Source organism: Thamnophis sirtalis, unplaced genomic scaffold, assembly GCF_051295495.1.
Source record: "Thamnophis sirtalis isolate CommonGarterSnake01/CBP01778 unplaced genomic scaffold, rThaSir2_p1.2 scaffold_4, whole genome shotgun sequence".
NCBI lineage: Eukaryota > Metazoa > Chordata > Lepidosauria > Squamata > Natricidae > Thamnophis > Thamnophis sirtalis.
This window is the reverse complement of record NW_028261384.1, coordinates 141,625,761-141,696,373: the sequence shown is the minus strand read 5'-3', so window position 1 is coordinate 141,696,373 and position 70,613 is coordinate 141,625,761. Positions and strand designations below refer to the sequence as shown.

At 48.7% G+C, this 70,613-nt stretch overlaps 2 protein-coding genes across 3 annotated transcripts; one reads left to right on the top strand and one right to left on the bottom strand.

Moving 5' to 3' along the window:
• Positions 1-12,772: 12,772 nt before the first annotated feature.
• Positions 12,773-27,418, top strand: YBX2 (Y-box binding protein 2). Its single transcript, XM_087714292.1, is given in 10 exon segments — positions 12,773-12,945; positions 15,400-15,463; positions 17,973-18,006; positions 20,084-20,173; positions 20,278-20,574; positions 21,970-22,082; positions 24,438-24,612; positions 25,173-25,352; positions 25,569-25,661; positions 26,920-27,418. Coding segments are annotated over 9 exon segments (1,164 nt in total). The 5' UTR covers positions 12,773-12,785; the 3' UTR covers positions 25,620-25,661; positions 26,920-27,418.
• A 5,763-nt stretch (positions 27,419-33,181) lies between these two features.
• Positions 33,182-69,403, bottom strand: SLC2A4 (solute carrier family 2 member 4). Of its 2 annotated transcripts, none has more exons than XM_087714290.1 (11): positions 69,203-69,403; positions 51,540-51,656; positions 46,665-46,837; positions 45,572-45,696; positions 43,048-43,163; positions 40,151-40,313; positions 37,607-37,794; positions 37,417-37,521; positions 35,606-35,707; positions 34,400-34,603; positions 33,182-33,396 (listed from the first exon to the last, which is right to left on the bottom strand). In XM_087714290.1, the coding sequence occupies exons 1-11, from the start codon at positions 69,266-69,268 to the stop codon at positions 33,193-33,195; spliced, it is 1,563 nt and encodes a 520-aa protein (XP_087570416.1). In that variant the 5' UTR covers positions 69,269-69,403; the 3' UTR covers positions 33,182-33,192. The 2 variants fall into 2 exon arrangements, with proteins under 2 accessions (XP_087570416.1, XP_087570417.1); XM_087714291.1 differs by lacking the exon at positions 69,203-69,403 and adding an exon at positions 56,605-56,712.
• Between the last annotated feature and the right edge of the window lie 1,210 nt (positions 69,404-70,613).

The window sequence follows — 70,613 nt, the reverse complement described above, 5'->3', positions numbered from 1 at the left end:
TCATAAATACGAGTCAGTTGCCAAGCGGCTGAATGTTTGCTCATGTAACCACGGCTGCAACCGTCATAAATGCGAAAAAACAGTCATAAGTCACTTTTTTTGTGTCGTCGTAACTTCGAGCAGTCGACGACTGTCGTAAAGCCGAGGACTAGCTGTAATAAATAAAAATAAAATCTAAATAAATAAATAAGTTACTTTATAAGAAAGGATAGAAATGTAATCAACGAAATTTGTCTTTGGCATCCTCGACATGTTGCTTCTACAGGCAGTCCTCGACTTACGACAGTTCATTTAGTGACCAAAGTTGAAAACAAGCCCTGGAAAACGGGACTTGTGACCATTTTTCACACTTAACGACCGTTGCGGCATTCCCTGTGGTCACCTGATCAAAATTCAGGTGATTTGGCAACGGTCTCATATTTATGACGGTCACAAAGTCCCGGGGCAGGCGGTCACGTGAGACCTTCTGACCAGCAGAGTCGTGATTCGCTTAGCAACCGTGTGACTAACTTAACAAACGCCTAGATTCGCTAACGACCTTGGCATGAAAAATAAAATCGTAAAATGGAAACGCAAAGAACGTTTCGCTTAGCAATATAAAATTTCCGGGCTCAATTGTGGTCGTAACTCAAGGACTGAGTGTCGATGAGGGCGCCGCAGTCCGTGCTTCCTTTCCACCTTTTTGCCCCTTCCAACGACGGAGCATGTCAAAAGTGCAGGTGGGGAAATGAGGACCAGTTCAAAAGGGTGCAGTTTGCCCCTCTGGACAGCAGAGGGCAGAGTCTGCCAGCCAGCCCGGCCTGCCAGGTAAGACGGGCACCAGTCAAAATCCAGATTCGAACTGGCCACCCTCTGCCAATAAACCCCCGTGTGTGCCATTCACTGCATGTTGTGCGGATGTTAGCCAGCAAAACCGGCATAATGGAACAAACCATAATCAAATCATGGAAACTGAGCTTGCTGCGTCTTGTCTTCACGCAGTTCTCGGCTTCCAATTAACCCCCAAAAAAATTCCCGTTGCTAAGCGAGACCGTTGTTAAAAGTGAGTTTTGCCCCCGTTTTGCCACCTTTCTGGCCACCGTTGTTAAGAAAACAGCCTGCAGGTGTTCATTTATTTAAAATATATATATATATTGCCGCCTAACTCGCACATTGGCGACTCCTAAAAGCATCGAAAACAAATTTCAAATAATAATAAAATAAGTGAGTAACACAGCCTTTTAGTGACTCCAGCTTCCAACCGTTGCTTGCTAGAAGGTCGCAAAAAGGGGATCGCGGGAATTCACACACACACACACCCCGGGATGCCGGGACCGTCATAAATATGAGTTTGGATCACGGGGATTCTGTGACGGTCGTAAGTGTGAAAGCAGTCCTCAGTCTCTTTTTTTTCAGTCCCGTTGTAACTTGCGTGGCACGAAAGATCCTCTTGTATTAACCGCCAATCACGGATGTTTTGGGGAGCCCAAATAGTTGGCATGACTCCCAAACTTAACCCGGGTTTACCCGTTTGAACGCAGCCACGATTGCAAATCCAAATAACAAGGATTCGATGTGATAAATAAGATCATCAACAACAACATTTGTTAAATGTATATGGTGCCCCAGCAGTTCCGTTCCATGCCATGGAGGGCGTTAACGGCCATAGGCCACCTCTCGAATTGGAACCCCAAAACAAACTGGCACCAGAGGGGCTCTTTGGGTGCCCAAAATTGTTGGCGCAGCTGCATTCTGCACCAGCGGAAGCTTCCGGATACTTTCCGTGTAAAGGAGGTTGCGGTTAGAGAGAGTGACGCATGGCAGGGGTGTCCAATCTTGCCAATTTTACAACTTGGTGGACTTCAACTCCCAGAATCCCCCAGCCAGCCACCTCCTTTGCAAGGTTATTATTATGACCCAGTTATAAAACTATAATTCTCATATATATATATATAAAAATGGCTGTGTGTGTGTATACGTGTGTGTGTCCCAGCGTAACTCTGGAACGCCTCAAAACAATTTCAACCAAACTTGGTACAAGATGACTTACTCTCTGGAGGAAAAAATATTGTGGGGGGTACGACACCTCTAACACCCCTCGGGGTGCACGTTCTGCTAAGGTACAGCCTGTTGTGCCTTAAAACGGCTTCTACTGTACTGCCCTAAAATGGCTATTGTACAGCAACGTGGAGTTGCCATGGTGACGGCTTCACAGTACTCCACAAAGGGGGGGGGGCTCCCTCTGGTAAGGGGAGGAAATCCCAACATTAGAAATTACGTTTGGTTCGGACATTTATAAATAAGAACTCGTAGTTGATAAGTGGGCTTTATCCTAGATCATTCAGGGCTCTCCCTCCTTGGCAACTTTAAGGACTTGTGGACTTCAACTCCCAGAATCCCCCAGCGGCAAACATTTACCAGAATTCAGCAAGAAGAAATGTCAATAGACTTATTGCATTTTTTTTTTTTGAAAGGAGTAAGTTTCTTAGTAGATAGTGGGAATGCAGTAGATGTAATATATCTTTTTCACAGCAAAGAGAAACCGATAGTGGTTTGACGGCCTGGGTCCCTAGGCCATACACCCATAAGTGCCGCCATCTTGTTTTTCCCCTTCTGTGCATGCGCAGAACAATTTTTATTCCTTATTTACACGAGAGAATCAGAAGCTGCCAGGAGACCATCGACCCCGCCATCCCAGCTCTGCCGCTGAATTAACCACGTTGAGGCCATCATTCAGGGTTTGAGCAAAGATTCTGCAAAGTGACGGCGGCAGCAAAAAACAGGACATATCAACCAGGTTCACACCTGATCATCCCAGCATCCTCACACAGTCATGTGATCTCGAGAGTTCGGCAACCGGCAGGTATTTATCCTGGTTTAAAGCACCCGGTTCATTTAATCCTCATTTGCAACCTTGCCGGCTGGATTCGGAACTCCTTTCCACACCCGCCTTGCTTTGCAACAGAAACACCGATTCCCACTGCGGTCGTCAGTCGAGGACTGCCTGTAATTGCCTATTTTGTTTTTCGCTCTCCCAATTTCACCCAGCCTTGGATTCTATTCTCATCCTGGTTTAGTCAGCCAGGATTCAAAACCAACGAACCCACAAAGCTGCTCGGTGTAACGAGAAATCCTAGCATTTCTGGACCTCACCCGTGATGTCATCCTCTAAGCCACGGTTTGCCAACCTCGGCCACCGGAAGGTGGGTGGACTTCGATTCCCAGAACTCCCCAGCCAGTTGGCGGAAAGTGGCTGTGGAGCTGCATGTGGCTCTTTCATCCCTCTGCTGCGGCTCCCATTCGCCGGTGGGCTCCACAATTGCTAGGGCTTTCGGTTAGGGCAGGTGGAGGAAAAAAGGGACTCCATGCTAGGAGGAGACTCTATGGTGGGGGAGTGGACTTCCGGTGGGCTCCAGAATTGAACGGGGGGCTTCCGGTGAGGACCTTTGTGGGTCTTTTGAGTGTTTAAGGTTGCCAATTCCTGCTCTAGTCCAGCCCAGCCCAAGGCCGGAGACCCTTATACCATTCCGGGCAAACGATTTTTTTCTTGAAAACTTCTATTGATTGGAGTCCCCACATCTTTCGGAGAGAAGCCATTGCAATAACAATCATCCGTGCAAAGCCAGAAGGGACCTCAGAGGTCTTCTAATCCAGCCCCCTCCCCTTTATATATATATATATATATATATATATATATATATATATATATATATATATATATATATATATATATATATATATATATATATATATATATATATATATATATATATATATATATATATATATATATATATATATATATATATATATATATATATATATATATATACACACCATTCCGGACAAATGGTTTATCCAATCTCTTCTTTAAAACTTCCAGCCTTGGAGCCTTCGTAACTTCTGGGCATTGAAGTAGTAGTCCACCCATCTTCCAGGCTGTGCACGCATACGCAGTGCAACTCAAATTCATCTGAGCATGCCCAGAACTGAAAAACAAGATGGCGGCGCTCAGAACCAGTTTGGGGGTGTGTGGCAAGCCTAGGTTGCTGCCGGTTCTAGCGACCCAGGCCACCAAACCACTACCGGTTCAAAACGGGCCGAAACCATAGTAACTCACCACTGAATATTTTGCTTGCAGACATTTCATGACCCAGTTAGGTTACATCATCAATGCTAGAAAAGAGAGGGGGTTTGCTGAGTGGTGGGAAGAGGAGGAGGAGGAGGAAGAAAGGGAGAGGGCAGGAGGAGGAAGAAGAGGGAGGAGGATTCGTGTGGGGTCCTGGGTGCTCTCTCTGCTGGGTGGTTTTCTTGCAAACATTTCATGACCCCGCTAGGGTAACTTCTTCAGTGCTAGAAGGGAGGGGTGGATGTAGAGGAGGAGGAGGAGGAGGAGAAGAGGGGGAGAAGGAGGAGGAGACGGCAACAGTAAGAAGAAGGAAAAGGAGAAAACAAGAAGAAAACAAGAGAAGAAAAAGAGAAGAAAACAAGAAGAGAAGAAGAGGAGGAGGAGGAGGAGGAGAAGTAGAAAAAGAAGAACAACAAGAAGAAGAAGAAAACAAGAAGAGGAAGAGGAGGAGGAGAAGACGGCAACAGTAAGAAGAAGGAAAAAGGAGAAAAGAAAAGAAGAGAAGAAGAGGAGGAGAAGAAAACAAGAGGAGAAAAAGAGAGAAAACAAGAAGAAGAAAAGGAGAAGGAGAAGGAAAAAAAGAAGGAGGAGAAGAACAACAAGAAGAAGACAAGAAGAAAACAAGAAGAGAAGAAAACAAGACGAGAAGGAGAAGAAAGAAAACGAGAAGAAAACAAGAAGAGAAGAAGAGGAGGAGGAGGAGGAGGAGGAGTAGAAAAAGAAGGAGAACAACAAGAAGAAGGAGAAAACAAGAAGAGGAGGAGGAGGGGGGAGAAGACGGCAACAGTAAGAAGAAGGAAAAAGGAGAAAAGAAAAAGAGAAGAAGAGGAAGAGAAGAAAACAAGAAGAGAAAAAGAGGAGAAGAAAACAAGAAGAAGAAAGAAGGAAGGAGGAGAAGGAGAAGAAGAAGAAGTAGGAAAAGAAGGAGGAGAAGAACAACAAGAAGAAAACAAGAAGAGAAGAAAACAAGACTAGAAGAAGAAGAGAAGGAGAAGAAAACAAGAGAAGAAGAAAACAACAAGAAAAGGAGGAGGAGGAGGATAAAACAAGAAGAAAACAAGAAGAGAAGAAGAGGAGCAGAAGAAAACAAGAAGAGAAGAAGAGGAGCAGAAGAAAACAAGAAGAGAATGGGAAGAAGGAGAAAAGAAGGAGGAGGAGGAGGAGGAGAAAAATCAGAAGAGGAGGAGAAGATAGCAAGAAGAAGAAGAAGGAAAAAACAAGAAGAAAACAAGAAGAGAAGAAGAAGAAAAGAAGAGAAGAAGAAAAGAAGAAAAGAAGAAAAGAAGAAAAGAAGAAAAGAAGAAAAGAAGAGAAGAAGAGAAGAAGAAAAGAAGGAAAAGAAGAAAAGAAGAAAAGAAGAAGATGAAGTCGTCGTAGTCGTATTGTGGGGTCCTGGGCTTCTCGTTGTCTTGCAGACGTTTCACGACCCAACTAGCTAACATCCTCAGTGCTAGAAGGGAGGGGGGTGTTCCTGTGGATTGATGGAGGGGAAGGAGGAGGCAGAGGAGGAGAGGAAGAGGAAGAGGAGGAAGAAGAGAAGGAGGAGGAGGAGGACGGAGGGATCCTTCCTTTCCCATCTGAAGTGGGGGGGGGGGTTGCATCCCCCTCTCAGGTCTTGGCTCCCCCCACACCCTTTTTAATGCACCCGAGAAGAGATTTACACAATTCTCACACCAGCACAAAAAAACGGTTGTTACAGCTAATCCTCCACCCCGTAGCAGAAACAACTTCCTTACACACAGCCTCTCCGGAGCGGAACAACGAAGCAACTCAGGAGTAAAAACAAAACAAAACGAAACACCAAGACATTTATCTGCCAGACAAAAGAGCCTGCCTTCTCCTCCTGGCTACACCAACTCTACTCTCAACCTTTTCCTCCGTGTAGTACCTACTACTACTACTATGAGATCAAAGCCCCTGGGGGTGGAAGCCAAAATACATTTCCAGCAGTTATCGGGTGCAATTTACAGCCACTCTTAAAGTTACCAACATTTCCCTGACTTGCTAGGGGTCCCACCGAAGCTACTACTACCTTACAAACTCCTAGTTGTGGTGTGTTGAGGAGTGGAGAGGCGTGTGACTCTTAAAAAAAAAATCAGCCTTGTAGCGCAGTTATAATATATAACAGAGTAATATTGTTATTAATTAATGTTTTACGAAGAGATAGAACAGCCGTGGGCCCGAAATGGCCTGGGGTCTCCTGCTTGAGCAGGGGGGGTTGGGCTAGATGACCTCCAGGGTGCCCTTCCAGCTCTCTGTCACTCACCCTTAGCAGCGTTAAAGTGCTAGATGGCCCTTTAGAACCATCATCCACAGCCACCCAATTCTGTTAACGAGGCTAATAGAGGTTAATAGAACTCCAGGCTGTGGATGATGAGGTTAATAGAATCTGGCCGGCTGTGGATGATGGTTCTAAAGTACACGCCATTAGATGGGAGGCTGTTTAGCATAATGACAGGCAGTTCTCGACTTAGCAATAGTTTGTTAAGTGACAGTTTAAGTGGCAGCAGCACAGAAAATGAGACTTATGGCCCCTTTTTCACACTTACGACGTTTTTTAGCCTCCCTGTGTTCATCTGATCAAAATTGGGGCCCTTGGCAACTGGCTCATTAACAGATTAGCAGAGTCGGAAGGGACCTTGGAGGTCATCTAGTCCAACCTCCCTCCCCCCAAAGCAGGAGAGCCTACCCCATTTCAGGAAGGAAGGAAGGAAGGGGGGAGAAAAGAGAGAGAGGGTGGGTGGGAGGGAAGGGAGGAATGGGGAGAGAGGGAGGAGGAAGAAGAATAGAAAGGAAGGGAGAAAGAAAGGAAGGAAAGAGGGGGGAGAGAAAAAGAGATAGAAAGAAAGAGGAAGGAAGGGGGAGAGAGGGGGAAGAAGAAAGAAAGAGAGGGAGGAAGGAAGGAAAGAAGGAAAGAAGGAAGGGGAAGAGAAAAGGAAGAAAGAAAGAGAGAAAAAGAAAGAAAGAGTGAGGGAGAAAGGGGGAGAGAGGGAGGAAGAAGAAAGAGAGAGAGAGAGAAAGGAAGGAAGGAGAGGTGAGAGAAAGAGAGAGAGAGAGAGAAAGAGGTAGGAAGGAAGGAAGGGGGAGAGAAAGAGAAAGAGAAAAAAGAGATAGGAAGGAAGGAAGAACAGAATAAGAGTTTGAAGGGACCTTGTAGGTCATCTAGTCCAACCCACCCACCCACCCCACCCAAGCAGGAGACTCTACCCCATTTTAGGAAGGAAGGAAGAAAGGAAGGAAGGAAGGGGGAGAGAAAAGAAAGAAAGAGCGAGAGAGAAAGAGAGAAAGGGAAAGAAAGAGGGAGCGAGGGAGGGAGGGGGAGAAAGGGAGGAAGAAAAAAGAAAGAAAGGAAGGAAGGAAGAGAAAGGAAGAAAGGAAGGAAGGGGGAGAGAAAGAAAGAAAGAGGGAGAGAGAAAGAAAGAGAAAGAAAGGAAGGAAGGGGGAGAGAGGGGGAAGAAGAAAGGAAGAAAGAAAGAAAAAAAGAAAAAGAAAGGGGGAGAGGGGGAGGGAGGAAGAAAGGAAGAACAGAATAAGTGTTGGAAGGGACCTTGTAGGTCATCTAGTCCAACCCACCCACCCACTCAATCAGGAGACCCTATCCCATTTCTGGAAGGAAGGAAGGAAGAGAGAGAGAGAAATGAAAGAAAGAAAGAAAGAAAGAAAGAAAGGAGGGAGGGAAGGAAAGAAGGAAGGAAAGAAAAAAAGGAAGGAAGGAAGGAAGAAAGAGAGAGAAAGAAAGAAAGAAAGAGGAAGGAAGAAGCAAGCAAGGAAGGAAGGGAGAGAGAAGGAGAGAGAGAAAAGAAGAAAGAAAGAGAGAGAAAGGAAGGAAGAACAGAATAACAGAGTTGGAAGGGACCTTGTAGGTCATCTAGTCTAACCCCTCCCCAAGCAAGAGACCCACCCCATTCTGACAAATGGCTGTCCAGTCTCTTCTTGAAAGCTCCCAGTGATATTCATGGCGGCTTAGCCTCCCAGGGGCCATGCAATCTGCTTTTGCCACCTTCTAACCATCAAGGGATGAGCCTGATTCACTTAACAACCACGTGACTCACTTAACAACCGTGCGACTCACTTAATAACATTCACAACCGTGGGAAGGCAAATCCGCCTCGCAGCTCTTGTTCCTCCTTTAATAACGGCCGCGACTCCCTAAACCCCAGTGGCAGGGAAGACTGTGAAACGGGGCCAACACTTGCGGAACGACTGCCTCGTTTAGCGACAGAAATGTTGGTCTCCGTCGCCGTCGTAAGTCGAGGATTACCTGTTGGTCAGAAGTACAGCCCCCTTGGGTAACTTAAAGGGAGTTCCCACGCCCAGCTAAGGGTTTCAAAGTGAGCCCCAGCATGAAAGAAGCCAAGTTGAATGTGTGAATGGGGTCGAAACAAGCTATGTTGGACAAGCCAAGTTGAATGTGTGAATGGGGTCGAAACAAGCTAGGTTGGACTCCAATGTCCGGATTGAAGGAAATCTCGTGTCCCCAATTGACCAGGGGGTCAAACCAAGGTTTTTCCCCTCCTCCGGGTGTTTGAATGTGAATGGCTATGAATGTGAATCCAAGTTGAATGTGTGAATGGGGTCGAAACAAGCTAGGTTGGACTCCAATGTCCGGATTGAAGGAAATCTCGTGTCCCCAATTGACCAGGGGGTCAAACCAAGGCTGATTTATTTTGTTTTTTCCCCTCCTCCAGGAACACCGCACCTTTTCAGGTTAATGGTTAGCCAGACAAACAACTTTCTTGGACTTTTACCTGGCCGAAATCATCTCCAGAAGGAGATTCGAAATGCACCGTGGGGGAAGGAAGGAAGGGGGGAATAAGCCAAAAAAAGAAGAAATACATTTTCAATCTCTTCTTTTATTTCCTCCCCCTCTTTTTGATTTTCCTAACCCAACTTCCTGCAATGAAGGGGGCTTTCGTTTATGGGGGTCGGCTGGGGGAGAAAATCCAGATTTTATTTAGGAGGGAGGGAGGGACGGGCATCTCGGCGGGCAGAGGGCAAAATCGCCTTTCGCAGCAGCGATGGGCGGACTTCAACTCCCAGAACCCCCTTCAGCCGCTGGGGAATGCTGGGAGTTGAAGTCCGCCAGTCTTCAAAGTTGGCGAGGTTTATGGGGAAAAAAAAAGAATTATTATTCAGGATTTAAGGCAGGCGCCTCGCGCAGAATAACAGAGTTCGTTTAGCGACGGTTGGAAGTGAGAGCAGCACGGAAAATGGGACTTGTGACCCCTTTTTTCACACTTACGACCGTCTGCAGCTGTTGGGACCCTTGGCAACTGGCTCATCAAGCGATTAACAGAGTTGGAAGGGACCTTGGAGGTCATTTAGTCCAGCCCCCCCTCCCGCCGCCCATTTTAGGAAGGGAGGGAGAAAGCAAGGAAGAAAAGGAAGGGAGGGAGGGGGAAAGAGAGAAAGAAGAAGAAAGAAAAAAAGAGGGAGAGAAAAAGAAAGGGAGGAAGGGAGAAAAAAGAAGAAAGAAAAAGAGAGAGACAGAGAAAGGAAGGAAGGGAAAGAGAAAAGAAGAAAGAAAAAAGACAGAGAGAGAGAAAAGGAAGGAAGGGAGAGAGAGAGAAAAAAGAGAGAGAGAGAGAGAGAGGAAGGAAGGAAGGAAGGAAGGAAGGAAGGAAGGAAGGAAGGAAGGAAGGAAGGAAGGAAGGAAGGACAGATTAACAGAGTTGGAAGGGACCTAGGAGGTCCTCTAGTCCAGCCCCCCTCCCACCACCACCAATTTTAGGAAGGAAGGGAGGGAGAAAGCAATGAAGAAAAGAAGGAAGGAAGGGAGAAAGAGAGAAAGAAGAAGAAAAAAAGACAGAGAAAAAAGAAAGGGAGGGAGAGAGAAAAAAGAAGAAAGAGAGAGAGAGGAAGGAAGGAAGGAAGGGAAAGAGAGAAAGGAAGAAAGAAAAAAGATAGAGAAAAAAGAAAGGGAGGGAGGGAGGGAAGGGACAGTAAGAGGAAGGAAGGAAGGAGGAAAGGATCGTAAGAGAGGAAGGAAGGAAAGAAGGAAGGGGTGGTAAGAGAGGAAGGAAGGAATAAAGAAAGAAGGAAGGAAGGAGGAAAGGATCGTAAGAGAGGAAAGAAGGAAAGAAGGAAAGAAAGAAGGAAGGGGTGGTAAGAGAGGAAGGAAGGAATAAAGAAGGAAGGAAAGGACAGTAAGAAAGGAAGGAAGGAAAGAAAGAAAGAAGGGAGGGAGGGACAGTAAGCGGAAGGAAGGAGGAAAGGCCGATAAGAGGAAGGAAGGAAGGAAGGAAGGAAGGAAGGAAGGAAGGAAGGAAGGAAGGAAGGGATGGTAAGAGGGGGAAGGAAAGAGAGAAAGAAAGAAAAAAGAAGAAAGTAAAGGACGGTAAGAAAGGAAAGAAAAAGAAAGAAAGAAAGAAAGAAAGAAAGAAAGAAAGAAAGAAAGAAAGAAAGAAAGAAAGAAAGAAGTCCAATACCACAGAGAATCGGGGAGTTCCACGCGAGACTCATCTACAGGTCACCCCGTCAGCCCAAATTTCGGCGCCGTCGCCATCCTCCGCTCCCCAATCCCCAAACGGGACGGATCCGCGCAGCGCTGGGAGGCGAGGATCGCGTCCGCTGCACTTGCACGCAAGCGTGTCGTGGGAACGCAGCTGGCAACCCGGGTCTAAGCCCCGTTCCCAGCCCCCACCAGCTCCACCCACCCACCCGTCGCCAACTTTGGAAACAGCGCCCCGCGATCCCACCTGATCGAGCCCACCCACCCCCGCGGGGGCGGTGCGGGGGAGGACGGGACGCGGCCACGCATAATGCACGTGAATAGATGCAACCGCGAGGAAAGTGCGCGTAAAGGCCCGCAACCAGAAGGAAAAGGCACGCAAAGCCTTAGTAGGGAGTACTAAGCGCGGATTGAACCGGGGGGGCTCCTCGTTGCCCCCTCGGAGTTTGCGGGGGGGGGGTTCTTACAGGCTGGCGGAGAAAACTCTAGGCTGAACGACCAGGAGGTTCTTGCACGGATGTTGTTCCCTAGTTGGGTCATGAAACGTCCGCAAGAAAACCACCAAGCTCAGAGAGCACCAGGGAGCCCCCCAAATCTTCCTCTTTGGGTCATGAAACGTCTGCCAGAAGACCCCCCCCCAGGTCAGAAATCACCCAGGGACCCCACAGTCCTCCTCCTTCCTCCTCCCAACCCCTCTACCTCCTAGCACTGATGATGTTACCCGGGTGGGTCACGAAACGCCTGCAAGAAAACCACCCACCTCAAAGAGCACCAAGAACCCCCCCCCCACAGTCCTTTCTCCTCTTCCTCTTCTTCCCCCCTCCCTTCTAGCACTGATGATGTTCCCTAGTTGGGTCCTGAGACGTCTGCAAGAAATCCTCCAAGCCCAGAGACCCCCAAGGACTCCACAGTCCTTCCTCCTCCTCCTCCTCCTCCTCCTCACACTACTCCCTTCCTACGCTGATGCTGTTCCCTAGCTGGCTCATGAGACGTCTGCAAGAAGACCCCCCCCCCAAGCTCAGAGACCCCCAAGGACCCCACAGTTCTCCTTCCTCCTCCTCCTCCTCCTCCTCCCAAACGCCCTTCTAGAACTGATGGTGTTCCCTAGTTGGGTCCTGAGACGTCTGCAAGAAATCCTCCAAGCCCAGAGACCCCCAAGGACCCCACAGTCCTCCTTCCTCCTCCTCCTCCCAAACGCCACTCCCTTCTAGCACTGATGATGTTCCCTAGCTGGCTCATGAGACGTCTGCAAGAAGACCCCCAAGGACCCCACAGTCCTCCCAACCCCGCTCCCTTCTCCTCACGCTGATGCGGTTCCCTTGCTGGCTCATGAGACGTCTGCAAGGACCCCCCCCCCCAAGCTCAGAGACCCCCAAGGACCCCACAGTCCTCCTTCCTCCTCCTCCCAAACGCCACTCCCTTCTAACACTGATGCTGTTCCCTAGCTGGCTCATGAGACGTCTGCAAGAAGACCCACCCCCAAGCCCAGAGACCCCCAAGGACCCCACAGTCCTTCCTCCTCCCAACCCCGCTCCCTTCTCCTCACGCTGATGCTGTTCCCTTGCTGGCTCATGAGACGTCTGCAAGAAGACCCCCCCCCCCCAAGCCCAGAGACCCCCAAGGACCCCACAGTCCTCCTTCCTCCTCCTCCCAAACGCCACTCCCTTCTAACACTGATGCTGTTCCCTTGTTGGCTCATAAGACGTCTGCAAGAAGACCCCCAAGGACCCCACAGTCCTCCCAACCCCGCTCCCTTCTCCTCACGCTGATGCTGTTCCCTTGCTGGCTCATGAGACGTCTTGCCAGAAGAGAGCCCCCCCAACAAGGCTTGAGACGAGAGAGGCAGCTGCGAGCGGGCGAGGCGAGGGTTCGAGCCCCCCACGTGGCCGGAGTGAGTCCTTCCCCCCCCCTCCCTCACCTGGGCGTGCCGGGCGGGCCCAATGGGGGCGCGGGTGGGCGTGTCCGGGCGGGGCATAAAAGCCAAGGTAGCGGCCGGTAGGCGTCGGCGGGCGCTGATTGGCGGGCTTGCGCGTGGGCGAGGGGCCGGTCGGAGCGGCCGTTGCTGATTGGGCGTGGGCGCCGCGAGGAGCGAGGGTGTGTCCCCGGGCACGAGGCGCGGCTTGGGCGGCCGGAGCAGCAGCGGAGGCGGCGGAGGCGGCGGCGGACGAGGCAGCAGCGGAGGCGGCTTCACCAACGGGCGGCGGCGGCGGCAGCACCGGAGCGGGGATGCTGAGCGAAGCGGAGAGCGGCGGCGGCGGAGGAGCCCTGCCGGCCGGCGGGGAGATTCCCGCGGGGGAACCGGCGGCCGGCGTGGCTAAGCCGGCGGCGCCCGCGGGGGGCCTGGGGGCTCGCAGCCAGGCGGCCAAGCGCGTCCCTAGGTGAGGGGGCGGGGCCGCGGGAGGAGCCGTTGCCGGCGGGGGGAGGGGGCAAAGAGGGAGGGAGGGAGAGAGAGAGAGAGACCCTCGCGTGGGCGGACGACGACGCCGGGCAGGCACTACAAGGCCCATCATCCGGAGCTGTAGGGGGGGCGGCTGGGGAGGGTGGGTTTCGTCCGGGGTTTTTTTCCCCCCGACTTGAGAGAGTGTATATGGGGGGAGAGGGGGGGACTACAGGTTCCATCGTCCAGAGCCGGCCAGGGGGGGGTTCCCCCCAACTTTAGAGTGTGGGGGAGGGTGACTACAAGGCCCATTATCCGGAGTAGTAGGGAGGCGGCTGGGGAGGGTGGGTTTCGTCCGGGGTTTTTCCCCCCCACGACTTGAGAGAGTGTATATGGGGGGACTACAGGTTCCATCGTCCAGAGGCGGGCAGGGAGGGGTTCCCCCCAACTTTAGAGTGTGGGGGAGGGTGACTACAAGGCCCATTATCCGGAGTAGGAGGGAAGCGGCTGGGGAGGGTGGGTTTCGTCCGGGTTTTTTTTCTCCCCGACTTGAGAGTATATGGGGGGAAGGGGGACTACAGGTTCCATCGTCCAGAGCCGGGCAGGGGGGTTTTCCCCCAACTTTAGAATGTGGGGGAGGGTGACTACAAGGCCCATTATCCGGAGTAGTAGGGAGGCGGCTGGGGAGGGTGGGCTTCGTCCGTGTTTTTTTCCCCCGACTTGAGAGAGTGTATATGGGGGGGGGAGGTGGGACTACAGGTTCCATCATCCAGAGGTGGGCTTTTGGGCGGCCGGGGAGGATGGGTTTTCCTCGACTAGTGGGTGGGTGGGTGGGGGAGCGCGGCTGCAGGTTCCATCGTCCAGAGTCGGGCGGGGAGGGTCCTCCGGGGTTCCCCCCAACTTTAGAGTGTGGGGGGAGGGGGGAGGGTGACTACAAGGCCCATTATCCGGAGCAGTAGGGAGGCGGCTGGGGAGGGTGGGTTTCGTCCGGGTTTTTTTCCTCCCCGGCTTGAGTTGTGCGTGAGGGGCGAGGGGCGGGACTACAGGTTCCATCATCCGGAGTCCTGGGAGGCGGCTGCGCAGGAGGGGTCTCTCCGGGGGTTTCCCACCCACCCCCACCCCTTGAGAAAGAGTGTATGGGGAGGGGGGTCGAGGGTGACTACAGGTTCCATCAGCCAGAATCGTGGGGAGTCCAGAGGTGGGCTTTCTGGCGGGCGGGGAGGATGGGTTTCTCCAGTTTTCCACGACTCGAGTGTGGGGTGGGAGAGCAGGACTACAGGTTCCATTATCCAGAGTCGCGGGAGGGGGGCTTTCTGGAGGCAGGGCAGGGTGGGTTTCTACGGTGTCCGTCCCCCCACGACGAGAGTGGGGGGGAGGGGGAAAGGGGGACTACAGGTTCCATCATCCAGAAGTGGGCTTTAGGGCAGCCAGGGAACGCCGCTATCTCCGGGGCTCCGTGGCTGGGCGTGATGGGTCGCGGTGGCTTTTCCGGACTGGAGGAGGCGGCGCGGCAGACCCTCACGCAGGCTGCCTCTGGCGCAGCACTACAAGCCCCATCATCCAGAATCGCGGGAGGTGGGCTTTCTGGCGGCCGCGGACGCCGCGGCTGGGCACGATGGGTTTTTCCCAACTGGTGGAGGACGGGCGGGACGCGGGACTACAGTTTCCATCCCCAGCCTCGCTGGAGAGGGGGGCTTTATGGCAGCCGGGGACTCCGTGGCTGCGCACGATGGGTTTTCCTGAGCCAACCGCGAGTGCTTTCACCCACAGGGGGGGGGAAGGGGAGGTGGGACTACAATTCCCATCCCCAGAGAGGTGGGCTTTCTCAAGGCCAGGGGGAGAGAACTCTGCTGACTTCGGGACTGGGCGGCTGGGCATGATGGGTCCCGGGCCAACCGCGGGTGCTTTCACCCACAGGGGAGGGGAAGGGAGGGGAGGGGAGGGGAAGGGAGGGGAGGGGGCGTCCCTTCTGCCTCCCCCTCAATACGGCGTTTTGCAGTTTGCAGCGCACGTTGGCGGAGAGGAAGACCCCCGGGGAGGGCGGTCCTGCTTTTCTGGCGGGGGGGGGGGAGAGGAGGGAGGCCGGGGATCCCACTTGGGCCAGCAGCCCCCTCCAGAAGGACCCCCACCCCCGCTGTAAACTGAAGCACCGCGGAGCCGGGCGCTTTCCCCGAATTGCCCCGTTGAACTCGCTTTGGGGGGGTTGGAGGAAACTCAGTCTGGGGAGGGGGCGTCCATAATGAATGGATGTCAGATGGGACTCGGCTTCTCCTTCAAAGTGTCCAGGATGTCAACCCGTCCTTGACCAGGATGATGGGTTCCAGCTGGCCGAGGGTAGGGAGGCTCTGAAAGCAGCTGCTCTTCCTTGGGGGGGGGGGGGGGCAAGCAAGGTCCCTTGCCAGTGTCACCAGTCATCTTTTTTTCTCCCCCAATCTCCCCCCACCCACCCATCCCGGCTTCCAGCTACCCAGGTGCAAGGCACAGTGAAATGGTTCAACGTCCGGAATGGCTATGGATTTATTAACAGGTGAGCCCCCCCCCCTTCGGCTTCTCCAAAGGTGGAAACCTTTTAACTCCAGACAGACACACACACACACACACACACAGACACAGACATAGATGTTAGATAGATAAAAGTTAGATAAGTTAGATGATAGATAAAAGAGAGATAAAAGAGAGGATAGAGAGAAAAGAGAGAGACACACACAGACATAGATGTTAGATAAGTTAGATAAAAGATGGATGATAGAGAGAAATGATAGACACACAGACAAATATAGATGTTAGATAAGTAAAAGATAGATAAAAGTTAGATAAGTTACATGATAGATAAAAGAGAGATAAAAGAGAGATGATAGAAAAGAGAGAGACACAGACAGACATAGATGTTAGATAAAAGTTAGATAAGTTAGATGATAGAGAAAAGAGAGAAAAGAGATGATAGAGAGAAAAGAGAGAGACACAGACAGACATAGATGTTAGATAGATAAAAGTTAGATAAAAGATAGATGATAGATAATAGATAAAAGATAGCTGATAGAGAGAAATGATAGACAGACACACAGACAAATATAGATGTTAGATAAGTAAAAGATAGATGAAAGATAGATAAAAGATAGATAGATAGATAAAAAAGATAGATAAATAGATAGATAGAAAAGATAGACACAGACAGACATAGATGTTAGATAGATAAAAGTTAGATATGTTAGATGATAGATAATAGATAAAATAGATGATAGAAAAGATAGATACACAGACAGACATAGATGTTAGATAGGTAAAAGTTAAAGATAGATAGATAGATAGATAGATAGATAGATAGATAGATAGATAGATAGATAGATAGATAGAAAAGATAGAAAAGATATAGATAGAAAAGATATAGATAGAAAAGATAGTTAGATAGAAAAGATAGTTAGATAGAAAAGATAGTTAGATAGAAAAGATAGTTAGATAGAAAAGATAGTTAGATAGAAAAGATATAGATAGAAAAGATATAGATAGAAAAGATATAGATAGAAAAGATATAGATAGACACAGACAGACAGACAGACAGACAGACATAGATGTTAGATAGATAAAAGATAGAAGATAGAGAGATGGATAGATAGATGGATGGATGATTAGATCCATATATATATTGGATGGACATTATTACTAGGTTTCAATTCAGGGAGAACTTTTGCTATGGGGAGGTGAAAAGTAAAAAAACAAAACACAAACCAATAACCCTCAAGTTGGTTTAATCCTGGTTAATGAAGCCAATTCATTGTTGGCCCTGTTTCGCTGTTGACTTCGACCGTGGGATTAAGATTCCTTTCCATTGAAGTTGGGCTGTGTAACAGACTGGCCTTCTTCATTCCCTGCCTGGGATCTTGGCCTTTCTACCCCCCTTACTTCGTGGCCAAGCCTTCAATTAACTCCCAAAGGTGGCTTGACTGCCCCACTTAGCTAGTTTTGAAGCTCTGAGCCAACTTCCTTCTCTTGGAGGGAGAGAGAGAAAGAAACCGAGTCGAAAGACCAAAGATTACCAGGCAAATCTTGGCAGCTGGTCAGATGACTTGCTATCTTTATTTTCTATTGGGGTGGTGATTTTATTTTATTTTATTTTTTAAACTGGGCTGGCTGGTGGAGAGACGAATGTTTGAGTGGCTTGAGCAAACAATTAGCCCGAGCCAAGTTGGAATATGCTGGAAGAGCCTTATCTGGCGGGTCTGTCCTTGTACCCAGGTGCCCCTTGGGCGCTCTGCCTGCTCGGGGGGGTGTGTGCGATGCCAGCCGAGTGCCCCAGGGGCCCAGGTGTCCTGGCATTTGGGGCTTTTCCAGCAAAGTCACCGAGAAATTGTCTCTTTTCGTGGGCTCTTTGTTATCTCTCTGAGCTGGCTGGTTTCCTTGCAGACGTCTCATGACCCAACTAGGGAACAACATCAGTGCTAGAAGGGAGGAGAAACAGGAGGACTGTGGGGGGTCCTTGGTGCGGGGTGATTTTCTTGCAGGCGTTTCATGGCCCAACTAGCTCAGAGAAATATTCTCCGTATCTCTCTCTGTCAGCCGGTGTCTTTTATTTGAGATTCCTTCCTGAAATACACACCACCGGAAATATAGGGTGTGTGTGTGTGTTTGTGGCATTGAGGGTTTAAAACTTCCCACTGGGCTCGAGTTGCAAAAAAAAACACAACGGCCCAAGTTTATAATCAATTTGGGGACAAAGGCTAATTGGATGCCCGTCCTCTTTGAAAAGAGAGATAAAACTCAGTTTAACGGTGACCGTCATTCCCTTTAATTAGTTGGCCTGTTACACCTCCCTTCAAACCGACATCTTTTGGGATGTTGGTTACGAACCCAAACCAAGTTTGTTTTTAAGGCTTTAGCCAAGCACTAGAATTTGGAGAACGAGGGCTCCTTAAAGCTCTCCATTTCCTGCGTCCGTTTTTAACCCTGATTTGCTGCAAACCGTAGTTAATAAGGATATTCAAGGTTTATATTTAGATTGATTGAATTTCCTTTCCTTAACCCTGCTCCCATTCTTGCAGGAATGATACCAAAGAGGATGTGTTTGTGCACCAGGTAAGAACGAAGCGTCTCTTAAAAAGTTCCTTTTTTAATTTCCTCCTCGCCCCCCCTGTAATTGCTGCCTTCATCCTTCACCTCCTTCCTTGCTCCTTGTAGTAAGTTGGAGTCGGAAAGGAAGCATGGCTTTGTTGAAATGGTGAGAAAAATTGTTGGTGTTAAAACTTAAAATTTCTTCCCCATAGCAACATCGGCTGATTCTTGCTAGATAAACAGTCAAATTTGGTTTACATTTGGGGAGGGGGGGGACTGTCCAATCTTGGCAATTTTTAAAGACTGGTGGGCTTCTACTCCCAGAATTCCCTAGCCAGCTATGCTGGCTAGGGAATTCTGGGAGTTGAAGTCCACAGATCTTAAAAGCTGCTAAAAGCTACTATTTTTCTTTTTTTGGCAACCATTTTTTTCAACTCAAAAGCCCAGCAAAAGTTTTCCAAGCGAGGATCGGAGGGCGTAAAATTGAATTGATGAGAATTTCCCGAGGGGTGGGCTCTCTCTGCAGCGACCCCCGCAAACCACCCCCTCCTACGCCTCTCCTCTCTCAGCCAGCGACACCAATTCGGCGCAATTTGAGCTGTCCTCCCTGGGAGTCCCCGATAGCCTTATCTCCCCCCCGGGATAGTTAACGAACTCCCTCCTTTAATTACACCCATCCGTCCTTCACGCTGGCTCGCCCCATTCCTAATTGCCAGCTTTGTACCCACACCAAAGCTTTGAAAAGGGACTTTCCTTGCGCACTTGGCTAACTTAGCTGCACTCTTAACCAATTCTCTCGGCCGCTGCCTTGTTTAAGTATTTAATAAATTTAAGTATTTAATAAATTTAAGTATTTAATAAATTTAAGTATTTAATAAATTTAAGTATTTAATAAATTTAAGTATTTAATAAATTTAAGTATTTAATAAATTTAAGTATTTAATAAATTTAAGTATTTAATAAATTTATAGGCAGCCCAATCACCTGGATGCTTCAACTGTTTGATTCTTGCAAGCAGATCCCAAGTTATTATTTTATTCGTCAGGATAATTTGTGTTTAATCGATTATTTTCCCCCCGATAGGGTAACTTTCTTAATAGACGGTGGGTATGCAGTAAGCATAATATATCTTGACTTCAGCAAAGTGGGAAAAAAAGAGAGCTGGCTGGGGAATTCTGGGAGTTGAAGTCCACGAGTCTTAAATCAGGGGTCTCCAACCTTGGCCACTTGAAGACTGGTAGACTTCAACTCCCAGAATTTCCCAGCCAGCTTTCTCTCCGCGCCCCCCCCCCCCGCCACTTTGCTGGCGAAGATATATTATGCAAAGTGGGGAAAAAAGAGAGTTGGCTGGGGAATTCTGGGGGCTGAAGTCCACAAGTCTTAAATCAGAGGTCTCCAACCTTGGCCACTTGAAGACTGGTGGACTTCAACTCCCAGAATTCCCCAGCCAGCCACGTAGGGTAACTTTCTTAATAGACGGCGGGTATGCAGTAAGCGTAATATATCTTGATTTCAGCAAAGTGAAAAAAGAAAGAGCTGGCTGGGGAATTCTGGGGGTTGAAGTCCACAAGTCTTAAATTGGGAGGGTCCGACTTTAGTAACTTTAAGACTTGTGGACTTCAACTCCCAGAATTCCCCAGCCAGCCGCATAGGGTAACTTTCTTAATAGACGGCGGGTATGAGGTGAATGTAATATAACTTGACTTTGGCGAAGGGGGAGGGGGGAAGAGATGGCAGGGGGATTCTGGGCGTTGAAGTCCACAGGTCTTATAAAGTGGCCAGGTTTGGAGACCCCCGCCCAAGAAGGTTCGTTGATAACTTGGTTGTGCAAAAAATGTCTCAGCCCCCCCAGCATCTCTTGTCATTGATAGCTCCAGGGGTTGGACTAGAAGACCTCCGAGGTCCCTTCCAACTCCGTTCTTCTGTTGTCCTTCTGGTCATTGAACAGTCATGTCATCTAACCTCCCTTTAAATCTTTTATAAATTTACCTCGCCCTCGAGTTATTTCCCCCCTCCCCACTTTGCTGAAATCAAGGTATATTACATCTACCGTATTCCCCTTATCTATTAAAATTTTTCTGTCTCGTTTTTTTCCCCCTAGACGGCCATCAAGAGAAACAATCCTCGTAAATTCCTGCGGAGTGTTGGAGATGGAGAAACGGTGGAGTTTGATGTGGTGGAAGGCGAGAAGGTGCGGTGGTAATCCTGGGCGTCCACCCGGAGCCGAATCGGGGTCCCCCACTCCATCCCACCCCACCCGAGAACCTGACCGACCCCTTTTGTTGTCTTCCGCAGGGGGCCGAAGCAGCCAACGTCACCGGCCCCGGCGGGGTCCCCGTGAAAGGCAGCCGCTATGCCCCCAACCGCCGTCGCTTCCGCCGGTTCATCCCCCGTCCCCGGCAGGCCCAGCTGCCCCCAGATGCTGCCCGGCCCGAGGGGGGCGCCGAGACGGTCAGTGAGGGGGAGAGAGCGGACGAGGCGGTACAGCAGCGCCCACGCAGGAGGCGCCCCCCGCCATTTTTCTTTCGCCGGAGATTCGTGAGGGGACCCCGGGCTCAGGCCCAGCAGCCCCAGCAGGCCCAGACCGTGGAAGTGAGTCTGGGGGTGCGGGGGGTGGAGGCAGCCACAGTGCTGGCTCCCACCATGGGACTCCATCTCCCCAGGAAGAGGATCTGTCCTTATGCCAGATAATTCTCTGCTCCCCCAAGAATTTACTTGGGATTGTCTGCGGTTGTGACACACACACCCCTCTTCAAAGGAGGCCTGTTCCCCACCCTCCCCAGAAAAAGGGGAAGGGGCTTGCCAGGCTCAAGTTAGAGACAGCCCCCCCCTCCCCAGGAGAAAGCAAAAATTGAGAGGTGGTGCCAGGGTCTTTGCGTGGGGTGCCGTGCGTGTTTCCCCTGGTTTGGGGGGGAGAACTGGGTGGGGGTTTTGCGGGTGTCTTGCACCCTCGGTGGAAGAAACTTTTTGGGATGGGGGGGGGGGGAGATTTGGCACCCAAGAAAGGATCCTCCTGTCCCTCTTCCTGCTTGTGTCTTCTGGATGCTTTGGGGGTGGGGTCCCTTTGACGAGATCTCTCCCCCCCCCTTTTCCAGCCTTCCCAGAATTCCAGATGTGCCAGAGGCTGGACATTGCTCTCGGCTGGGCCGCAACTGGAACGGGATAGGGTTGAATGCAGGGGCTGGACTAGAAGACCTCGGAGGTCCCTTCCACCTCTGTTCTGATTCTGTCTGGAATGGCATAGGATCTCCTGCTTAAGCAGGGGTGGACTAGAAGACCTCAGAGGTCCCTTCCAACTGTTCTTATTCTGTCTAGAATGGCATAGGGTCTCCGGCGTGAGCAGGGGTGGACTAGAAGACCTCGGAGGCCCCTTCCACCTCTGTTCTTATTCTGTCTGGAATGGCATAGGGTCTCCGGCTTGAGCAGGGGGTGGGCTAAATGATCTCTGAGGTCCCTTCCAACTGTTCTTATTCTATCTAGAATGGGACAGGGTCTCCTGTTTGAGCAGGGGTGGACTAGAAGACCTCGGAGGCCCCTTCCAACTCTGTTCTGATTCTGTCTGGAATGGCACAGGGTCTCCAGCTTGAGCAGGGGGTGGGCTAAATGATCTCTGAGGTCCCTTCCAACTGTTCTTATTCTGTCTAGAATGGGATAGGGTCTCCTGTGTGAGCAGGGGTGGACTAGAAGACCTCGGAGGCCCCTTCCAACTCTTGTTCTTATTCTGTCTGGAATGGCATAGGGTCTCCAGCTTGAGCAGGGGGTGGGCTAAATGATCTCTGAGGTCCCTTCCAACTGTTCTTATTCTATCTAGAATGGGATAGGGTCTCCTGTGTGAGCAGGGGTGGACTAGAAGACCTCGGAGGCCCCTTCCAACTCTGTTCTGATTCTGTCTGGAATGGCACAGGGTCTCCGGCTTGAGCAGGGGGGTGGGCTAAATGATCTCTGAGGTCCCTTCTAACTCCTCCTCGTCCTGCTCTTCCCTCCCAGGGCTCTGACAGCACAGATCCCAAAGATGCTACCCAGCCTGAAGGAGACCAGCCTCAGCAGATCCAGGCGGGCGAGAGAGCCCCAGCCCCTCGATTCCGTCCCAGATACCGCAGGCAAGTCTTTCTCCGCACACAACACACACACACACACACACACCCTGCAGACAGAAGCTAACCAGGTTCCAAGCTGGCCTTCCCCTGGTTAAGACAAGGCTGCCTTGGCACAGGCATTTGCCCATCACGGTTTTGCCCAAGCAGGAGGAGACCCACTGTTTGGGGTTTTAGGGAGAGAGAGGGAAAGTTGGCTGGCTTGCTGACCAGGCGGGTCGATTGGACAAGCCAGGATTCCCAGCTTGTGGGGAAAGAGCCTCGCCAATGTTGGTTTGTGCAAGGAACAGAATTTGGAAGGTTTTTTCCCCTCCTGTAATTAAGCGACTTTCAGCAGAATCCTCCTCCAATCAGAAAGTAATTTGCTAAATCGTGATTTCTTCACCTGGAAGACTCCCCGATGGGTGGACTTACGACGCCCAGGAGCCCCCCACCCAGGGTATCGACTCCCCATTGAATTGTCCCGCCGTCTAGCCCTCTTTATCTCGGTTTGCCATTTCATTGTCCTGCCATCAGCTGGGCACGGTGGGTCGTTTTTTCCCCCCGCTTTGCCGAGATATAATATATTAAGATATATTACGTCTGCTGCATTCCCACCGTCGATTAAGAAAGTTAGTTACCCGATCAAAACAGGCGACAAAGGTAGTCACTTTTGCTCCTGCCTTAGCCGTGATGGATTTTGGTCAACCCTTTTGATGGCTGGGGAATTCTGGGGGCTGAAGTCCATCCGTTTTCATCCTGTCCAGGATGAAGAACGCCGCTCAACGTTATGCCTGGCACCCTAATTATTATTATTATTATTATTTTTAACGGCCAATTGTGCTTCTTGGCCTACCTCCAGCTACTCTATCTTTATTTAGCGTTACGTTTATATTCTATTTAGTGTCGTATCTTTTATGATTGATGAGGATTGCAGTTTAGGATCACAATCATGGCTCTGCTATGTCGAAAGCATATTCTATTATGCTAGGTTATAAGAAGTATATTCTATTATAATATATTTTACATTATAACTACATTATATTTCCACATGGTATAATAAGTATATCATACGATAATATACTTGTAACCTAATATAATAGAATAAGCTTTCTGCATAATATAATTATAGTATAATATTATAACCTAATATAATAGAATAAGCTTTCTGCATAGTATAATTATATTATAGTATAATATTATAGCCTAATATAATAGAATAAGCTTTCCGCATAGTATAATTATATTATAGTATAATATTATAGCCTAATATAATAGAAAAAGCTTTCTGCATAGTATAATTATATTATAGTATAATATAGGATAACTAGTATAATAGTATAATATAGGATAACAAGTATATTATAGTATGATATGCTTACAGTATTATAACCTAATATAATAGAAAAAGCTTTCTGCATAGTATAATTATATTATAGTATAATATAGGATAACTAGTATAATAGTATAATATAGGATAACAAGTATATTATAGTATGATATGCTTACAGTATTATAACCTAATATAATAGAATAAGCTTTCTGCATAGTATATTATAGTATAATATAGGATAATAAGTTTTTCGCATAATATAACAAGTATATTATAGAATAATATAGGATAGCAAGTATATTATAGTATAATATACTTATTGTAACCTAATATAATAGAATAAGCTTTCCGCATAGTATAACAAGCATATTATAGTATATTATAACTTAATATTAGAATAAGCTTTCTCCATAGTATAAGTATATTATATTATAATATAGGATAATAAGCTTTCCGCATAATATAACAAGTATATTATAGAATAATATAGGGTAATAAGTTTATTATAGTATGATATATTATAACCTAATAGAATAAGCTTTCCACATAGTATAACAAGTATGTTATAGTATAATTTAGGATAAAAAGTATATTATAGTATGATACACTTACAGTATTATAACCTAATATAATAGAATAAGCTTTCCCCATAGTATAATAAGTATATTATAGTATTATAATATACTTATTATACTATGCAGAAAGCTTATTCAGAGGGCAGGACAAGGAACAACAGATGGAAACTAACCAAGGAGAGAAGCAACGTGGAATTAAGGAGAAACTTCTTAACCGGGAGGACAATTAGCCAGGGGAACAGCCTGCCACCAGAAGTTGTAGGTGCTCCATCCCTGGAGGTTTTTTTTTTAACAAGAAACTGTCTGAAATGGTATAGGGCCCTCCAGTTTGAGCAGGTGGGCTGGACTAGAAGACCTCTAAGGTCCCTTCCAAGTTCCAACTCTTGTTATTCTGCTCTGGGGCACCTCCGATTCTTCGTCTCTTCGTCCAAGGTGAATCACACACACACCCCTCTCTCTCTCTCTCCTGCCCAGACCTTTCCGCCCCCGTCCCCCGCAGCAGCCCACCACGGAGGGAGGCGATGGCGAGACGAAAGCAGCCCAAGCGCCAGCGGACGGGATCCGTCCCGAGCCTCAACGGCAGCGCAACCGACCTTACTTCCAACGCCGACGCCAGCAGACGGCTTCGGCTCGCCAGACAGCGACTGAGGTGAGATGCAGGGGGGAAATTGGTGTGTGTGTGTGCAGGGGGTGCAGGAGGAAGTAGAATTGCATCCAAATCGACCAATTCCAGTTGATATTTTTTTATTTTGAATCTTTTTTTCAATCTTCCGGTGAAGTTCGCAAAGCGGAAAACTTCGTTATTTTTACAGAACACTATTTTTCTGGACCCCCCTGCCCCAAATATTAGGGGTATCTTAAAGATCCCCGATTTACCTTCTTGGAGAATCGATGGGGGTCCCTGGGCAGGAAGGATGGACGGATGGAAAGGAAGGGGGTTTTTGATCCTTGTTTAACGACGCCAGTTGGGACCGGCAGCTGTCGTTAAACAGCTTTGTACATGGGAGGGGAATGGGACTGTGCTACTTAGTGACGGCACTCCCAGCAAACTGGAATTTGGGAAGACGGGGCACGCAACCCCGTCGTTCCCCTTCGGGGGGGGGGGAAATGCAAAGGTGCCAGAAACTGACCGGATCGTGTTCTGTGCTGGTTTCTCCAAGCCTCCCCTCCCCACGCAATCTGACCCCGTCCCCCTCTTTCTCACCCCAGGCGACCACCAATACTAAGGAGCAGCCGGCCCCCAGCTCTGCAGCTGCCGGGGGGGACACCCCAGCTGCCAGCACTCCTGTGATGACTCAAGAACCGGTGGTCGAAGCCAGCAAGCCGGCTTCCCCAGCTCAGGAAAGTCCCACCCAACCACTGCCGGAAATCCAGCAACAGCTTGTGGATGTAAGCAAAAGGGGGTAGGGGGAGAGACCCCTGGTTAAGCCCCCACCCAGCTTCTTCCCCCGGGGTGCATGGGCTTGGAAATGGCCCCCGCAATGCCTTTGCAGGCCACCGGGGGTCACTCTTGAGCCACCTCTTCAGCAGCAGCCACAGTTCCAATTCCCCCCAATGGGCAGATTTTACCACTCATTTACCTTTTTTTTAAAAATTAAAATCCAGATTTCAACACCTGAGCCTGGGGGAGAGCTTGCCCCTGCTTTACTGGCATGAAGAGCCTGCCCACACCGAGGGGATGCCAAGAGCTGTGATCTGGTAAGGGGAGATTTCTTTTTATTTATATTGATAAATATAAATGGGTTGGTGGGTTCAAACTCGGTTTTGTTTTCACGCCGTTTTCTGGGTCGGAGAAAAATGAAGACGGGCGGATTTGGCAAGCAGCTTTTAACCGTACAACTCCCCTCCGAGCGTCGAGTTTAGACCTGTGTCGTTTAGTTTTTACTTTACAATGTTGATAAATTGTGTGTGTGTGCGAGGTGGGTGGGTGGGTGGGTTTGAAAGCTGCCGGACGCCAACGGAAAAGTTTTGCAAACTTGACACTTGTGCAGATTTCTCCCTCTTCCTCCTGAGAGCTTCTTGGCAAGGGACCTCTCAAATGCACCGAGATTTGTTTAGATAGATAGATAGATAGATAGATAGATAGATAGATAGATAGATAGATAGATAGATAGATAGATAGATAGATAGATAGGGAGAGAGAGATAGAGAGAGGGAGAGAGAGATAGAGAGAGGGAGAGAGAGAGGGAGAGGGATGATTGATAGATGATAGATGATTGATAGATGATAGATGATTGATAGATGATTGATAGATGATAGATAGATAGATAGATAGATAGATAGATAGATAGATGATAGATAGATCTTTTTCTCAGATATCCCGACTGCCTGCAAACCCATCAGAAACTATTAAGAAGTTGTATTTCCTAATCTGTCTGGCTTGGCCAATTTTTTTTTATTTTTATTCCTTTAGCCAAGGGATGGTTTTGCTCCTTCAGCTGAAAATTCAGATTTAAAGAGGTCCTTGGCATGCTTACAGCTTAACAGAGGTGGAAGGGACCTTGTAGGTCATCTAGTCCAACCCCCCACCCAAGCAGGAGACCCTAACTCACCCCCCCATTTCAGGAAAGAAGGAAGGAAGAACAGAATAACAGAGTTGGAAGGGACCTTGTGGGTCATCTAGTCCAACCCCCCCCCCACACTCCCCCAAGCAGGGGACCCTACGCCATTTCTGCTGCTCCCTGAGCTGGTCTCTGCTTTCTTGCCGACGTTTCGTTACCCAAACTTGTTACAACATCAGTGCTGCAGGAAAACAGCCCAGCTCAAGGACCTTCCATTCAATTCTTAGCAAACAGTCTCTTTTTATCGGTGTCCAGATTTAAGTTTGCACGGCCTCCCCCTGCCTCAATCTTCAAGGTTCCCTCGAGGGGGGAAAGGGAGAGGTGTTGTCTTCCTTCTGCTCCCCGCACACCTCCAACCTGGCGTCCGTTTGAATCTCCCCTTCCTCTCTTTGCAGGTATCCAGAATGTGCCTCCAACCCAAGTTACCTCATCCTGCACTTGAAGAGACCCAAACTTCACCGATATAACCCTCTTTGCTGCTTTTGAAGTTCTAAAATGTTAAAAAAAAAAAAGGAAAGAAAGAAAGAAAAAAAGAAGGAAGGAAGGAAGAAAACAGAAGAATAAATCTGACCGGGCCGGGGAGGGGGGAAAAAACACTTTTTGACCAAAAAGGAAAAAAAAAGTCACTTTGCTTTAAAAATTACAAAAAAGAGAGAGATTTTCAGAGGGGTTTTGTTTTTGTTTTTGTCTGCCCTCCATCCACAGCTTCGCCAGTTTAAAAGGAAAGAAAGGAAGGAAGGAAGGAAGAAGAGGAGGAAAACTGGCTGTTGAATCTTGAGTTCATTTTTTTTTCCTTTCCGCCCCCTCCCCCCAATTGTTTGAAGAGCCACCCCCCCTGTGTGTCAACCATTGTGTGCAGTTTTGGGCGTCAGTAAAAAGAGAAATTTGCACAGAGTTGACGTCATATCGCCTGGTTTTTTCCCCCCTCTCCCCGTCGACAAATTCGAAGGTCGCCATCCTTGGCTCTAAAGAAAGCTGCCCCCCCCCAAAAAAACTTTCCCTGTCGGAGTAGGGGGGTCGAGATTTTGTTGGCTCCAAATTAAACCGTGGGGTGGGGGAGGGAAGAGAGACGGGGGGTGGGTGGGTGTAGTGGTTACGGCACTGGGCTACAATATCCATAGCCCTTAGAGTTATATACAGCTTCACAGGGCTTTTCTAGGCCCCTCAAAGGGGTTTACAGAGTCAGCCTCTTGTCGTCGTCGTCGTCGTCCCCCGGACAATCTGGGTCCTCATTTTACTGACCTTGGGAAGGGCGGAAGGCTGAGTCAACCTGTAGCCTGGGGAGATTCAAACTGCCAAATTGCAGGCAGCCGGCAGTCAGCGGAAGTAGCCAGCAGTACTACACTCTTAACCACTGTGCCACCTTGGCTCATCTGTCTGTCTGTCTATATTCTCTCTCTCCATATCTATCTATATCCATCTCTCTCTCTCTCTCTCCATATCTATATCCATCTCTCTCTCTCTCTCCATATCTATATCCATCTCTTTCTTTCATATCTATCTATATCCATCTCTCTCTCTCTCTCTCCATATCTATATCCATCTCTCTCTCTCTTTCATATCTATCTATATCCATCTCTCTCTCTCTTTCATATCTATCTATATCCATCTCTCTCTCTTTCTCTCTCTCTCCATATCTTATATCCATCTCTCTCTCTCCATATCTATCTATATCCATCTCTCTCTTTCATATCTATCTATATCCATCTCTCTCTCTCTCTCTCTCTCCATATCTATATCCATCTCTCTCTCTCTCCATATCTATCTATATCCATCTCTCTCGCTCTCTCCATATCTATCTATATCCATCTCTCTCTCTTTCTCTCTCTCTCCATATCTATCTATACCCATCTCTCTCTCTCTCTCCATATCTATATCCATCTCTCTCTTTCTTTCATATCTATATCCATCTCTCTCTCTTTCTCTCTCTCTCCATATCTATCTATACCCATCTCTCTCTCTCTCTCCATATCTATATCCATCTCTCTCTCTCTCTTTCATATCTATATCCATCTCTCTCTCTTTCTCTCTCTCTCCATATCTTATATCCATCTCTCTCTCTCTCCATATCTATCTATATCCATCTATCTCTCTCTCTTTCATATCTATATCCATCTCTCTCTCTTTCTCTCTCTCTCCATATCTTATATCCATCTCTCTCTCTCTCCATATCTATCTATATCCATCTATCTCTCTCTCTTTCATATCTATCTATATCCATCCATCTCTCTCTCTCTCTCTCTCTCTCTCCCCATATCTATATCCATCTCTCTCTCTCTCCATATCTATCTATATCCATCTCTCTCTCTCTCCATATCTATCTATATCCATCTCTCTCGCTCTCTCCATATCTATATCCATCTCTCTCTCTCTCTCTCTCTCCATATCTATATCCATCTCTCTCTCTCTCTCCATATCTATCTATATCCATCTCTCTCGCTCTCTCCATATCTATCTATATCCATCTCTCTCGCTCTCTCCATGTCTATCTATATCCATCTCTCTCTCTCTCTCCATTATATCTATCTATCTATCTATCTATCTATCTATCTATCTATCTATCTATCTATCTATCTATCTATCTATCATCTATCTCTTTCTCTCTCCATATCTATATCCATCCATCCATCTATATCTATCTCTCCATATCTATATCTATCTATCTATCTATCTATCTATCTATCTATCTATCTATCTATCTATCTATCTATCTATCATCTATCTATCATCTATCTATCATCTATCATCTATCTATCATCTATCTATCATCTATCATCTATCTATCTATCTATCTATCTATCTATCTATCTATCTATCTATCTATCTATCTATCTATCTATCTATCTATCTATCTCTCCCGATCTATCCATCATGCTCTCTATGTATCCATATTTATATCCACATCTCTCTCCCCCCCTCTCTCTCTATATATCTATATCTATATCTATCTCTCCATCTCTCTCCCTCTCCATCTCCCTCCCCATCTCCCCCCCCATCTATTGCAATAGCACTTAGTCTTATATACCACCCTAAGCGTTTTATAGAGTCAGTCTATTGCCCCCCAAAACCTGGATCCTCATTTTATCCACCTCGGAAGGAGTAGAATAGAACAACAGTGTTGGAAGGGACCCTGAAGGTCTTCTAGTCCAACCCCCTGCCTGGGAGGGGAGGCTGAGTCAGCCTTGAGCCTGGGGAGATTCGAAGTGTCAAACTCCAACAGCTGGCAGTCAGCAGAAGTAGCCTACAGTACTGCACTCCGACCACTGCACCACCGTGGCTCTAGAAACCAGGAGGATGCGAGTTCAAATCCTCCCTTAACACACACACCATCAGACCTGGGGCCACTCCCTTTTTCTCTCCGTCCTGGGAAGCAGGACAAGGGAGCTGACCACTTTGGGAATTTCGGGGATGATTGGCCCCAAAATCACCCAACTGGCTTTCATGTTTTAAGGTGGGACTAGAACTCACCGTCTCCTAGTGATGGGCCTTACCAAGGGGTTAAGAGTTTTGGTCTCCTTTTCCTGAGCCATCAGTGGAACAACTTGCCACCTGAAATTGTGGGTTCTCCATCCCTGGAGGCTTTTAAGAAGACTGGCCAGCCATTGGTCTGGGATGGTGTAGGATCTCCTTGAGCAGGGGGTTGGACTAGAAGACCTCCAAGGTCCCTTCCGTTATTCTGTTAGATTAACCAAGGATTGGGCTGACATGAGAGACAGTCTTCCAAATATCTCAGGGTCAAGCTATTCTCCAAAGCCCCTGAAGGCAGGACAACAGAATCGGAATCACAGAGATGGAAGGGACCCTGTAGGTCATCTAGTCCAACCCCGCACAGGACGAGAAGCGACGGGTGGAAACTCACCAGGGAGAGAAGCAACTTAGGAGGGACAAAAGTCTCAAATTTTTGCAACCTTCTCTAAATGCCGCTGGCTGGGGAATTGATTCTTTGCCTAAAAACACCAGAAAAATAAAATAAAATCTAGCCGAGGTTTCGGTGTAACATCTTCCTGTTTCCCACGGTCTTCCGTTCCGCGACTTCTCTCTTTCTGAGGAAATTCCCGAGTAATTCAAACGTCGTGCCAAGCAAAGAGAAAACTCCAAAGCGTAGCCATCTATCCTTTTATATACAAATACCGTGGTTTTTTTTTCTAGAAATACATTAGGAAACATGCCCACACGCGTGCACACACGCACACACACACAAAAAACCCTCGGGCCACGTTAAGACATTTTCTCTCGTGACACAAAACCCTTCGCGCCGTTAGACGAAGCCGGAGGGGGAGAAAATCTGCTTAAAAATATATATATATTTTGACAATTTCTCGCATTATTTTTTTTTCATTCCCCGTGCTGGTTTTCCCGCACGGAGGGGTGGCGTAGTGGCTCGAATTTCCCCGCCGTTTTGTCGGCTTCTGTTTTAAAACTTTCCTGCTGCCGTAGGAGGGAAATAATAAAAAAATAACCCATAATTCTAAGCGCTCTTTGTAGTAGGATGCAAAAGAAAAAGAGGTTTGAAAACTCGCAGGGGTTGAAAAGTAGAGGAGGGGGGGAATTCGACACAGAATTCCCACGGACGGCAATGGAGAAAACGGGACCCAATCCCAGGTCTGTGTGGAAATTTATTCCTTGCAAACCCCTTTCCTTACTAACCCTGATGATGCTACCTAGTTAGGTCATGAGACGTTTGCAAGGAAACCACCAAGCTCAGAGAGCATCAAGGACCCCTGAGTCGTTTTCTTCCACCTCCTCCTCTCTGCAAACTCCACTCCCTTTTAGCACTCAGTAGTGGGTTTCTACCGGTCCACACCGGTTCGTGCGAACTGGTTCGTCCGGTGGACCTGGAAGTAACTTCCGGGGACGCCAGCACCGGCCTTGTCGCTCGATATCTCCCTTGCCGTCCGGTCGCAGCTCGCTCGCTAGCCCGCCCGTCCGCACTAAACTAGGCCAGCCCAGCTAGTAGCACTGATGACGTTCGTTAGTTGGGTCATGAAACGTCTGGAAGAAAACCACAAGTTACGAGCGCACCCAGGACCCCACAGTCCTTTTCGTCCTCCCTACAAACCCCACTCCCTTCTAGCACTGATGACGTTCCCTAGTTGGGTCATGAAACGTCTGCAAGGAAACCACCCAGCTCAGAGGCCCCCAAGGGACCCCTCCTTTCAACCCCGAGCTACGAATATTCTCCTTTAATGGTGGGTGAAGGTGCCCCACAAAATAATTTGTTTGCAAAATCGTCCCTTTTGCAATATGAATTTGTTTTTAAGCCTAACCGTTTTCAAAACCCACAGCTCCAGTTAGGGTTCCCCCCCCCTTTTTTTTTAATCTCAGGCATCTGTGGTGGTTTTGGGGTGGGTGGGGGGGCAGAGTCCTGGTAATCGCGGAGACGCAGGAGAGGCAAAAGGCTGGGTTGGGGGAGGGGGGGTTAACCATGCCATCTGATCAGGAATTGACTGTTTGCAAGAGATCAGCTCAGCTCCCCAGAGAAGTAGGCGTCTCTCGCACTCGGGCCCCCGAAAGGGAAGGGAGGTCCAGGAAACGGGGTTGAGAGGGAGGACAGCGACCGAGAAAACGTTGCGCCTTGCAGTGTTTCCCAGCCAGACGGGTGGACTCCAACTCCCAGAATTCAAGACTGGTGGTTGAAAAACATTTATGCTGCTTGGGGAATTCTGGGAGTTGGTTGAGACCCACAAATGCTGGATGGGGAATTCTGGGAGTTGGTTGAGATCGACAAGTGCTGGATGGGGAATTCTGGGAGATGAAGCCCACCCGTCTTAAAGTGGCGGAGGGTGGGAGGCACTGTCCATGGAAAGCAGCCTGCCTCTTGACTCTCGCAGGATGGAGTAGGGGCCTTGTAGTCCTTCCTCTGGAGGTGGCCTCAGTAGTCCCAACATCACCACGGAGGGCCAGAGAGGGACTACCGGCCATTCTCGGACTCTTCCACCTCTTTGGTCAACACCAATGTGGCTCCTTTAAGACTCGTGGACTTCAATTCCCAGAATTCCCCAGCTGGCAAGGTTTTTACCCAGAATTCAGCTGTGTATAGGACTTTCTTAATAGATGGTGGGAATGAAGCACAGGTACTATATCTTGGCTTGACAGCAAAGTAGAAGGAAATGGCCTGGGGAATTCTGGGAGTTGAAGTCCACAGGCCTTAAAGGTGACCCTTTCAACAGCCCCCCCCCCCCCCCGGTCTAGTAGGCCTATCGTGAACCCCGTGAAAGAGGAACCCTCCCGAGGGAGTAGCAAGGAACTCTGTCCATGCTCTTGTGCAATATGCACTCAGGAGGTATCTTGACCCCAAGACAACCAGGGACGACATGTGGAAGTTGCGGATGGGTATTTGGCAGCCAGTCTCTCCTGTGGGGAGAGGACTGGTTTGTGCATCAGAAAAAAAGGGGGCCACCCAGAGGGCATCTTTCCAACCCAAAGCTTAATTTACAGCAGAGCGAGAGTGATGCCTGCCCTCCCGATCTTCTTTTCTTAAAAATGCAAGCGGACCGAAGAAACCGTTTGGCCGAGACCCCGAGACCGTCCGGCAAGGCCTCGTGGCCCTAAAGTGCTAGTCAAACCCGGCAATCTTTGCCGCCGTCCCTGATTCCACTCCTTGTGGTCTCCTTTCCTTCTCCGCCGTTCCTTTCCCTGCTCTTCCACACACCGCCCGCCCCCCCTCTTCATTCGTGGCCGTCTTGACCCAGCTCCTCCAGCTCCGTGTAAGGCTTGAACTCGTGTTCCAACAACGACCGGTTGCGTCGGAATGCGGTGGCGATGTCGTCGAAAGTGCGCCCCCGAGTCTCAGGCACCTTGAGGTAGGTGAAGGCGGAGAAGATGAAGAGGAGGATGGCGAAGATGAGGAAGACGTAAGCACCGATCGCCTCCTGCAAGGGATGACAGAATAACAGAGGTGGAGGGGATCTTCGAGGTCTTCTAGTCCAACCCCCCTGCCCACGATCATAGAAACATAGGGCTGGAAGGGTCCTTGGAGGTCTTCTAGTCCAACCCCCCCCAGATCATAGAAACATATGGCTGGAAGGGACCTTGGAGGTCTTCTAGTCCAACCCCCCCAGATCATAGAAACATAGGGCTAGAAGGGAACTTGGAGGTCTTCTAGTCCAACCCCCCCAGATCATAGAAACATAGGGCTAGAAGGGACCTTGGAGGTCTTCTAGTCCAACCCCACTGCCCAAGATCATAGAAACATAGGGCTGGAAGGGACCTTGGAGGTCTTCTAGTCCAGCCCCTTGGTCAAGACCATAGAAACGTAGGGCTGGAAGGGACCTTGGAGGTCTTCTAATCCAATCCCCCCCCCCCGCCCAAGATCATAGAAACATAGGGCTGGAAGGGACCTTGGAGGTCTTCTAGTCCAGCCCCTTGGTCACGACCATAGAAACATAAGGCTGGAAGGGACCTTGGAGGTCTTCTAGTCCAGCCCCTTGGTCACGACCATAGAAACATAAGGCTGGAAGGGACCTTGGAGGTCTTCTAGTCCAGCCCCTTGGTCAAGACCATAGAAATATAGGGCTGGAAGGGACCTTGGAGGTTTCTAATCCAATTCCGCCCCCCCCCCCCACCAGCCCAAGATCATAGAAACATAGGGCTGGAATAGACCTTGGAGGTCTTCTAGTCCAGCCCCTTCCCCCCAGATCATAGAAACATAGGGCTGGAAGGGTCCTTGGAGGTCTTCTAGTCCAACCCCGCTGCCCAAGGTCATAGAAACATAGGGCTAGAAGGGAACTTGGAGGTCTTCTAGTCCAACCCCCCAAGGTCATAGAAACATAGGGCTGGAAGGGACCTTGGAGGTCTTCTAGTCCAACACACACACACACACACACACGACGCAAGATCATAGGGACATAGGGTTTAAGCGGGACTCCGACTCACCTGGATGGCCGGGAAGCTCATGCCGATGATGAAGTTGCAAGTCCAATTGGCAAAGCCGGCGACGGCCATGGCGGCCGGCCGGGGTCCCTGGCTGAAGAGCTCGGCCACGATGAACCACGGGATGGGGCCGGGCCCGATCTCAAAGAAGGCCACGAAGGCGAAAATGGCCACCATGCTGAGGTATCCCATCCAGGGGACGCTTTTCTGTGGAGAGAGAGAAGAACGTCTGAGGGGATTTGAACCGGACACGCAACGCAGATACGGACGGGATAGTCCTCGCATTGCGACGCTTCGTTTCGTGACCATTCAGAGTCGACCTGGCCCTGAAGTAAGGGACCTAAGACTGGTTTTCTCACACTTACGACGGTTGCAACGCACGCACGTATTTATGACGGTCGTAGCAGCCATACGGTGATGGGATCAAAATCCAGGCGCTTGGCAAGTGACTTGTATTTATGACGGTCACAGCGTCCCGGGGTCACGCGATCCCCTTTTGTGACCTCCCAACGAGCAAAGTCAATGTGGGGAAGCCGGATTCACTTAACGACCGTGTGACTCACTTAACAATTGCAGGGATTCACTTATCAATTATGGGAAGGAAGGGCTTAAAATGGAGCAAAATTTACTTAACAACTTAACAAGTTCGGGGCTCCACCGTGGTCGTAAGGCGAGGACTGCCTATGTAATTGATTGACTAACTTAACGACCACGGTGATTCGCTTAACAACTGAGGCAAGAAAGGTTGCAAAATGAAGCAAAACTCACCAAACAAATGCTTCGCTTAACAGCAGGAATTTTGGGCTCAATTGTTGGGGTCATGTCAAGGACCCCTCCGTATGGTCAATGATTCGCTTAACGACCGTGCTGCTAACTTAACAACTACAGAGTTTTGGGTTAAGAAAGGTGACAACATGGAGCCAAACTCAGAAAACAACTGTTTTGCTTAACAACCAGAAACATGTGGCTCGGTTGGAGTTATATGTTGAGGACTACCTCCGTTTGGGCGTCTGAGGTGAGGAGGGCTTCCTTTTGGGGGCCTACTGAAGTGGGGGGGCACCCATGTTGTTTCCTCCCTCACAAAAGGAAATCGGACACCCAGTTGGTTCAGATTAAGAGACAGCGGAACTGACCGCCACAAGATGCGGCTGATTGGGACGGAGAGAAACGCAGCCCTCAATAGGCGGCATCCTTGGTCCGGCTACTCACCAGGAGGAGGAGCGAAGTCATCATCAAAAGGGCACAGACCCCCATTCCGAATAAGCCCACCATGTGTAACGTCCGCCTTCCTGCCCGCTCGACCAAGAACACCTGGAAGAGAGTGGAAAGGTGAGGAACAGGTGATCCCCGGGGGGGCCAGGTAAATGATCCTGCTTGATTTCTATAGCAAATTATCGAGAGCAATGTTTGAATTTTATAGCAAACTAGCTGATAACCCTGAGTAGCCTGGGTATGTGTTTATCCCAATTCTGTATTACCATGGCAACTCCACTGTGCTGTACAGTAGAAGCCATTTGAAGGCACAACAGGCTGTATCTTAACAGAACTGGAATCCAAAATGCACACTATCGCTGTCAAAAGTACTGTGAGTTGACACTATAGATGTAATTCAGTCCTTTTTATTTTAGCGGCCCAGGCGTTCCAGAGTTATGCTGGAACGTACAGACACGGACACACACACTGGCAGGGATGTGTTCCTGTATCGGTTCGCTTTGCGCGTGCTTTGTGCTGCTCGCACAGGATCGGTTGACTGAAAATTGCGCAGAAACATGCTGGCAATGGCAGAAGAGACTGGGAAACTGGTTCAGGGGCGTGGCCAGCCTGTTCTGCGACCCGAGCCAAATCACCACTACCGGTTCGGTCAAACCGGGAGCAGCCCACCTCTGCACACTGAGGGGTGTCTTGCCCTCCACAGTATTTGCTTCCAGTGAGTAAGTCATCTGTGTACCAAGTTTGGTTGAAATTGCTTGAGGCGTTCCAGAGTTATGTTGGAACACACTCACACAAGCACATCCATTTTTATATAGATAGATTGAGCAGGGGGTTGGACTAGAAGACCTCCAAGGTCCCTTCCAGCTCTGTTATTTTGTTATTTCAAGGTCTACAGTAAATTACTGGTAGCAAATTTTGATTTTGATTTTTATAGCAAATTGAGCAGGGGGCTGGACTAGAAGACCTCCAAGGTCCCTTCCAGCTCTGTTATTTCAATTATAGCAAATCATTGATAGCAAATTTCGATTTTTATAGCAAATTGAGCAGGGGGCTGGACTAGAAGACCTCCAAGGTCCCTTCCAGCTCTGTTATTTCAATTATAGCAAATCATCGATAGCAAATTTCGATTTTTATAGCAAATTGAGCAGGGGGCTGGACTAGAAGACCTCCAAGGTCCCTTCCAACTCTCTTATTCTGCTATTTCAATGTCTACAGTAAATTATTGGTAGCAAACTCCCGTACGGGACTTGGTAATTGCTAAATTTTGCGGACAACGGGAGGAAGGAATGGCTGGAACTTAACCAACATTTCTCAGCCGTTTTAAGTTGTGTGGACTTCAACTCCCAGAATCCCCCTCTTTTTCTTTTCACTTTGCCGAAGTCAAGTTATATTACGTTCACCTCGTACCCCCCCTCTACTAAGAAAGCTACCCTATACGAAATAAAATGCGATCGAGGAGTTGAACCGCATTTGTTCTTCTTTATTTATTCATTTAATGACCATTCCAAGGGAGTGATGACCTTACGACCGTGGCAGGGTCATCCCCCCCCCCCCGCCGGGTCACAGGATCGAAATCCAGACGCTTGGCGACGGACTCGTATTTACGACGGTCGCAGAGTCCCAGGTTGACGCGACCCGCAAATCCAGAGGGGAAATTCAGCCGGTTCGTATCGGTTCGCTCGAACCGGTTGCAGAAATCGCGGGTGGGTTAGCTCTATGCTGTCCTATTTAGGCAAGTTTTTAGGGCCGGGTGTATGCGTGGAAGGCGTGTGCGCGAGCAGTGCGCATAAATGGAAGGGATCGCTTACCGAAATGACGGTGAAGACGGTGTTGACCACGCCCGTCCCGATAGTCGCGTATATGGGTTGCTCCAAGCCAGCTTTGGTCAAGATGTCGGTGGAGTAATAGAAGACCTAAACATGGAGGGGGAAGGTTCTTCGTGGTCCTTGGGGGGTCCCCTGTCCCACCACCCTCCTTCTTCCCGGCAGCCCCACTTACCGCATTGATGCCCGACAGCTGCTGGGACAGCTGCAGCACCACAGCGATCAGCAGCGGCTGGCGGTAAATGCCGGAACGGAAGAGCTGGAGGATGGAGACTTTAGGCTCCATGTCCATTCGCCGTTTCTCCTCCTTCATCTCGGTCAATGCCGCGCTCACATCCTGACGTCCCGTCAGCCGCTTGAGACCTAGGGAGGAGGGAGGGGGAACCCGTGGAAGTTAGCAAGAGGGGAGCGCCGCCCAATGGGGTGGGGAAAGAGGGAATTCAAGGAACGGGGGTGGGTGGGTGGGAAGATGGCATGGGAAAAGAGGGATGGCCAACCATTGGGTCTGCTTGAAGGAACATCTCAATCCGGGCTCTAGAACTGCAATTCCCAGCGTCCCTTTGGGATGTTAGCTCAGGATTTTGGGACTTGTAGGCATCTGGAGGGTAATGGATTTTGGGGGAAGCTGGACAAGATTCCATGGGTGGATCCATAAATACGGTCAACGGTGAGAAGTGAAGAATAGATCAGAAGGCCTAACTTTAACTTGAGGTCATTTCCTGTAGTTGTGGGTGTTCCATCACCGGAGAATTTCAGAAAACAGACCGGACAATCTTATGCCTTGGGTGGTATAATGTCTCCTGCTTGAGCAGGGGCTGGACTAGAAGACCTCTGGGGTCCCTTCTAGCCTTATGATTCTATGTGTTGTGGTCTGCCAGTGGCCTGCGGAGCTGGCAGCCGAGTCGGAGTCAGCGAGGAGGTTGGGGAGGGACATGGGCCAGTCCTGGAGTCTGGGGGAGGCTCGGACGAGGGCTCTGTGTCGGAGGTAGAGAGGGGGCCTCCGGGAATTATTTGCTGCCTCCGGAGCCTGATACCAGCGAGGCAGAAGAACAGTGTGAGCCTGTTCCCACTGTGCCCATGCGCAGAGCTGCCAGAAGGCAAGAACAGTTAAGACAAAACGGGCGACTAGGGAGTGAGGCTTGGAGATGATTGGCCCCTCCCATAAGACGTAAACAAGGAGCAAACTATTTGCAGGAAGCAATTTTGTTCGTTTTGGTCGGTTCAAACTCTGAAGCTCCGTTTTGACTCTGTGCTAAGTTTGGCCCTTGCAAAACTAACTGGCCATTAGTTGCTCCGGTAGCGTTTCAAGGGAGATAAAGGTGGGTGCTTATCAGCCTTGCCCTGAAAGACTTTGGCAGACTTCTGTAGGACTCTCCGCAGACTGTTTGTGAATCGTTACGGGCTGGGAATGAACATAATTCACAGCCGTAGAAATAAAAAGAGGGTTTGGGGGACGAAGCGTGCGCTTTTTGTACTGTCTGAGGAAGCCTCGGTCAGGGCACTCTGTCCTAGCTCAGGGGTCTCCAAACTTCCTGCCAACTAACCCTCCTCCTAAGCCTTTCCATCACTTTGTACCTTAGTTGGCTTGGTATAATGCTAAGTCCTGAGTGCACAATGCCCAAGAGTGCCGCAGAGCATGTGCAGAGTTCCTCGCTACTCCCTCAGGAGGTTCCTTTGGCAGCCTTCCTCCTTCAAGTAGTCCAGAAACATTCATTTTTCCAGCCAAATTGCCACCTTCGACACCGGTCTGTGTGTGTCTCCACTCATCCGTCCATCTGTCCGTCCAAACCTTAGGCCCCTTTAAGGCTCACGGACTCCAAAATCCCAGAATTCCCCAGCCAGCAAGGCTTTACCAGAATTCACACACTGGTAAGAACAAAAATAAAGGTGACTAGACTATTTTCTCGCAAATTTTGTTTGTGATAACTTCCTTCATAGACAGCGGGAATGAAGTATGCATAATATATCTTCGCCAGCAAAGTGGCGGGGGGGGGGGCGGAGAGAAAGCTGGCTGGGGAATTCTGGGAGTTGAAGTCCACCAGTCTGTAAAGTGGGCAAGGTTGGAGACCCCTGATTTAAGACCTGTGGACTTCAACTCCCAGAATTCCCCAGCCAACTCTCTCTTTTTCTCACTTGGCTGAAATAAAGATATATTACACCTACTGCATACCCACCGTCTATTAAGAAAGTTACCCTACGGGGCTGGCTGGGGAATTCTGGGAGTTGAAGTCTACCAGTCTTCAAGTGGCCAAGGTTGGAGACCCCCGATTTGATACTCGTGGACTTCAACTCCCAGAATTCCCCAGCCAACTCTCTCTTTTTCTCACTTTGCTGAAGTCAAGATATATTACGCTTACTGTATACCCACCGTCTATTAAGAAAGTTACCCTACGTGGCTGCCTGGGCGAAGTCCACAGCGCTCCTCCCCGGATCTTACCCAGGGAACGTTCTACTACAAGTGGTCTTCAACTTACAACGGTTCATTTAGCGACTGTTCCAACCCCAAGGGGAAAAAGAAGCCTCACGAACGGCCCTCACTTTGACAATCACTCCAGCGTCCCCGCAGTTGCGCGATCGCAATTCGGACGCTCGGCGACAGTGGCTTGTGAAATCGGGCAAAACTCACTTCACAACTGTCCCGCTTTGCAACGGGCAGACAGGGCTCGTCGGCTGCGGTCATAAGCGGGGTGGGTGGGTGGGGGCCATTGCCCGTACTCACTTTCTTTGGCCTTGGACTCCTTGTTCCGGATGATGTACAGGTAGCGCGGGCTCTCCGGACAGAAAGGGAAGAGCAGGAGCTGCAGGATGGAGGGCACCACGGTGATGCCCATCAAGAGGGGCCAGTAGGTCTCCGTGCCCAACAGGCTTTCCAGGCCGCAGATCTGTGGCAGGAGGGGGGGGGGGACGGGAGAAAGCAGTTGGTTCAAGACGGACGCGCAATCAACTGGAAGAGGCTGCGCTAAATATCGGCGCGTCAAGAGGAGGAGCTGCTCGCGTTTGTGGGGTCCCTGAAGCTCTCAGAGAGTGGTTGGCTTTCTAGCGGGCGTTTCATGAGCCAACTAGGGAATGCCATCAATGCGAGGAGGAGGAGGAGGAGGAGGAGGAGGAGGAGGAGGAGGAGGAGGAGGAGAAAGAAGAAGAAGAAGAAGAAGAAGAAGAAGAAGAGAGGAGGAGGAGGAGGAGGAGGAGGAGGAGGGGAAGGGAAGAGGAAGAAGAAGAAGAAGAAGAGGAGGAGGAGGAGGAGGAAGAAGAAGAAGAAGAAGAAGAAGAAGAAGAAGAGAGGAGGAGGAGGAGGAGGAGGAGAAGGGGAAGGGAAGAGGAAGAAGAAGAAGAAGAAGAGGAGGAGGAGGAGGAGGAGGAGAAGAAGAAGAAGAAGAAGAAGAAGAGAGAAGGAGGAGGAGGAGGAGGAGAAAGAAGAAGAAGAAGAAGAAGAGAGAAGGAGGAGGAGGAGAAGGAGGAAGAAGAAGAAGAAGAAGAAGAGAGAAGGAGGAGGAGGAGGAGGAGAAGGGGAAGGGAAGAGGAAGAAGAAGAAGAAGAGGAGGAGGAGGAGGAGGAGGTGGAAGAAGAAGAAGAAGAAGAAGAGAGAAGGAGGAGGAGGAGGAGGGGAGGAGGGGGAGGGGAGGGGGGAGGAGGAGGAGAGGGGGAGAAGGACTGTGGGGTCCTTGGGGGTCTTTGAACTTGGCTGTTTTCTTGCAGACGTTTTATGACCCAACTAGGTAGCATCATCAGTGCTAGAATGTGCAAATACCCCTCCCTTCAACCACTGATGATGTTCCCTAGTTGGGTCATGAAGCGTCTGCAAGAAATATCCAAGCTCGGAGAACCCCCAGGACGCCCCAGTTTTTTCCTCCTCCTCCTCCTCCTCTTCCTCCTCCTTCTCTCTGCAACCCCCCCACCCCTTTCCAGCACTGATGATGTCCTCTAGTTGGGTCATGAAACATCTTCCAGAATACCTGAAGCTTAGAGACCACCAAGGACACCATAGTCGTCGTCGTCGTCGTTGTCGTCGTCGTCGTCGTCGTCCTCGTCCTCCTCCTCCTCCTCCTCCCTCGCACTGATGATGTTCCCTAGCTGGGTCATGAAACGTCTTCAAGGAAACCCCCAAGCTTAGAGAGCACCAAGGACCCCCACAGTCCAATCTTGGCCTACAGAAGATCTCTTCAACTGGTAGAAAGAGCACCAGTTACACTTCCCGCAGGCCTCCCCAAGGCTTCGCTGGTGAAGCCTTTGGGAAAACAACACCTTACATGTTTCACAATAAGAAGCAGCCTTAACCTGATCGGTTTGTAATCAATTGTATTTATTCCACAAAGGGCTGGTTTTAGGGACCCCACTCTCAATACCTGGGACTGGAAATCACAATACATTATGGTTGCAGTCCTCGACTTACCACGCTTCATTTAGTGACCCTTTGAAGTTGCAACGGCAAAAAAAGTGACCGACGACCGTTTTTCGCACTTACGACCGTTGCAAAATTCAGACACTTGGCAACGGACCCCTATTTATGATGGCTGCATGTCCCGGGGTCACGTGCTCCCATTTGGCGACCGTCTGACAAAGCAATGTCAACGGGGAAGCCGGATTCGTTTAACAACCGTGTGACTCACTTAAGAATGGCGGGGATTCACGTGACAGCTCTGGCAAGGAAGGGCGTACCGTGGGGCAGAATTTGCTTCATTGTCACACTTAGCAACAGAAAGGTCTCCGTTGTGGTCGTAAGTCGAGGACTTAACCTGGACCCCATTGACAGATGGTTTCCTGGGCTTCAATGGTGCTTCTCACAAGTAAGTAATTTAAACTCAGTTTAAATGCTCACCCATCATGACCTAAGTCAGGGGTCTCCAACCTTAAATACTCAAAGAGCCACAAATGTCCTAACCGGAAGCCCCCCATTCAATTCTGGATCTGACCGGAAGTCCGGTTCCCCCATCATAGAGTCTCCTCCTAGCACAGCGTCCTTTTTCCTCTACCTGTCCTAACCGAAAGCCCTATCCACTGTGAAGCCGATCGGTGACAGGGAGCCACAGCAGAGGGATGAAAGTGCCACATGCGGCTCTGGAGCCGCACCTAACCGAAAGCCTTATTAATTAAGGAGCCAACTGTCGACAGGGAGCCGCAGCAGAGGGATGAAAGAGCCACATGCAGCTCCAGAGCCACACCTAACCGAAAGCCCTATCAATTGAGGAGCCAACTGTCAACAGGGAGCCACAGCAGAGGGATGAAAGAGCCACATGCAGCTCCAGAGCCACACCTAACCGAAAGCCCTATCAATTGAGGAGCCAACTGTCAACGGGGAGCCACAGCAGAGGGATGAAAGAGCCACATGTGGCTCCGGAGCCACACCTAACCGAAAGCCCTACCAATTGAGGAGCCAACTGTCAACAGGGAGCCACAGCAGAGGGATGAAAGAGCCACATGCGGCTCCGGAGCCACAGGTTGCCAACACCTGACAAAAGTTCACTCCCATCCCCAGCCTTAGTGCCCCTTATCACATAAGGCGGACCCCGCCCCATTTTCGTTCCAAGTCAGGGCAAGTCAAGTCCATCTCCCCCCCCCCTTTGACCTGATCCCCTCCACCCCTTCCAAATCTCTAACGTGAGGAGGGGGGCTGCTTACCTGTGCAACTAGGATCCCGATGACAATGGCCAGCTGGTTCAGGGTCCCCAAAGCCCCCCGAAGCTTGGTGGGGGCGATCTCCCCCACATACATGGGGACCAGTCCGGAGGCAAATCCTGGGGGGGGGGGAGGGAAAGAAGGGGGGGGTGAACGAGACTCCTAAATTGCCCCTACCCAGAGGGGGAATCCACTGAAGGGAGAAAAAAACATGATGTTGAAAAACCATCCCTGCAGTAGTGTGGAGGCGTGCTGCTCCTGAACATGGAGGCTTGACAGGAAGGAGACCCCGGATTTGCTAAACTGAAGCTCAACCTGGGTTAGCTCAACACCCCACCTCCCCCTCCCTCCACATCAACAGCCCTGCTCTTTTGGTGTTAGGAAATTTTCGTCCCCCTTCCCATATTGTAGAAGTTGGAAGATTGATTGGTTGGTTGGTTCAATTTCCATCCGTCCGTCCGTCCGTCCGTCCGTCCGTCCGTCCACCCATCCATCCATCCATCCATCCATCCATCCATCCATCCATCCATCCATCCATCCATCCCTTGATTGCATTGAGATACCATTCTAGTCAAGACTGATTCAGTGCAATTGAGATAGTGAGTTCTAGTCCCCTCTAAAAGCCGGCTGGGTGACTTTGGGCCAATCACCAGGCGACAGTGAGTTCTAGTTCCAACATAGGCATGACGCCGGCTGGGTGACTTTGGGCCAATCACCAGGCGACAGTGAGTTCTAGTCCCGCCTTAGGCATGAAAGCTGGCTGGGTGACTTTGGGCCAATCACCAGGCGACAGTGAGTTCTAGTTCCAACATAGGCATGACGCCGGCTGGGTGACTTTGGGCCAATCACCAGGCGACAGTGAGTTCTAGTCCCGCCTTAGGCATGAAAGCCGGCTGGGTGACTTTGGGCCAATCACCAGGCGACAGTGAGTTCTAGTTCCAACATAGGCATGACGCCGGCTGGGTGACTTTGGGCCAATCACCAGGCGACAGTGAGTTCTAGTCCCGCCTTAGGCATGAAAGCCACCTGGGTGACTTTGGGCCAATCACCAGGCGACAGTGAGTTCTAGTTCCAACATAGGCATGAAAGCCGGCTGGGTGACTTTGGCCAATCACCAGGCGACAGTGAGTTCTAGTCCCGTCTTAGGCATGAAAGCCGGCTGGGTGACTTTGGGCCAATCACCAGGCGACAGTGAGTTCTAGTTCCAACATAGGCATGAAAGCCGGCTGGGTAACTTTGGGCCAATCACCAGGCGACAGTGAGTTCTAGTCCTGCCTTAGGCATGAAAGCCGGCTGGGTGACTTTGGGCCAATCACCAGGCGACAGTGAGTTCTAGTTCCAACATAGGCATGAAAGCCGGCTGGGTGACTTTGGGCCAATCACCAGGCGACAGTGAGTTCTAGTCCTGCCTTAGGCATGAAAGCCGGCTGGGTGACTTTGGGCCAATCACCAGGCGACAGTGAGTTCTAGTTCCAACATAGGCATGAAAGCCGGCTGGGTGACTTTGGGCCAATCACCAGGCGACAGTGAGTTCTAGTTCCAACATAGGCATGAAAGCCGGCTGGGTGACTTTGGGCCAATCACCAGGCGACAGTGAGTTCTAGTCCCGTCTTAGGCATGAAAGCCGGCTGGGTGACTTTGGGCCAATCACCAGGCGACAGTGAGTTCTAGTTCCAACATAGGCATGAAAGCCGGCTGGGTGACTTTGGGCCAATCACCAGGCGACAGTGAGTTCTAGTCCCGTCTTAGGCATGAACGCCAGCTGGGTGACTTTGGGCCAATCACCAGGTGACAGTGAGTTCTAGTTCCAACATAGGCATGACGCCGGCTGGGTGACTTTGGGCCAATCACCAGGAGAAAGTGAGTTCTAGTCCTGTCTTAGGCATGAAAGCCGGCTGGGTGACTTTGGGCCAATCACCAGGTGACAGTGAGTTCTAGTTCCAACATAGGCATGACGCCGGCTGGGTGACTTTGGGCCAATCACCAGGCTACAGTGAGTTCTAGTTCCAACATAGGCATGAAAGCCGGCTGGGTGACTTTGGGCCAATCACCAGGTGACAGTGAGTTCTAGTTCCAACATAAGCATGAAAGCCGGCTGGGTGACTTTGGGCCAATCACCAGGCTACAGTGAGTTCTAGTTCCAACATAGGCATGAAAGCCGGCTGGGTGACTTTGGGCCAATCACCAGGTGACAGTGAGTTCTAGTCCCGCCTTAGGCATGAAAGCCAGCTAGGTGACTTTGGGCCAATCACCAGGTGACAGTGAGTTCTAGTTCCAACATAGGCATGACGCCGGCTGGGTGACTTTGGGCCAATCACCAGGCTACAGTGAGTTCTAGTTCCAACATAGGCATGAAAGCCGGCTGGGTGACTTTGGGCCAATCACCAGGCGATGGTGAGTTCTAGTCCCCCCCCGAGATCTCCTCCTCTGGGCTCCCTTTCTCTCCGTTACTCAACACCCGATAGGCGTAAAACTGCCTCCCCCCCCCATGAAACGGTGACCCCCCCACACCCCGCCACCCCCTTACCTGAGAACGCCCCGATCACAAACCTGCCGAAGATCATCATTTCGTAGGATTTGCCCAGCTTGGCCAGCCCCATCAAGCCCCCGCTGATGAAGGCCAGACCGTTGTTGATAATCATGGCTCTTTTTCTGGAAGGAAAGGAGACCACACGGCATGGACAACGGAGCTCGCTTGTGGGACGAGGGGGGGGGGGGAAGGTCCCATTTTGCACCCAGGGGGTCCCGTCAACTTTCCCCCCGCGAAGGGAAGGCCTGTAGCTGCAGAGACAAGGGCCTTTTCCATAGCAACCCAATCAGACCGTGTTCCGACCGTCGATTTAACCAGGACCAGCCGATAAACCGGCATTCCCCGGGTATTTATGTAAAGGGGGGGGGAATGTCCGGGGGAAACGTAATTTCTGTTGTTGGATTTTCCCCCTTACCAGAGGGAGCCCCCTTGTGGAGTACTGTAGAAGCCGTTACCATGGCAACTCCACTGTACAGTAGAATCAATTTTACAGCAGTACAGTAGAAGCCATTTTAAGGAACAAAAGGCTGTATCTTAACAGAAACGGACACCACCCCACCCCCGGGGGTGTTAGAAATATCTCCATATAGGCAGTCCTCGACTTACAACCGTTTGTTTAGTGACTGCTCAAAGTCAGAACGGCACTGAAAAAGGTGACTCTTAGGACCCTTCCTCACCCTTACGACCGCGGCCGCTTCCCCGTGGTAACACGATCAAAACTCGGACCCTTGGCGAGGGGCTCCGGTTTACGACGGTCGCGGTGGTTACGCCATCCCCCTTTGGCCGACCTTCTGATGCACAAAGTCAACAGGGGGGGGAAGGCCGGATTCGCTTAACAACCGTCGGACTAGCTTAACCGCGTCAACGATTCGCTGAACGACCGCAGCAGAAAAAGTTGTAAAATGGGGCAAAAATAACTGAACAAACGTCTCCCTTAGCCACAGAAATGTTGGTCGTAAGCCGAGGACCACCTCTATTCACGCCTCTCGTAAGCCAAGGACCCTCTTCGGTTAATAATTTCTTCCCCGCTAGGTAGGAGCCCACCCTGGGAGGGGGGAGGGAGGGAGGGAGGGAGGGGGGAGGGACTCACCTGCCCAGCCATTCGGAGACCACGCCCACCAAGAAGGAGGAGAGCATCCCTCCCAGGGAGAAGATGGAGACCGAGAGGGACCACAGGACTTTGAGCAGGGCCGGGTCGATGGAGGTGGCGTTCTCCACGCCTTGACGGTGCATCCAGGTGGCGTTGTAGCTCTGCTCGATGATCTGGGACGGGAGGAGGGGAGGGGGGAGAGGGAGGGGAGGGGCAAGCAGAATTACTGTTATGGTCGCTTGGAATGTCCACGCATCGGCCGGCGTTAAAACGGAACCTATTCGGGTGCCGTTTCTCTGAATGTTTCCTGTGTGAAAAGGATTGCGATCGAGTGCTTTACAAAACTGGGGATGGGATGGGAGGGGATGGAGGGGAGGGGAGGTGGAGGGAAGGGAAGGGAGGAGAATAATGGGATGAAGAAAGGATAGGATAGGATGGGAGAGGAGAGAAGAGAATGAGGAAGAAGAATAGAATAGAGTGAATAATATATAGGAATAGGAGAGATATAGGATAATAATATAGGAATAGGAGAGAAGAGGAAGAGAATGAGGAAGAAGAATAGAATAGAATAGAATAGAATAGAATAGAATAGAATGAATAATAAACTATAGAATAGAATGAATAATGAAATATAGGAATAGGAGAGAAGAGGAATGAGGAGGAAGAATAGAATAATGAGAATAATGGGATGAAGGAAGGATAGCGTAGGATAGGATGGGATGGGATGGGAGGGAAGAGAATAATAGAATGAAGAAAGGACAGGATAGGATGGGAGAGGAGAGAAAAGAATGAGGAAGAATAGAATAGAAAGAATAATAAAATACAGAATAGAGTGAATAATGAAATATAGGAATAGGAGAGAAGAGGAATGAGGAGGAAGAATAGAATAATGAGAATAATGGGATGAAGGAAGGATAGCGTAGGATAGGATGGGATGGGATGGGAGGGAAGGGAAGAGAAGAGAATAATAGAATGAAGAAAGGACAGGATAGGATGGGAGAGGAGAGAAAAGAATGAGGAAGAATAGAATAGAAAGAATAATAAAATATAGAATAGAGTGAATAATGAAATATAGGAATAGGAGAGAAGAGGAATAGAATGAGGAAGCAGCATAGAATAGAATAGAATAGAATGAATAATAAAATACAGAATTAGAATAGAATAATAAAATATAGAAATAGGAGAGAAGAGAATGAGGAAGAAGAATAGAATAGAATAGAATAGAATGAATAATAAAATATAGAATAGAATAGAATGAATAATAAAATATAGAATAGAATAGAATGAATAATAAAATACAGAATTAGAATAGAATAATAAAATATAGGAATAGGAGAGAAGAGGAAGAGAATGAGGAAGAAGAATAGAATAGAATAGAATGAATAATAAAATATAGAATAGAATAGAATAGAAGGAATAACAAAATATAGAATAGAATGAATAATAAAATACAGAATTAGAATAGAATAATAAAATATAGGAATAGGAGAGAACAGAACAGAACCATAACTATTGTCAAAAAAAATTCAATTTAATTAATTCTTTTTTTAAAAAATCTTTAATTAATTTAATTCATTTCATTCAATGATTCATTAACCCCCTGCTCACATGACCTCTATGGGTGATCTTCCCAGCCCCACTCCCCGCAAGCAAAGTCAAAGGGGGAGGGGGGGGAGGAAGCCGTATTTGCTTAACGACCCTGCGACTCACTTAACAACGGAGGCGACTCGCTGAGCCACCGGGCCAAGAGAAGGCCCCCAAAATCGAGCGCGATTCACTGAACAACCGCCCTCCTTAGCAATCCAAACTCAAGCCCCCAACTCTGGTCGTAAGTCGAGGACTGCCTGTACTGAAATGGGAGGAGGCGGGATGGTGGCCGATAATTCGAATAAACAATAATATTCAGCCTTTTCGGTGCATTTCTCTCCGTAACACGCCAACGGCTCTGCTTGCTTTTTAGGAGATTTATTGATTTATTTATTTCAGGAAACGTAGGAAATTTCTGAGACTTGTGTGTTTCGGAACACAATCACAACAATGGAGGGTTTCCTGCAGCTTTCCGTTCGTTTCCAGGAAGAGCCCAAGAGCTGAATTCTCCGATATTTCCTTCTCTTTGTGTGGATTTGAGCTACTCTTGGCAAGGGGGAAGCCTTCTCCAGACAAAAAGGTCACCAGGAGATCACAGCGGTCCTCGACTTACGACGGCCATGGCATCCAAAACGCCTGCCGCTAAGGGAGACAATTGTTCGGTGAGTTTTTGTCCCATTTTCCCAAGCTCTCTTTGCCACGGCTGTTAAGGGAATCACTGCCGTCGTTAAATTAGTCCCCGGTTGTTAAGTGAACCTGGCGTCCTCACGGACTTCGTCGGAAGGTCGAAAAAGGGGATCGGGGACGCTGCGACCGTCATAACTACGGGTCCGCGGTCCGAGCGCCTGAATTTTCACCGCTTGACCACGAGGAGGCTGCAAGGGCCATCAAGCGTGAAAAGCAGTCCTCGGTCACTGTTTTTCGGTGCCGTCGTAACTTCGAGCAGTCGCTAAATGAACTGCTGTCAGTTGAGGCCTACCTGAACGCAATTAAAATATTCTAGCTGGACGCTAGAAGACTGGGACCCAGAAGCTTGATATAATATTCAGTTGAATATTCCATTTCTACACTTTCGTAAGGCAAAGCTTTTGATCACAGGGTCGCAGCAGCCATTTTGACTTTTTTGACCTAGGCTCTCCGGGAAGGACCTCGGAAGAGCTGTAGGATCTGGCTGGAGATCGATCTTCATACGAGGACATCCTTGGAGTCAATCGGAACCGATCGCGTGTCAGAAGGTCAATCCATGGGAAGACCCAGCTATCTTGGGAAGTCCATACAGTTGGAAGATAGGAGAAGACAAAGAGGACCAGCAGGATGGAAGGAAGGCTCAGTTATAATGGCGATGAAGGATCAGGTTGGGGAGACATCTTCATGGAGAACATTCTAGGAGGTAGTTAAAAGTTGCAGAGAAGAGAAGAGAAGAGAAGAGAAGAGAAGAGAAGAGAAGAGAAGAGAAGAGAAGAGAAGAGAAGAGAAGGACAACCAGCAGGAAGATGGACTGAGTTGTAGTGATGATGGAGGCACCATTAGAAGAGGAGAAGGATCAGGTTGGGGAGACATCTTCATGGAGAACATTTAGGAGGTATTAAAAGTTGACACTGCCTTGATGATCATCATCAACCAATCAGTTTCTATTGAGCCAAGCCATAGAACCTCCAAAGAAGTCCATAAGCTTTGGAAAAGGAGAAGAGAAGAGAAGGACAACCAGCAGGAAGATGGATGGATTGAGTTGCAGTTGTGATGGAGGCCCCACAACAAGACCTGAAGGATCCGTTTAGAGACAGATCCTGCTGGAGAACATCTTTGTGGTCAATCAGAACTTCTCAGATGGCAGAACATCAATGCAGCAGGGTTCTTAAAGTTGACCCTACCTTGATGGTCTTCATCAACCAATCAATTTCTATTGAGGTAATCCATCCAACCTCCAGAGGAGTCCATAATGGTGGGAAAGATGGAAGAGAAGAGGACAACCACGGAAGGTTGAGTGGGCAGAGGTGTAGTGGTGATGGAGGCACCGTTGGAAGAGCAGAAGGATCAGGTTGGGGGAGACATCTTCATGGAGAACATTCTAGGAGGTAGTTAAAAGTTGACCCTTGATGGTCTTCATCAACCAACCCATCCAACCTCCAGAGAAGTCCATAATGGTGGAACAGGTGGCAGGGAAGAGGACAACTAGCAAGAAGGCCAATTGTGGTTGTGGTGAGGATACCATTACAAGACCTGAAGGACTATATTGGAGGCAGATCCTGCAGGAGAACATCCTTGTGGTCAATCAGAACTTTTCAGATGGCGGAATATCAATCCACAGGAAGACCCAGCTCTCTTGAGAGGTCCATAAAGTTGGAAGGAAGGAGAAGGATAGCAGGAGGATAGCAGGAAGTGGAGAGGACACCATTATAGTGATGATGGAGGCACCGTTGGAAACAAATCATGGAGAACATCTAGGACGGGGGTGTCAAACTCACGGCGTCACAGCGGCGTCATGTGACGTATCGGGACTTTGCTAAATCGGGCATGGCCAGCACATGACGCATCCAGGCCGTGGGCCGGGAGTTCGACAGCCCTGATCTAGGAGCTTGTTAAGGTGGACATTGCCTTGATGGACTCCATCAATTAATCAATATCTACGGAGACCAGCCGTACAGTCTCCAGAGAAGTCCATAATGGTGGGGAAGGTGGAAAGGGAAGAGAAGAGGACGATCAGCAGGAAGGTGGATGGACTGAGGCGTAGTGGTGATGGAGGCATCACCAGAAGACCGGAAGAAGTGACCATGAAGAACGTCCAAGTAGACCAACCTTTAAGGTTGGTGGACTTCAACTCCCAGAATTCCCCCCATCAACACACCGGTTTCCCATTTAATTGCCATCTATCCGTCTATCCCACTTGCCATTCATTTATTAATTTAGCTTGTCATGGGTTATTTATATATAAGGTATATTACATCTACCGCATTCCCACCGTCTATTAAGAAAGTTACTCCACCCCCCCCCCCCAAAATGGGGTGAAGACAGTTTAGCCACGCGGGTTCTTATCCATGCTGAATTCTGGTCAAGTTCTGGGAATTCTGGGAGTCGAAGTCCACCAGACTTAAAAGTCCTCAAGGTTGAAAAACACGGAGTTAGGTGGTCACTAAGAGAGGACCCTGGTCTGAGGCCAGATAACCAATCAGAATCAGTCCATCCCACCCACCACCCACTAAATAACTATTCTCGGCTCTCGGAAACGACTTCAGCATCTTTCTGACGGCTTCCCCTCCCCAGGCCCAGGACACAGCTTCATCGGCTCACCTTTTGGGGTGCATTGATCACCCCGATGTTGTACCCGAACTGCAAGGATCCCAAGATGGCCGTGAAGACGGACAGGATTAAGACGGGGGTAATTTCACTTCCATCCACCTCCGTGCTCTGAAAAACAGAATTCCCGGTTAAGTTTGCGGAACGGAGAAATGGGGGACACCCCCCCGGCACATTTGGGGTGAATTGCCAAAAAAGCCAAGAAGGTCCCCTTCAATTAAATCGGTCCTTCGATTTTCTTCGTTTACAGCGTTACCCACTTTAAGGTACGGGGGACTTCGACTCCCAGAATTCCCCATGCCGGCTGAGGGATTCTGGAGTTGAAGTCCGGTCGTCTTTCGATGATTAAGGTGCAGGTGGGTGGACTTCAACTCCCAGAATTCCCCAGGCAGCCATGCCGGCTGAGGGATTCTGGGAGTTGAAGTCCGGTCGTCTTTCAATGATTAAGGTGCAGATGGGTGGACTTCAACTCCCAAAATACCCCAGGCAGCCATGCCGGCTGAGGGATTCTGGGAGTCGAATTCCACCCATTTTAAAATGGCTACAACTCTCAGAATTTTCCCAGAATTCCCCAGCCGGCATTCAACCCACAAAGGGAACCCTTGCTGCTTACGACAGCACCTGAATCAGATGGCTTACTGGCATTTTGGCATCCTCGATGACAGAGGTGGGTTCCTACCGGTTCGCACTGGTTCGATAGAACCGGTTCGCACCTATTCGGTAGAACCGGTTCGTCAAATCTACCGAACCGGTTAGAAGAGGTTCCACCAGCGGACCCGGAAAGCAGGCCACACCTACAGAAGAGGTTCCAAACTTTTTTGAAACCCATCACTGAACACCGTTTCACACCCTCGAAGATGGGTGGACTCCCAACGCCCACGATTCCCCAGGCCTCACGGGTGGCATCCTGGGAGTTGAAGTCCAACCCTTTTAAAACCGCTCAGGTGCGTAGCTGTTCCTACCGGTTGCTCCAGCTTCTTGCCAACCAGCTGGGCAGGCCGATTCGGAAACATGCAGCCACAAGCCCATAATGCACAGCCCCTGCGGCAACATGGTGCAAGACAGGGCACGCGTCTCCGGGGGCAGAAAGGATGGATGCCCTGCGTGTTTAAAACCCCCAATCCTTCGACTCCTTCCCCGTTTTGAGAGGTGTTGGGATTCCTCGCGGATGAAAACATCTGGACGGAGGCCAGACGCAGCCTAAGGGGTCGAAATGTTATCTATTTCCTGCTGCAATCCTATTTCTCCTCCCCCCCCCTCACTTCACTACACCCTACATTCCCCCGCGCACCACACACACACATCACACACACACACGCAAATAGATTTACAGGGCAGCCGCGATGCCGAACAATGAAAGGTGGGGAATTATGATTAATTTCCGGAACGGTTGCTATCCGGCGGCGATCGGGCCAAGCCCAACACGGCTCAGGATGGCGTGCAAAAGTCAATATTTGATTTAAGCATTTAGATCGGGACCGCGATATCGCGTCCCTCCGGGTCCCCGACCAGGAAGAGAGAGAAGAAGACGGAAGGCAACGCACAACGGCACACAAGGTTGTTGTGCAAGGAAGTCAGTGAAGGGGGGGGAGGAGGGAATCCTGCACTGTCAGAAATAGAACTCTCTCGTTCAGTGTGTGTGTGTGTGTGTGTGTGTGTGTGTGTGTGTGTGTGTGTGTATTGGCTATTTAAAAAATCCAGTGTAGGGCAGGGGGTTGGACTAGATGACCTCTAAGGTCCCTTCTGTATCTGTAAATCGATCAACACCCTGCCCCCTGCCGCTTAAATCCTGAAGGGAAAGGTCCATCACAATACACCGACGGTCCTCGACTTACGACCGTTCACTTAATGACCGTTCAGAGTTACAACGGCGCTGGCCGCTACTCACCCTTGCAATCTTTGTAGCGTGCCCATCGTCGCCTGATCCAAATCCAGACTGCTTGGCCACGGACTCGTTTTTATGACGGTCGCAAACCGTCCCCGGGGGGGTCAGGGGAATCCCCGTTTGCGACCTTCTGACAAGTAAAATCCAGAGGGAAGCCCGATTCACTTAACGGCCATGTGACTCGCTTAACAATGGCAGGGATTCGCTTATTGCGGGAAGAAAGGACTTAACCTAACGTCGCGACGAGGGCAATCTGCTTAACAACAGTGGCCGAGAAAGGTCGTAAAATGAGGCAAACCTCGCTGAACAAATGTCTCGCTTAGCAACGGAAGTCTGGGGCTCCAGGGTGGTCGTACGTCGAGGACCACCTGTAGTAATTGGACGTCAGCGGCATTGACAAAATCCCCGTCTTGTCAATTTCAAAAGGCGGACATCTTTGAGACCTTTGACCCCCATCAAATATTCACATTAGCCTCTCCGGGGTCCTTGGGAAGGACTCCAGAGGTGGATCAAAAGGTCCAATCCTGTTTGACCGGCCATAACCATCCGAAACATCTGGAGCACCATTGAATACCTTCGTCATTGACAAAATCCTCGTCGGTCAATTTCAAAAAAAGGCAGCTTTGATTAGCCGCAGCTTCCATCCTTACCGGAAAATCTTTCACACTATCAAACAACATCTGCATATCCTTTACCCATCGGCCAAGTCCTGGGGAGGGACTTATTAGGTGGCCCCCAAATGCCCTCCCCTCTCTGCACATCTGGCTGACTGCAACGAACCACGTAATAATAACGGCTCAACAGCTGGATTAAAAACACCGACGGATGTTTGGAAACCGATCAAGGAGAGGAGCAACAGGGAGGACAATTGACCGGTGGAACAGCTTGCCACTAGAAATGCTGTTGTTAAGTGAGTCACGCCGTCATTAAGGGAACCCGGCTCCCCCCCCCCCACGGACTTTGCTTGTTGGAAGGGTGCAAAGGGGGTCACGTGACTCCCGGGGACACTGCGGCCGTCATAAATAGGAGTCGGTTGCCAAGTGTCTACATTTTGATCCCGTGGCCATGAGGCGGCAACGGTCGTAAGTGTGAACAACGGTCGTGAGTCACTTTTTTCAGTGCCGTTGCAACGTCGAACGGTCACTAAACAAACCATTGTAACTCAAGGAGAATCTGTAATGCAATCAAACTCTTAGTGAGATCAAAAACAAAGAATGGATCTCTTTCCTTTGTTCCTACCCAACTCTTCCCATCCAACGAAAAAATACACCAAATATATTTGCAGTCAGATAGATGGATGGATGGATGGATGGATGGACGATAGATAGATAGATAGATAGATAGATAGATAGATAGATAGATAGATAGATAGATAGATAGATAGATAGATGATAGATAGATAGATAGATAGATGATATAGATGATAGATAGATAGATAGATGATATAGATGATAGATAGATAGATAGATAGATAGATAGATAGATAGATAGATAGATAGATGATAGATAGATAGATAGACAGACGATAGATAGACAGACAGACAGACAGACGATAGATGGATAGATGGATGGATGGATGGATGGATGGATGGATAGATAGAATGAGAATGATAGATGAATGATAGATAAGATGAATGATAGATGAATGATAGATAGACGATAGATAGATAGATAGATAGATAGATAGATAGATAGATAGACAGACAGACAGACAGACAGACAGACGATAGATGGATGGATGGATGGATGGATGGATGGATGGATAAACAATAGATAGATAGATAGATAGATAGATAGATAGATAGATAGATAGATAGATGAAAGATGGATAGATAGATAGATAGATAGATAGATAGATAGATAGATAGATAGATAGATAGATAGACAGACAGACAGACGATAGATGGATGGATGGATGGATAGATGGATGGAGATGATAGATAGATAGATAGATAGATAGATAGATAGATAGATAGATAGATAGATAGACAGACAGACAGACAGACAGACAATAGATGGATGGATAGATGAATAGATAATTAGATAGACAGACAAGAATAGATGATAGACAGATGGACAGATGGATGTGTGGGTGGGTAGGTATGTAGGCAGACAGACAGACATGAATAGATGATAGATGGTAGGTAAGTAGATAGATAGATTAGATAGGTAGAGATGGATGGATGGATGGATGGAGATGGATAGATAGATAGATAGATAGATAGATAGATAGATAGATAGATAGATAGATAGATAGATAGATAGATAGATATGAATAGATAATAGATGATAGGTAGCTAGAGATAAATATTGATAGACAGACAGACAGAGATAGATATGAATAGATGATCGGTAGGTAAATATTGATAGATGAATAAGGACAGGTAGAGATAAATATTGATAGACAGAGACAGACAGAGATAGACGAATAGATGATAGGTAGGTAAATATTGAGAGACAGACAGACAGATAGGCAATAGGTAGGCGGATGGACAGACAGACAGACGTTCCCTGTCTCTGGACCATCTCCTCTTCCTCAGATCCAGGGGAAGGGGAGACGGGGGGGGGGGGGGCTGTTCTCATGCCAACCTCTCCTGCCCCTTTTGCCATCCAGGGGTGACGGCAGGTGAGAAAGGGACTCTTCCGCAGGTGTCCCCTCCTCCTGGCTCAGAGCTTCCTGCCTGCCTGGCTGGGTCTAGATTCCACCTGGAGAAATCAGGTGAGAGTGCCAACCGCCCAGGTGTGCCAGGCAGGGAATCTGACCGGGGGGGGGGGGGGAGGAATCCGAATCCGCTCCATTTGCCGGCAAGGCCAAAAGCGGACGAGGACCCCGGGGGTTTGAACGCACAAAGGACCCCTTTTCCTCCCCTCCGTGTGTGTCCTTCCGAAGTTGGGAGAGTTACTCTCTCTCTCTTCTCCCGACTCTTCCCACGCTCCCTTCCTTCCTTCCCCTCCCAAGGTCACCCTCACCTCCCACCGGAGCCCCTCCCGTCCCTAGCATCCCCCAGGCTAGGGACCCCAGACCCAAATCCCCCTCCGTCCACACACACACACACACACAGAGACCCATATCTTCAGCCTGGCACAAAGCCCACCCATTTAACCCACCCACCCACCCCGAAGAGCCCAGCGCCCACATTTTGGGGAGGGGTCCTTCGAAGCAGAAGTACTTACCCTCCTCTTTCTCCCCAGCCCCATCCTCAGCCGGCAAAAAAAAAATATATATAATACCCCTCACTTCTTAGCAACTGGCACAGGGAATTACACAAAAGTAATTTCCGAAGAACACACACCCCGTGCCCGCCCCTTCCCTCCCCTCCCTCCCCCCCCCTTTTCTCTCTAGGGAAGAGTTTACCAGGGAGGAGCCCCAAGCCAGGATAAGGAGTGGGGAGGGGGGGGGAAGGAAGGAAGCCACCAGCAAGAGAGACACAATTGTGTCTGCGTATTGTGGGTCCTCTCCAGTAGGAATCCCCCTCCTCTTATTGCCCCCTTGCCCCCCTGATGTTGGAAGAGACGGGGGGGGGGGTCTCGTGGGGGGGCTACAGGCAGAGGCTGCTTATCTGGAATTTCCATTCATTTATTTACTGTGAAGCCAACGGAAATAAATATTTGGCACAAATATTTATGTGTTGTGTTGCGCAGGGGGGAATTCGGCTTAGTGTGTATGTGAGAGGGGGGAGGCAAAGAGAGAGAGGGGGGTGTATGTGAGAGGGGTGGGAGGTAAAGAGAGAGAGGGGGGGGTATTCTGCAGCCAGTCTCAACTATTGGCCGAAATGTAGCTTGTGTGTCTATGGGTAGAATATCAGACTTGGAAGGGACCTTCGAGGCTGTCTAGACCAACCCCCTGCTCCAACCCTACAACCACTTCAGAGAAACCGTTGTCTTCTTAAAAAACTTCCAGTGTTGGAGCCTCCACAACTTCTGGAGTTGTTCCACTGATGACACATTGTGCGTTTGTGTATTTATTTATTTTATTTTTTTTAGGTTTTCTGAAACAGAAAAATACATCGACTTGCGTCAATGTTTGTGTAGTTTTGTGCAAACTGGGGGGGGGGATTTTCTGCTTCAGGCAGGAAGCCCCCCACATAGGTCAGAAGCTCTTGAGGGCACAGAAATACACACAAACACACACACACAAACTCACAAAACAGCTGGTCTCTGCCTCCTTTGGGGGGGGGGGTTCTGGCTGAAAACAGAAACATTTCTCTCTTGGCATAAATGTAGTTTGTGTGTGTGTGTGTGTTTGTGGGTTTGTGTGTATTTGTGTACTTTTGGGGTATGTCCGTCTCTCTGGCTGATTTGGGGTTTTCCACCTGAAAACAGAAACATTTTACCTCTTTGCATAAATGAAGTTTAGGTTGTTGTTGTTGTTGTGTGTGTGTTTGTGAGTTTGTGGGTATTTGTGTACTTTTGGGCCTGTAAGTCTCTCTGGATGGTTTGGTGTTTTCTGCCTGAAAACAGAAACATTTTACCTCTTTGCATAAATGAAGTTTAGGTTGTGTGTGTGTGTGTGTGTGTGTGTGTGTGTGTGTGTTTGTGAGTTTGTGTGTATTTGTGTATTTTGGGGCCTGTCAGTCTCTCTGGCTGGTTTGAGATTTTTGTTTGCCTGGAAATAGAAACATTTTACCTCTTTGCATAAATGAAGTTTAGGTTGTGTGTGTGTGTGTGTGTGTGTGTGTGTGTGTTTGTGAATTTGTGAGTTTGTGTGTATTTGTGTATTTTGGGGCCTGTCAGTCTCTCTGGCTGGTTTGGGATTTTTGTTTGCCTGGAAATAGAAACATTTTACCTCTTTGCATAAATGAAGTTTAGGTTGTGTTTGTGTGTGTGTGTGTGTGTGTGTGTGTGTGTGTGTGTGTGTGTGTGTGTGTTTGTGTGTATTTGTGTATTTTGGGGCCTGTCAGTCTCTCTGGCTGGTTTGGAGATTTTTGTTTGCCTGGAAATAGAAACATTTTACCTCTTTGCATAAATGAAGTTTAGGTTGTTGGTGTGTCTGTGTGTGTGTGTGTGTTTGTGTGTATCTGTGTATTTTTGTGCTGTCAAGAGCCTCAGGCATCTGTGGGGCTTCCTGCCTGAAGCAGAAAATCCCCCCCATTTGCATTCAGTCTCTGTGTGGGTGTGAGTGTGATGGTGCCTATATGGGCCTGGGTCTTCTCTATTGCTAAGTTTGAAGCAGGAAATTCCCTTTCTTTCTTTCTTTCTTTCTTTCTTTCTTTCTTTCTTTCTTTCTTTCTTTCTTTCTTTCTTTCTTTCTTTCTTTCTTTCTTTCTTTCTTTCTTTCCCTGTGGCATTTCTGCCTGCCTCTACATTCCTGGGGACAGTTTAAAGAGTTTTAAAGATGGACAGAGACACCCCCTCCCCAAAAATGGGGCGGGGGTGGGGGTGTTTGAGTGCCCCCCCCCTTAAGGAAACTTAAAGAAATATAATAGAAAAAAGGGGCATCCAAAATACACCTCTACAATTTTGATTTTTCCCCTATTTTTCTCTTTCGGAAGGATTGTCCTCGCCGCCCCCCAACCCAGGCGTGGGAACTTGGAAGGGGTGAGGATTTGGGGAAGGGGGTGTTGAGGGGGGGGTGGGAGTCTCCTTCGCCCTTCCCCAAATGGAGCCCTCCCCGCGTGTCGCCTCTTCTTCGGGGGGGGGGGATTTCCAGCACCGAGAAGTCCATATTTGGGGATAAATGGAAAAATCAGGAAGTGCCTGGGAAATGTTAGCGGGAAGAATTTAATCTGGAGGGGAGGAGGGAGGGGATTGTAGGAGGGGGGGGAGTGAGCCCCCCTTAATGACCGCCGTAGGGAAGGAGACGGGGCTGATCCGAGGCCCCCCTGGGAGCCTGGGGAAAGCAGGCCCGTCGGCATCTGAGCCTGTGCAAATTGAGGACTAGCAACGTGGCCAATTTGAGGACGGTCCAGCCCATCGGCCACCTCCTTGAGGACTGGCAGCTTGGACGATCCGTACAGGGGACTGGTGCTGAAAAGTTGGCAGGAAAACCTTTTTTCTTTCTCATTGCTGGGGGGGGGGTCTGTTTCTACCCCCCCCCAACAAAAGGACCATTCTCAACCCCCTTTGCAGGCGGCTTTCTTAGCGACAACCCAGTCCTCAACATACGACCGCAGTTGAGCCCAAAATTTTTGCCGCTAAGTGAGCCACTTGCTAAGCGAGTTTTGCTCCATCGCACAAACTTTTGTGGCTTCTGTGGTTAATCGTTGTCATTGCCGCTGTTAAGCGAGTCCCGCGGTTGTTAAGTGAATCGGGCTTCCTCACGGACCGCCCGAAGGTCGCAAAAGTGATCCCTGGGATGCTACGACCGTCGTAATTTTGAGGTCGGTGGCCGGGTGCCTGAATTCAGCTTGCGCCAGGATGCTCCGATGGTCGTAAGTGTGAGAAAGGATCCTAATTAATTAACTTCCCATTGTAAACATGCAGGAATAGAAGAAGGGGGGGGTTCTTGAGCGCCCCCCCCCAGTTAAACCCCCTTTTCCTCCCTGTTTGGGGGAGGGGGGGTTTAAAGATGCAGGTAGTCCTCGACTTACGACCACGGGAGACATCTGTTCCCTGAGTTTTGTCCCCGTTTTTAACGAGGCGGCTGGCCAAGGTCGTTAAGCGAATCACTGCAGCTGTTCAAATGGGAGCACGGTTGTTAAGTGAGCCCGGTGTCCCCGCTGACTTTGCGTCACAAAAGGGGATCAGGGGACACACACCACACCTGGCGCGACCGTCGTAAATATGAGTCGGTTGCCCGGCATATGAATTTTTCACAGTTACGCCAGCGCGGTCGTAAGTGTGAAAAATGCTTTCCCGCCCCCAGGGATGAGGGCTGCCTGTGTTCCCGGGGGAGGGAGCCCAGCCTGCGTCTCCAGGCATCTCCTTCCGCCAGAGGCCGTGTGCTGCACGCGGGGTTGGGGGGGGCACCTATTCCGGGCATACGTGCCCATCAAGGCATCCATGCGTGTGTCATGCGTGCGTCGTAAAACCAACGAGCAATTCAGCGGAAAAAGGAAAAAAAACTTTTAAAGTGGAAAAAGGGAGCGGCCAGCAGGGTGGTTACGAAAAAGGGAACCGTTGGGCAGGATCAGGAAAAGAAATATATATATATATAAGAAAGGGAGGAAGGAAGGAAAGAATGGGAGGAAGGAAGGAAGAAAGGAGAGAAAGAAGGAAGGAGGGAAAAAAGGAAAGAAGGATGGAAGGAAGGAAGGAAAGGAAAGAAAGAAAGAATGAATGAATGAATGAATGTAGGGAGGGAGGGAGTGAAGAGGAAGAAAGGAAAAAAAGAGGGAAGGGAAGAAGGAAGGAAAGAAAGAAGGAAAGAGGAATGGAAGGAAGGAAGGATAGAAAGAAAGAATGTAGGGAGGGAATAAGGAAGAGGAAGAAAGGAAAGAAAGAGGGAAGGGAAGAAGGAAGGAAAGAAAGAAGGAAAGAGGAATGGAAGGAAGGAAGGATAGAAAGAAAGAATGGAGGGAGGGAGTAAGGAAGAGGAAGGAAAGAAAGAGGGAAGGGAAGAAGGAAGGAAAGAAAGAAGGAAAGAGGAATGGAAGGAAGGATAGAAAGAAAGAATGGAGGGAGGGAGGGAGTAAGGAAGAGAAAGAAAGGAAGGAAAGAGGGAAGGGAAGAAGGAAAGAAAGGAAAGAAAGAAGGAAAGAAAGGGAAGAAGGAGAACAGGAAGAAAGAAAGGAAGAAGGAAGAAAGGAAATGAAGGAAAGGACGGGATGAAGAAAGGAAGGAAGGAAGGAAAGAAGGAAAGGAAAGAAAGAATGTAGGGAGGGAGTAAGGAAGAGGAAGAAAGGAAAGAAAGAGGGAAGAGAAAGAAGGAAAGAAAGAAAAAAGGAAAATGGAAGGAAGGAAGAAGGAAAGGAGGAAGAAAGGAAAGAAAGAAGGAAAGAGGAATGGAAGGAAGGATAGAAAGAAAGAATGGAAGGAGGGAGTAAGGAAGAGGAAGAAAGGAAGGAAAGAGGGAAGGGAAGAAGGAAAGAAAGGAAAGAAGGAAAGAAAAAGAAAGGAAGGAAAGAAAGAAGGAAGGAGGGAGGAAGGAAAGAAAGATGGAAAGAAAGAAGGAGGGTGGAAGGAAGGGAGGGAAGAAGGAGGGCAGGAAGAAAAGAAAGAAAGAAAGAAAGAAAGAAAGAAAGAAAGAAAGAAAGGATTATATGTTGTCCTCAGTTTACAACCAAGTGTTCAAAATTTAGGTAGCTAAGTGCGAAATTCGTTAAGGGCGTTTCGCCCAAATTTTTACAACTTTGCTCTCCACGGTCACTAAGCGAGGACCGCCTGCAGGGCTCGTCCCCACTTTACGACCGGTGGACTTCAACTCCCAGAATTCCTGAGCCAGCTGCAGTCGCAGCTGGCTCAGGCATTCTGGGAGTTGAAGTCCACCGGGTCGTAAAGTGGCTGTATTCTAGCACCTTTATTATCCATCTGGTGAAGGCCAGGGCGGTGGGTGGGGGTGGGGGGAGAAGGAGGCTCTCTGCGCATGCTCAGAGGGACATTGTCTGTTTGTGAGTCATTGTGCATCTTTGCCTATTTTAGGCAATGTGTGAGCTGGCCTTTGGACGTCCCTCCCCAGAGCGTGCTGGGGCAGAGAGAGAGAGAGACGGCAGAGACGGGAAAACTAGTTTCTTCCACCCCAAAGAATGTTTGTTTCTGCTGGATAGCAACCACAACACACACGCACACAGACACACAAAGACACAAACACAGCCGGGCAGCAGACGCACCAACACACGGCTTCGCTTCGCACACGGCCTGCAAGGCACCCTTGAGCCTCTTTGAAGGTCATTCAAGGCCGTGGGAGGACTCCCTGTGTCTGTTTGTGTGTGTGTCTGTTTGTGTGTGTGTTTGTGTGTGTGTGTTTGTGTGTGTGCGCCGTTTGTCGTGCTTGGATAAACACAGCAGCCCCATCCAGAAGAAACCTGAAACTTTCAGGTCTCAGGCAGGGAGGGAGGAAGGAAGGAAGAGGGAGGTTGAAAAAAAGAAAGAAAAAAGGAGAGAAGAAAGGAGGGAAAGAGGGGAAGGAAGGAGAAGAAAAATGAAGGAAAAGGGAGGTTAAAAAAAGAAAGAAAATGTATGAGAGAAGAAAGGAAGGAAGGAGCAGGGAAGGAGGGAGGAAGGAAAAGGAAGGTTGAAAAAAGAAAGAAGAAAGGGGAGAAGAAAGGAGGGAGAGAGGGGAAGGAAGGAGAAAAAAATGAAGGAAAAGTTAAAAAGGAAAGAAAATGTATGAGAGAAGAAAGGAAGGAAGGAGAAGGGAAGGAGGGAGGAAGGAAAAGGAAGGTTGAAAAAAGAAAGAAAGAAGGAGAGAAGAAAGGAGGGAGGGAGGGGAAGGAAGGAGAAGAAAAATGAAGGAAAAGGGAGGTTAAAAAAAGAAAGAAAATGTATGAGAGAAGAAAGGAAGGAAGGAAGGAGAAGGGAAGGAGGAAGGAGGAGAGAGAGGGAGGAAGGAAGGAAAAGGAAGGTTGAAAAAAGAAAGAAAGAAGGAGAGAAGAAAGGAGGGAGGGAGGGGAAGGAAGGAGAAGAAAAATGAAGGAAAAAGGAGGTTAAAAAAAGAAAGAAAATGTATGAGAGAAGAAAGGAAGGAAGGAGAAGGGAAGGAGGGAGGAAGGAAAAGGAAGGTTGAAAAAAGAAAGAAAAAAGGAGAGAAGAAAGGAGGGAGGGAGGGGAAGGAAGGAGAAAAAAATGAAGGAAAAGTTAAAAAGGAAAGAAAATGTATGAGAGAAGAAAGGAAGGAAGGAGAAGGGAAGGAGGGAGGAAGGAAAAGGAAGGTTGAAAAAAGAAAGAAAGAAGGAGAGAAGAAAGGAGGGAGGGAGGGGAAGGAAGGAGAAGAAAAATGAAGGAAAAAGGGAGGTTTAAAAAAAGAAAGAAAATGTATGAGAGAAGAAAGGAAGGAAGGAAGGAGAAGGGAAGGAGGAAGGAGGAGAGAGAGGGAGGAAGGAAGGAAAAGGAAGGTTGAAAAAAAGAAAGAAGAAAGGAGAGAAGAAAGGAGGGAGGGAGGGGAAGGAAGGAAGAAGAAAAATGAAGGAAAAGGGAGGTTAAAAAAAGAAAGAAAATGTATGAGAGAAGAAAGGAAGGAAGGAAGGAGAAGGGAAGGAGGAAGGAGGAAGAGAGAGGGAGGGAGGAAGGAAAAGGAAGGTTGAAAAAAGAAAGAAAGAAGGAGAGAAGAAAGGAGGGAGGGAGGGGAAGGAAGGAGAAGAAAAATGAAGGAAAAGGGAGGTTAAAAAAAGAAGAAAATGTATGAGAGAAGAAAGAAAGGAAGGAAGGAGAAGGGAAGGAGGAAGGAGGAGAGAGAGGGAGGGAGGAAGGAAAAGGAAGGTTGAAAAAGAAAGAAAGAAGGAGAGAAGAAAGGAGGGAGGGAGGGGAAGGAAGGAGAAGAAAAATGAAGGAAAAAGGAGGTTAAAAAAAGAAAGAAATGTATGAGAGAAGAAAGAAAGGAAGGAGAAGGGAAGGAGGAAGGGAGAGAGGGAGAAAGGAAGGAAAGGGGTAGCTGAAAGTAGAAAGAAAAAGTGACAGAAGAAAGGAGGGAGGGAGAGAGGGAGGGAGGGGAGGAGGAAAAAAAGGAAAAGGGAGGTTAAAAAGAAAGAAATGTATGAGAGAAGAAAGGAAGGAAGGAGAAGGAAGAGAGAGAGGGAGGAAGGAAGGAAAAGGAAGGTTGAAAAAAGAAAGAAAAAAGGAGAGAAGAAAGGAGGGAGAGAGGGGAAGGAAGGAGAAGAAAAATGAAGGAAAAAGGAGGTTAAAAAAAGAAAGAAAATGTATGAGAGAAGAAAGGAAGGAAGGAGAAGGGAAGGAGGAAGGAGGAGAGAGAGGGAGGAAGGAAGGAAATGGAAAGCTGAAAGAAGAAAGAAAAGTGACAGAAGAAAGGAGGGGGGAAGGAAGAACAGAGAAGGGAGGGAGGGAAGGAGATTGGAGGGAGAGAGGGAAGGATGAAGAGTGGAGGAAGAAAGGGAGGGTGGGAGGGAAGGGAGAGGGGGAGAAATGAAGTAAAAGGAAGGTTAAAAACAGAAAAAAAATTGAGAGAAGAAAGGAGGGAGGGAGGGAAGGAAGGTGAATGGAGAGAAGGAAGGAATGAAGGGAGAGAGGAGGGGAGGAGAGGGGAGGAAAGGAGGGACGGAGAAAGGAAGTAAAAGGAAGATTGAAAAAAGAAAGAAAAAGTATAAGAAGAAAGGAGGGAGGGAAGGAGGAAGGGAAGTGAAGGAAGGAAGGGAGCGAGGCAGGGAGGAAAAAACGAAGGGAAAGGAAGGTTAAAAAAGAGAGAAAAAGTTTGTGAGAAGAAAGAAAGGAAGGAATGGAGGGAGGGAAGGAAGGAAGAAAATGGAGTGGGAGGGAGGGAGAGAGAGGGAGGGGCAGTGAGTGAGTTAGGAATAAAGGAAAGAAGGAAGGAAGGAAGGAAGGAAGGAAGGAAGGAAGGAAGGAAGGAAGGAAGGAAGGAAGGAAGGAAGGAAGGAAAGAAGGAAGGCAGGAAGGAAGGAAAGGAGGAAGGAATGAAAGAAGGAAGGAAGGAAAGAAGGAAAAAAGGAAGGAGGAAGGAAGAAAGGAAGGAGGAAGGAAGAAAGGAAGGAAAACATGAAGGGCAGAGCAGGGGAGACTTGAAACCCCCAAGAGCCATTTTTAGAAACCGACTTCACTCCAGCCTCAAGGGGACGGGAGTTCGAAGCAGAGCTGGCACACGGGAGGGAAGTCACACGGGGACCCTGCCCCAGGGAAACACACAACACACTTTTACACACACAAACACTCACACGTGTAAGTTGGGGAGAGCGTGGGGGGGGGGGCAGAGATTTTTGTGCAGCCTCATAACACAAAGTCAACACAATGGATTTCTTCCCGTGTGATGCACAAAGAACACACCCACAATCTATGAAAAAGCTGGCCAGCAATGTTGCTTTCATTGGGGACACAATTTACACCCCCTCCAATCAAACCTATCACTTATTTTATATCTATCATCTATCTATCTATCTATCTCTATCTATCTATCTATCTATCTATCTATCTATCTATCTATCTATCTATCTATCTATCATCTATCTATCTATCTATCTATCTATCTATCTATCTATCTATCTATCTATCTATCTATCTATCTATCCAGTATCTATCTATATCTATCTATCTACCTTCTATCTATCTATCTATCTATCTATCTATCTATCTATCTATCTATCTATCTATCTATCTATCTATCTATCTATCTATCCAGTATCTATCTATATCTATCTATCTACCTTCTATCTATCTATCTATCTATCTATCTATCTATCTATCTATCTATCTATCTATCTATCTATCTATCTATCTATCTATCTATCCAGTATCTATCTATATCTATCTATCTACCTTCTATCTATCTATCTATCTATCTATCTATCTATCTATCTATCTATCTATCTATCTATCTATCTATCTATCTATCTATCCAGTATCTATCTATATCTATCTATCTACCTTCTATCTATCTATCTATCTATCTATCTATCTATCTATCTATCTATCTATCTATCTATCTATCTCTTTCTCTCTGTCTATCCATCCATTCATTTATCTATCTATCTACCTATATTTATCCATCCATCCATCCATCTATCTATCTTTCTCTCTGCCATCTATCTATCCATCCATCCACCTACCTACATCTGTCTGTCTGTCTGTCTGTCTGTCTATCTATCTATCTATCTATCTATCTATCTATCTATCTATCTATCTATCTATCTATCTATCTATCGTTCTATCGTTCTATCTATCGTTCTATCTATCATCTATCTATCTATCTATCATCTATCTATCTATCGTTCTATCATCTATCTATCTATCTATCTATCTATCTATCTATCTATCTATCTTCTATCATCTATCTATCTATCTATCTGTCTGTCTATCTATCATTCTATCTATCTATCTATCAATCAATCTATCTATCTATCTATCTATCTATCTATCTATCTATCTATCTATCTATCTATCTATCTATCTATCTATCTATCGTTCTATCTATCATCTATCTATCTATCTATCTATCATCTATCTATCTATCTTCTATCTATCTATCTATCTATCTATCATCTATCTATCTATAACTATCTTTCTCTCTGTCTATCTATCATTCTATCATTCTATCTCTATCTATCTATCTATCTATCTATCTATCTATCTATCTATCTATCTAACTATAACTATCTTTCTGTCTATCAATCATTCTATCTATCTATCATCTATCTATCTATCATCTATCATCTTTCTGTCTGTCTGTCTGTCTGTCTGTCTGTCTATCTATCTATCTATCTATCTATCTATCTATCTATCTATCTATCTATCCATCCATCCATGTCTGTCTGTCTGTCTGTTTGTCTATCTCTCTATCCATTCAACCATCCATCCATCTATTCATCTCTCTCTCCCCCCTCTCTCTGTCTATCTATTTATCCCTCTCTCTCCCCCTCTCTCTGTCTATCTATCCATCCCTCCCTCCCTCCCTCTCTCTCTCTATCTATCCATCCTTCCCCCCCTCTCTCTATCTATCCCTCCCTCCCTCTCTCTCTCTGTCTATCTATCTATCCCTCCCTCTCTCTCTCTCTCTTTCTCCCTCTCTCTCTCTCTCTATCAATTTCTAAACAAGCAAAAATCCCAACATTTCAAAGGAAAGGAAGGAAACGGCTTAAAAATCCCAGCTTTAGAAGCAGATCCGTAAAAGCTAAGAAATTATGGATGTCAACCAGGAAACATTAATAACCTTTGAATTAATCCAATTAATTAAATTAATGAATAACTCAAACTGTTATTAATCTTTAATTGGCTTCCACACCTAACCGCAGATCATTTGCAGCTCCCGATAGTCCTCAACTTACGTTTCGTGACCATTCAAATTTGCAACGTCTCTGAGAAAAATGAGCATTTTTCACACTTACGACCTGTCGCCGAATCCCTATGGTGAAAATTCGGCCACTTGGCAAATGACTCATATTTACGACGGTGTCAGCGTCCCCGGGGAGAATCTCGTGATCCCCTATGATGACCTTCTGAGCAGTAAAGTCCACGGGGAAACTGGATTCACTTAACAACGGTGTGACTGACTTCACAATTGCACCGATTCACTTAACAACAGTGTGATTGACTTCACAATTGCACCGATTCACTTAACAACAGTGTGATTGACTTCACTATTGCCCCGATTCACTTAACAACGGTGGCAAGAAAAGTCATAAAAATAGGGCAAAACTCACTTAGAAACAGACATTTGGGGCTCCACTGCGGCCGTAAGTCAAAGACTACAGCTTTTTAACAATAACAAGAGTGGGAAGGGACCCTGGAGGTCATGTAGTCTGACCCCCTGCTCTCGCAAGACCCCTACGCTCTTTCTGATTAGTGGCTATCCAAGTCTCCTTCTACTGCTCTTGGACTACAGGTCCCATTATTGTCACTAAGTGTGGCAGTCGTTCAATGAATCCTGCCTGATTTCACCACTTTGGTAGGGGAATTCTGGGAGTTGAAGTCCAAGGTTGAGCCACATTGGTAAGGTAGTCATTTCATAAGGACTGCCCTTGCCCCTCCCCCACTTATGGGGCGAAGCTGAAAATCACGGTGAGAGGTAGTCCTCCACTTATGACCTCAATGGACGCCCCCACCCCATTTATGTTGCTAAGCGAAACATTTTTGTCCCACTTTACGACCTTCCTTGCCACCGTTGCTAAGTGAATCACAGCCATTATGAGCCGGTTGTTAAGCGAACCCAGCTTCCCACTTGCTTGCCCGAAGGTCGCCCAGGGGCACTGCGACCGTCATAATGTGAATCCGTCGCGAAGGGGCGTCTGGATTTGGATCACGTGGCCGCAGGGCTGCTGCGACAGTTGTTAAGTGTGAAAAAACAGTCCAGGGTCACTTTTCCCCCGCGCCGTTCGAACCTTCAATGGTCACTAAGCGAACCGTCATAAGTCGAGGACTGGCCTATGTGGTCTTTCTGTAGGGAAAATGCTCCTTGGTGGGGCACCCCCAACAAGAATGACCACGCAACGGCCCCATAAACGGATAAAAACGCCCTCTTTAACACATGCCTGAACTCCATGAGGTCTAGAATCATGCCGTTTCGGATTTATCGATCCGGAGCAAAACCAGATTCAACGCCTCCCTTCCCTTGACCCCCCCAGGCTCCCTCCTCACAACCTGCTCAGCTGTCCATCTTTCAAGAAGAGACGGGGGCTGCCCTCTGTCGAAAATGGTGTAGGCCGTCGGGGTTGGGCTAGATGACCTACAGGGTCCCTTCCACCTCTTGTTAATCTGTATCTGGGTGAAATCAACTCCCTGACAGCCCATCAACCTCAGAGGAGGAAAAGGAGGAACTGGGAGGACTCTAAAACATGCCAGGGCCCGATTTCTAGCGGGGGGGGGGGGGGGGGAAGACATGTCCCGGCCAATTTTTAATTTGATTTTTCTCACATGCCAAAGTCATGCTGACATGCGAATTTGACAGCTGACATGGGAAACATTTGAGATGTGGGGTGGGGGGTGGGGGGGAGGAGTCCGGCAAAGCCCTTTGCACGTGCTCAGGGGCACCGAGAACCAGCTGCAGCCCCCCTCCCCGCCCCCGCAGAAGGCACGGGGGGGGGGGGAGAAACGAAGTAAGCCCCTATTACCGGAGCCATTTGCAAGAGAGCGCCCGCGGGCGCCGGCATCGCTCCGAGCGCTCCCTTCGCCCGGAGAAAATAGGGGAGGGGGGCTTTTTGGAAAGGTAGATGACGCCCCCGACCTGGTGGTCTTCCTATCACCCCCCCCCCGTCCCACCTCCCCACCCCCAAATCACCTTCATCGCCTCCTCCTCCTCCTCCTCTTCCTCTTCCTTTCGGATCTGCTGGAAGCCGGCTGGCATCTTTTGAGGCTGGGGTCGCCTGCGGTCGCGGGCGTCCGAGTTTTAAGTCCCAAGGCTGGGGGGGGGGCTGCGACTGCTGCCCGCGAGGCCAAGAAGCGCTTGGAAAGCAGCGAGCGGGGAGTCCCGCTACCCGGCCGGCCAGTCCCGGGCTCCGGCCAAGGCTGGCCAGGGCACCCTGATGCCCCCGCCCTCGGGCGCTCATTGGTCCCGCCCCCCCTGGGAGGAAGGGCAGAGCTTGGACTTGGGGGGGGGCGAGGGACGCGGGGGGGGGGCGAGAGACCCCTACTCTTTCGGCTTTCCTGGAGCGATCGATCCTAAGCCATAAGGAAGATAATAATGACGGGTATTGCTGTCCGATCCGCGATCTGCACCTGAAGCTTCCCCCCCCCACACTCACAACAACCCGGCCAGGTAGGACAGGTTTCCACGTGGATCGGGCTGCGGGGAGGGGAAGGATAAGTACGGAATATCGACTTCCAGGAGAGGGATGGGAGAAAGAGAGAGAGATGATAGATAGGTAGATGGTAGGTAGATAGGTACTGATGGATGGAGGGAGATAGGTAGGTAGGTGGGTGGGTGGGTAGATGGATGGATGGATGGATGGATGGATGGATGGATGGATGGATGGATGGATGGATAGAGAGAGAGAGAGAGAGAGAGAGAGAGAGAGAGAGAGAGAGAGAGAGAGAGAGAGATAGCACAGGGAGGGAGGTAAGTAGGTAGATCGGTAGAGAGGAAGGGAAGAATGGATGGATGGATAGAGATACATAGATGATTGATAGATCATCTATCATAGATGGTAGGTAGATAGGTAGAGATGGATGGAGATAGACAGACAGACAGACAGACAGACGATAAGATAGAGAGGTAGAGAGGGAGGTGGATGGATGGATGGATGGATGGTTGGAGATACATAGATGATAGATAGGTAGAGATGGATGGATGGTGATAGATGATAGATAGATAGATAGATAGATAGAGAGATAAATAGAGAGAGAGAGATAGGTACAGATAGATAGATAGAGAGAGAAAGATAGATAGATAGATAGATAGATAGAGATAAATAGAGAGAGATAGATAGGTACAGATAGAGAGATAGAGAGAGAGAAAGAGAGAGAGAGAGAGATAGATAGATGATAGATATAGAGAGAGATAGAGAGATAGATATAGATAGATAGATAGATAGATAGATAGACAGACAGATAGATAGATAGATAGACAGATAGATAGAGATAAATAGAGAGATAGAGATAGGTACAGATAGAGAGAGAGAGAGAGAGAGAGAGAAAGAGAAAGAGAAAGAGAGAGAGATAGATAGATGATAGATAGATAGATAGATAGAGAG

Coding starts and splice junctions, on each gene's coding strand:
- SLC2A4 (XM_087714290.1), bottom strand. CDS start 69,268: ATGCCAGCCGGCTTCCAGCAGATCCGAAAGGAAGAGGAAGAGGAGGAG. Junction 43,164..45,571: donor TGTGATCGGGGCGTTCTCAG/GTAAGGGGGTGG, acceptor CCCCCCCCCCAG/GATTTGCCTCCGGACTGGTC. Junction 40,314..43,047: donor TCGGGATCCTAGTTGCACAG/GTAAGCAGCCCC, acceptor CTCCTGCCACAG/ATCTGCGGCCTGGAAAGCCT.